Source organism: Siniperca chuatsi, linkage group LG14, assembly GCF_020085105.1.
Source record: "Siniperca chuatsi isolate FFG_IHB_CAS linkage group LG14, ASM2008510v1, whole genome shotgun sequence".
Lineage (NCBI taxonomy): Eukaryota > Metazoa > Chordata > Actinopteri > Centrarchiformes > Sinipercidae > Siniperca > Siniperca chuatsi.
Genome location: NC_058055.1, coordinates 28,239,399 through 28,308,946, shown reverse-complemented (window position 1 = coordinate 28,308,946; position 69,548 = coordinate 28,239,399). Strand labels below are relative to the sequence as shown.

Genomic DNA, 69,548 nt, shown 5'->3' with positions numbered 1-69,548 from the left:
CCACGTTCTCAGAAAGGGGGAACGAGAGTCTTCAGGCTTCTCTGCACGGGGGTCGTTCAGAGACCTTCGTTCTTTTATCCTTTTACGCTGCATCAGTACAATTACGCTTTATTCCTCTGCGTAACGAATCCGAATCAGCCGCTTAGCTTAGCTGATGCTCAGGTCCGCAGGACACGTCGAGATTTGGGAGGTTTGCCTGTTGCTAATCTGCTACCTACAGTTACCCATAACACCCGTCTCTAAGTCCGCACGGACATTAAATTCCAGCCTTATGCCCGACAACACAACCGGTGTGTCCTCGCTTTCCCAAACTTTTTTCACGATCTCGCGATGATGCTGATGATGAATCCTCTGTAAACCAATTTGAGTGGGAGGACTGGGTTCATAGTGCGAGCTGTCAGTCATAGGATGAACCCCCCACCTAACAGGCCACGCCCTCTGAGGGGGGGGAGGAGTGTCCTTCCGCCCGACGGCTGCAGCACAGCCCAACACGGACTCTGACGGAGCGGTTAATAAGCTGAGTTGGTTAAATATCCAACCAACCAATGAGCTGGTGAGCAGATGAGAATAAAAATATCCAGGGATCCAAAACAGAAACTTTCCATGACAATAAACCCACTCCGAGAGCAGAAAACCAGGCTGAAGAGAACCAGACTGATCCGTCTCAGCCTTCAGGATCTTCGTGTCATGTGATTCTTCTGTCCACCCAATGTGGTTGCAGGAAGAGGCGGGACTTACTGTGGTGCTGGCAGATGATTGGAACAGAAATAAGGTGCGACTGTCTTGCTGTTCCTCCAGGTTTTTGGAGCTGCTGGTGGTCGGCCTGCACCCACAGTGACAGGGTCATGACTCGGGGTGAGGAGGGGGGGGCGAGGTGGGTTTTAGTGTCCGGGGTGCTGGTGGGAGGTGAAGGAGGGGGGAGGAGAGAGAGACAGAGGGCTGGACTGAGGACTGACGCCTCCCGCAGGCGGAGAATCTGCCGCCGACTGAGAGACACTGAGGATGGAGGAGCAAAAAACGAGCTTTATTCATGATTTTTCATTTAGAATTTGATACAAATATGGCCGACGTGTTCAAGGTGATCCTCACCTGACCGTGTAGCTGCTGCGGTGGGCGGGGTCTGTTACCCCGGCAACGAAAAGCTTCTTTGGGGGTCCGTCAGACTCCACCCCTCCTGAGAGACAAAGAGGTTCACAAATGTGTGTAAAAAGTAAATACAAAAAAAAAAAAAAATGTTTTTTGTATTTTCAAAATACTTTGGATATCAGATAACGGCTGTGTTTTGGAAGGAGGTGGGAAAGGAAGTGATTACTCTTAACAAACCAACGAGCCAATCATCAACAGGGAGCCATGTTTCACATTTCAACAGGCCTTAGCGGTCGCAGAGAGTCTGAGGTGACTGTCAGCGATGCTGATTAAAGTTTGATGATCACATGTTGCCGGCTTCCTCGTCACGTGAGACCAGTCTTCTTTTAAAAATGTCTCCACAGTTAAACGTTTATGAAAACATCAGTTCTCCGTGGTGGAAAACTTTGCCTCAATGTGGACGAAACAGAAAGAAAAAGATATGTTTTCAAAGTTATCTGCTTCAAACGGTTATAATCTTATAAATTTAGTAAATTTTACTGCCCACAGCTGTTTGGTGCTGGTTCAGAGGAGCCAGATATTCCCGTCTGGAGTTAGAGAAGAGCGAATATTGGACAATAACGCACCTCCAAATGAATGATAATGTTGCAACTGTTTGCTAACAAGTTTGCCATTTCAAACATAAAAGGTGATGTCAGTGTTGTGTTTAAAGCTTGTTTCTGCTGCACCCAAGTGGCCAAAAATAGGTTATTGCAAGTTTAAATTTGGACATGATCGGAGGCCAAACACATTAATTACCTTTCCTCTTGAGTGGAGTTAATGCAGGCCATCTCACAGTGGCGCTGACTGCTGGTCTGTCGGGCGATGAACAGATACGTCAGTAGACCGATACAGACAGAAGCTTCCACTAAACACAATAAAACCATTAAAAAGGTTTGTTTTTGTACCTGAACCTCCTGGTGGGACTCGGGGAGGAGTTGGGCGTGACGCCGCTGTCCTGTGACTGGAACCACTGAAGAAGAAAAGGTGAAAAACACAAAAACCAGTCAGTCTGAACCCTCTAAACTGGATTCACTTCAAACCGTCTGATCTGGACTCACTCTAAACCCGCTGATCGGAATTTAGTTTGAACAGTTTGATCTGGATTCTACTACGGCGCGATTCTTTTAGGACTACTTTTGCGTTCCCTCGCGATACTTTTCTTCTTCTGTTCCTTCTGAGCCGAATCTCTACTTCCGCCGAGCTGCTCCAGCGCGACGCCTCAGTCTGGACCAGCTCACTGAACTTTACTGTGACCTGGACCTGAAGTCTGCTGATGTAGTGCTGCTGCTCAACGGGCCTGCACGCTTGTGGAATCAGAGGAAGCAAACTTAAAGGAATTCTTAGGTCGAGAAGTTTCTGCAGAAGAAAGCAGGACGCTGATCTGCAGGACGCTGTCGGCTTCATCGTGAACACTTCCTGTCCTCCGGACTGTGCTGGACCCAGAGGGGTTCACTGAGGAAGAGGAGGCGTCTCCAGAGGAGGAGGTACAGATGTGCAGCTGAATCTACCTCAAAGCTACAGTGCTGTATCTGTATGAGTCAACAAACAAGAAGGCGACTGAAATGCTGCAGACAGGGTCTGTGGTTCTGGTTCTGGCACAGACAGGGACTGTGGTTCTGTCCCAGACAGGGTCTGTGGTTCTGGCACAGACAGGTACAGCAGTGAACCGCCTGCAGAGACACATCAGGGCCCTCTGTCCTCTGCTCAAAGCAAATCAAAGGAGGCTTCAGTGCTGGAACAGGTTTTGGTAGAGGTGAGGAGCAATAACTGATGTTCCTTATACAAACAGAGGCCTGATCATGTTCTGCCGGGTGACGTCATATAAAGGTGAGGAGTCCATTAACAAAGCTGAAAGCAGCGACCTGAGACTCTCCACACGGCCTTCCACTACAGACAGACGTTCGGCTCAGGAGGAGCAGAAGAAGAAAAGTACCGCGAGGGAACAAAAAGTCGTCCTCGGTAGTTCTCGCCGTGACCTTTAGGGGGCTCCGTAGGATTCAGTCGAACTGTATAATATGGATTTAGTCTGACGAATCTGATCTAGAGCAGTCTGAACCGTCTGATCTGGATTCAGTCTAAAAAGTCTGATCTGAATTCACTCCAAACCCTCTGATCTGGATTCACTCCAAACCCTCTGATCTGGATTCAGTCCAAACCCTCTGATCTGGATTCAGTCTGAACCATCTGATCTGGATTCAGTCTAAAAAGTCTAATCTGAATTCACTCCAAACCCTCTGATCTGGATTCAGTCTGAACAGTCTGATCTGGATTCAGTCTGAACAGTCTGATCTGGATTCAGTCTGAACAGTCTGATCTGGATTCAGTCTGAACAGTCTGATCTGGATTCAGTCTGAACAGTCTGATCTGGATTCAGTCTGAACCATCTGATCTGGAGTCAGTCTGAACAGTCTGATCTGGATTCAGTCTGAACAGTCTGATCTGGATTCAGTCCAAACCCTAGAAATGAACTTGGAGAGTAAAACGTTCTAACTGACAGGAACCACGACCAAAAACCCATCAGAATAAGATCCAGGTAGTAACGAGGCCGGTGTGGCGATGCTCACCACTGATGCGTGGTCGTGCCACTGACTGACTGGAGGAACTGGGATCAGACTGGAAGCACTGGGAGGGAGAGGGAGAGAGACGGTTTATTACACTTTAAACTTCAGGGCTGAGCTGAAGTGTTTGTTGTGTATGTGCTGCACCTTAGTCTGTGCAGACTCCCTCTGAGCGTCATCTCCATATTCTCCTCCTGTATCGAACACACAAACAGCCGTTATTAACCTCCACGTGGACCCGAGGTTCACATCTCCGCTGACCTTTGACCCCATCTACCGTCTGTCTTAAAGACACGGAGTCCCTGTCAGGTTTCATGGACAAACTTTTAAGACCTAATTTTCTATTTCTATGAAAAAGACTGAGAGCTTGTCTGCTTGACTTTTAACTTCTCAAAAGAAAAACACAAATTAGCCACGATACTTTAAAGACTTCTAACCCTGAACTTAAGACATTAAGTGCCTCATTACTTGATTATTTATTGTTCAGCCTAAATATCTTACGTTTTAATTTAAACTCTTATCGTCTCGTTTTATATCATTATTAAGTGTTTAAGTCTTTGACTTTAAAAAACATATTTTCACCTCAATTCAAGAGACGTGTCAGTAAAATTCAGTTTATCTGATCTGGATTCAGTTTTACGAGTCTGATCTGGATTCAGTTTTACAAGTCTGATCTGGATTCAGTCTAAACTCTCTGATCTGAATTCACTCCAAACCCTCTGATCTGGATTCAGTCTGATCTGGATTCACTCCACGCCCTCTGATCTGGATTCAGTTTTACGAGTCTGATCTGGATTCAGTCTAAACTCTCTGATCTGATTTCACTCCAAACCCTCTGATCTGGATTCAGTCTGATCTGGATTCAGTCTGAACAGCCTGATCTATATTCAAATAAATAATCTGATCTGGATTCAGTCTAAACCCTCTGATCTGGATTCAGTTTGAACGGCCTGATCTATATTCAAATAAATAATCTGATCTGGATTCAGTCTACACCCTCTGATCTGGATTCAGTTTTACGAGTCTGATCTGGATTCAGTCTGAACGGCCTGATCTATATTCAAATAAATAATCTGATCTGGACTCAGTTTTACGAGTCTGATCTGGATTCAGTCTAAACCCTCTGATCTGGATTCAGTTTTACGAGTCTGATCTGGGTTTTTATCCTTTTCTCTACACTTCCTGGTTCGTTTCCTGCCGGTGTCGATGATGTGAAAACGCCACAAAGACGTTCTCGTGAGCGAAGAGAGACGGACGGAGGAGAGAAGTGTGTTGCGGAGGAGGAGGAAGACGTCTGAACCCGGTCTTGTCCTCACCTGCCTCTTGTGGTCGAGTCTGTCTCCGGTCAGAGAGAAAGGAGAGAGGGGGACGAGCTGAAGGGGGACAAGAAAAACAAACGGTGGATGAAAGTCAGCGGGGCGGGGGCTGATGGGAACCAGACAGTAAAATGCCGTCATTGCTCCACACCGACCTGCGAAGGGCAGCTGGGGTTGATGGACACACTGCTGCGTCTGTATCGAGCCGAGGACACGGGACTGAAGACCGTCATCCCGTCGCTTAGAGACAGACATCAACAACATACTTATAGAAATACAGTAAGAGTACATTTAGTCAGGGACAACAACACGTGTCAACAGTCTGTATCTACGACGGTTCACACAATTCACAGCGTCACTTCCAAACTCACATATGACTCTATGAAAGTTTAATAATGGACAGTTTTTTTTGTAGGAAACGACGCAGTCGGATAAGAGCCAGAACGGTTTGTAGACAGAATATCTGACACCAAACAAAAACACACAATCACGAGCTTAATGAGCAATAAAACGTCATACAGTCGACTGCTGGAACCCAAACTCACCGCTGTGGTGTCAGATATCTGTCTTCAACTCTTACCTTACTGTGTCACTTTGTCTACAGACACTCAGTTTCCAGTTTATTAGGTACACCTTTCTTAAGCTAATGCAGAATCAGAAATACTTTATTGATCCCCGAGGGGAAACTCTTTCGTCACAGCAGCTCACTGTCACGTCAGCGCACACAGGAACAGAAGCACTGAGCAAATCAAATATAATACACTATAATACAGGTCAGATAAATTAAGTACAAAGTGGATATAAGTATAAAAGCTAAAATAAGTGTAAGTACAAAGTGGATTTAGAGGTTGATAAGTATGTATGGTATGATAATACAATGTAATAATATAAGTAATAAGTAATAGTGCAATAATGAGTACTGTCAAGTTAAGTGCGGCTTATTAAGGTGATTATGAGACGGAGGATATTGCACAGCAGTAATAGAAGTATGAATAAATATCAATAAACGGGGAATTTTAAACTGAAAACAGAGAATATTGCACAATATTTCAAGTATATTTAGTCCCTAACTGATATAAACTAAATATTATAAACACAACTCAGTATAATTCAACATAGTTTGAACAAAACCTGAACATTATAACCTTCATGAAGGGAGGATTTGTTACAGGGCTGACTTGGTTTAAGGTTGGTGGACGTAATAAACGCTGTTTCACAAACAGCATTTAATCTTGTAGCTGGATGAGACAGAGCTACTTTTAACTACTTTAATAACTGTTGAGTAGTTTAATCTATAACAAACCATCAGATTTTATAAACTAATATGTTCTGTACGTAAAATCTGAATCAGTAATAAGTAACTATAGTTGTTAATGTAGTGGAGTCAAAGGGATATTTGCCTCTGAAATGTAAAAAAAATGTAAATACTAAAGTACCGCAAACTTTTTCTTAACCATATGGATTTACTTTGAGTAACTGTACTGTTTTACACTCCACCACTCAGCCTTTCTCCTCATGTATATTTGACTCGTACTGCAATGTTTTCATGTACATTCAACATTACAATTATTAATTAATACACATACAATTTCAATGAAATTGTGAACTCTAAGTAAGTTTAGATTTTATTTTAGCAAGTGCTGCTTGGTGTATTAAAAGTATGCCGAATTAAAGAGTGGCTCCTATGCACTGAGACAATATCTTAGATCATATTTAATGAGATGTGTATGGCTCCCTATAAACAAGGCAAATAAAAATTGAATGTTTTTTTTAAAGGAAATCGGCGTTGCACATTTGGTTGTAATACCACTGACCTGACACTGGTGATCATGGGGGCGCTGTTCGACCTGCGGAGCGCCCCGCCTCCTGCCCCGCCAGCTGCGCCTGCGCACTGGTCCACTTCCATCCGTTCCATACTTTGGTCCGCAGGCCCGGCGGTGGCAGCGCCAACTGCCGGCCTCCGACCTTTCGACGGCGGCGTCGGGCTCTACTCAAGCCCGGTGGAAGCCCGACCCGCAGGCCTCACGAGCAGCAAACCCAGAGCCGCCAAGTCAGCGGGCTGAACACAGACGCTGTCTTCTCTCTACCGCATTTCCCTCAGAAAAACACCGTATCCGAGTATGACTGCGGGCCAGACCGTCATTTATAACCCGCAGCTGCGCTTCACTTGCTGCTGTCTCCAACGCAAATTTAATGGCTGCGTAAAAGCGAGATAAAATACGAACCCCGCGCAAAAACACTCGAGACAAAGTTTTGTAAGGGCATATAGTTAAAACTCACCCGGCTGTCCCGGCTCTACCGGGAAACTTTTAATTCGAGTCCGCACAGCTGACGTGACTTTTAGGATTAGCTGTTGAGCTAACTTAACAGTAAAACCTCCAGTCAAGAGATCAGAAAACCGCTAAGCAGCTGTCCGAAACACACAAACCCGGGCCGGTCGCACAGTCCCCGGGGAGAGTCGGTCACACAGCCCCCGAAAAAACACCGAGCAGACCTCCGGAAGAGTCAAAGAACCAGTGAAAATTAACAGTTTGAAAGATTTTTTACAACATAGTCCTTGACCAAATAGAGGTAGTTCACCAACTGTGAAAACAGCGCCGCTGTCCGGCCGCGCGGGGAAGTGCAGGCCGGAGGCCGGCGCAGCACGAGCAGCTTCTGTTTCAATAAAGTTTTAATTTCTGAAGGGACTTCTTGTTTTGGTTAGAGCCAGTATAAAACTCTGTCTTTTATTTCTTTTAACTATTAGTAATTTGTTATAATTATCCAATTTGATCTTTTTTTTTTTGATTCTGGACTTTGTTAATCTTTTAAAAATGTTGTAAACCTTGTTTTTAAACTTTGTTTTACTGTGAAACGCTGCTTTTGAAAAAGACAGTTAAATAGTTTTTTTTAATATAATTGTTATTTAATATTTAAATGAGTCAAATAATTAGAAAATATTTGTTTTGTATTATCTGAGTAGTAAAAGTGATTTCTGTTGAATGGATATGAAGCCGTCGGCATATTTAGTAAAAATAAAATGATTGCGTGCAAGTTAATAAAAGTCTTTTATTAGAGTATAAATAGATATAATGATCCGCTGGGTGGAAACTGGGGCTGCAGCCGATAATTAGCCTGCATCCATCGTTGATGAATCGATTGATTATCTTTTCAATTAATAACAGAATCTATAAAATGTCCGAGCAACAGTCCAAAAGGAGAGTCAGCGATATAAAACTCACGCTGACGCAGTGAATATTTACAGCGAACCAGTTATCGAAACTGTTGCAGATCAATTTTCAGTCGATCGACTAATCAACCAATCGACTAACTGAATGACTTGAACGGCGTCTGAAAAATAAACGTCATCAAAATGACGAGTCGCGAAGCCACGCGACGCTACAGGAACTCCAGTCACAGCAGCAGGGCCGTTAGCGTCTGCCGCTCTCCCAGAATCCCCAAAACCTCCATCTGCTTCCAGTCGTCATCTCCAAAAAATGGTGAAAGGGGACACCGGGAGGCTCGGCCTGTAACCCCTTCACCGCCTCCCCGCAAGCCAGAGGGCAGACCGGAGCCCAGAACCAGAACCAGACACGCACGCTCAGATAGGAGCGTTAAAACCAGACTTTATTTCCAGGTGCTGGTTTTCCCCCCTTTAAACCCGTGAGACCAGTTTGAGCTGGAAGCTTTAAAGACCGCAGGCTCTTGTGCTTCACTTTATACTTTTCTTTTTACTGCACGTAGTTAAGATTTTACCACAAAATATGACATAAAACCACCCAAAAGTATTTGAAACTGTTCAAAGTAGCCACAACATTTAAACGCTGCTCACACATCCATGCTTCAGTAATAATAACCCAATAATATATAATAATATAGCACACGCTGCATTATTTTTACTTGTAACGGAGTATTTTCAGTGTGTTATTGCGACTTTTACTGCAGTAAAGGATCTGAACACGTCTTCTACACCGTCACAATGCAGCTGTAGTGTAGAAATGTACAGAACTTTGCTTTGTAGTGGTTTTTAAATCCTGTTGTTATGAAAATGACAGCTGACTTTGCACTTCTTGCAGCCATGTTGGAGATAACTGCGAAACATCTGGATTCGGCGTGTCTGTAGATCCATAACTACATTTTAAATCTCCTGCCAGTTAATACCACCGTCACGCTGCAGCTATCGATCCCGACAGAATCCATTTTGATCCAAATCAAGATGGAGGCCGAACATTTCTTTGACGCAGGCGTCGAATAAATAAATAACTAACTAACTAACTTTCCAACGCGTCTGACTTTAAGTTGACCGCAAACTGTCACATTTGGGATGAAATGTACAGAAAGTTAAAGTTTGAGCGTTAAAGGTCACTGTTGTCATGACAACTGAGCAAAACTCCCATCTGCTGATGAAGACCGTGAGGTGCGGTCGAAAGCCCTGGGGGGGAAAAAAACAATACATTTAGTTAAGATTGTTTTTAGGTGTGAATATGAACTGATTAATCTGACTGCAGTATTTGTAAAATCAGAGTCCGGACCTCCGAATCTGAGTTCTTAACGGTTTATTTTGTGGCGGGAAAGACGACATCTTGTCACTAACGGCAGCCGTGTTTACTGAGCTCTGATACAACTAGTGTCGCTAACAAACTACTTTAGTACATTACATTACCGCCATCATTAAACTTAATAATGGCAGAAGTAGCCTGCTAATATGAATAACCTCCGGCCGGAGTCTCGGCGCTGCTGTGACCGTCGCCAAGAGGTTAAAGTGGGCCGAGCGGAAGGAGGAGGAGGAGGAAGGAGGGAGGAAGGAGGGAGGAAGGAAAGGGAAGGTCCTGCCTTCCTTCAGACGGAGTTAAACCAGTTTTAGGCCACAACTTTTCTTTAATGTTGCCGTAATAACTCCGTAGTTTCAGGCCACACAGCGAAGCCAGCGGGCTGCCGGGACCCGCGGGGTGACGGACGGCGACATGTCGGAGGGATCCGGGGCCGCCTGGATGTGACTGGTAGGCGGGTAAAACCCTCCGAGGTCTCCCCGCTGCGGGTAAACAACCGCGGGCAGAGCAGGCGGACTGCTGCGGGGACACTTCGGCTCCACGGACCGGAGACTCTTTTAAACAAGTTAGCTGTACAGCCCGTTACCGAGCAGAGGGACATCTGAGAACCAGGGGATATTATTGCATTAGCGATTAATTGATTATCATTGTTGACACCGATTAGATTTCTGTTGATCTACTCATCCATTCGCCTGATTGACAAATTGTTTGCCAATTTTAAGAGTTTAAATTATACCACAACCTAAAACACACGACTTTATTGTCCTTAACTTCTTCTTTAATAACAGCAGACCTGGCTGAGTTAACAGGTTGATGTGTGCAGGGTTACTGCTGGGTTATAATGTCATTAAAAAAAAAAGTATATATTTAAAGTTTATTCAAAGTGTTGCGTAACAGCTGGCATCTGTGTGCACGAAAATAAAGTGAAACCAGTAAAAGCAGCGCCTCTAAACACTGCAGCGCGCCTTGGAAACTGGGTTTTACATTATTAAAAGTCAGTAAGTTGCACTGATGTGTTCAGACCTTCACTGGAGTGTTTCTGAGTTAAACGCCTCAGCGCTTCTTCCCTCTGAGCCAATTCACCTTCCACCTTTTCTATCAGTTCTGACCGACACGTCGCACATATTCACACACAAAATGACAAGTTACTGTTTGATAACAAACGTGTCGCTCGTGTGTCCTGTAACGGGGGTCACGCCGGAGGTTAAAATCCGTATCGGAGTCTAATTCTCTTTTCTGTGTTTTCGTTATTTCGGCCTGGACGGACGTTTCCTGATCTTGTTGTTTGTCTGCAGAGAGGAGGATGGAGGGAGAGAAAGAGATGGCAGAGGAGGAGAAGGAGGAGGAGGAGGAGGAGGAGGAGAAAGAGCTTCATCATCACATCGCAGCGGCGCCCTCTGTGGACTACCCGGACCTTCCCATCATGCATTGGGAGGACTTGAGCCAGCGGATAGCTGAGTTGGAGAAACAGGAGCAGGAGAGGAGGGAAAGGTCGAAGGTCAGCCACGACGAGTGTTGGTATTTCTGTTATCCTGATAGTGGTAACATTTCTCCAAAGAAAAACTACATTTCCCAGAAGGCTTGGCGTCCTCCGTCCCTGAAGACTGAAGCCGACTTTCTGTCAGAAACGTGTCAGACCTCAGGCGCCCACTTATTCCCGCCCGAGTTGTGAATATTTTCCTTTATTGATGACACAATAATACAGGGAGTATTCGAGAAAAAATAAACTAAACTAATCACTGAACACAAGCAGAAACGAAACTGTACAGCGTAAAGTTTACGTAACGGGAAACAGCTGGCAGGTCACAGCGAGGCTGGGGCTTTGTGTCGTGGCGTGGCCGACATTAGCCGAGCACGACTGCTCGTTTTATTAACACTGCAAAGACAGCAGTGGTGTTACTTTCCGGCTCGAGATATTGCCGCAGGGCTGCGTAGAACTCGGTCTCGCGTCGCTAGCCGATACCAACCGACTCTCTCGAAGCGACGCACGAGCGGAGCGAATCGGGCAGCCGGCGCCGGTCGAGCCCTGACAGGCGCCGCGCGTTCGACTTCATGGAAGTCGTGAGGTCGGATTTTTGAAGCAGGAAGTCGAGCTCGGCATTAAAGTAGTTTAAGTCGTGAGGCAAAAAAAGGTCGAAGTCGAACTGAAATTAAAATGAATTTCTGCTAAGAAATCGGTTTTTGTTCTGTGTGATTATTTGGTCAGAACTGGAAACAACGGCGGTTTTCTTCAGTGTGCGTGAGGTTTTGGTTCTGACTGAATTCGATTGGTTTGACTGGACGTAAAGTTCCCGCTCCTGCCGAGTCAGAACAAAAGACGAACAGCTGTTAGAAAACATCTGCTCCTTTGATAAAAACTCGAAGCCTGTGGACATAAAACCTGCAGCAGAGAAGTCGACTACGACTGAAAGCTGATTTTACAATCTGCAGCTTTAATTCATTTACATGTGGATCGATTTTGGCTAAATTCATGACGTGTTTTCTTTTAGAAGTGCAACAACAAAGCGTTTTGAATTTGCTAACCTCTGATTGGCTTATTCTCCTTAGCAGCAGCAGCAGCCGAGGCTCCTGGGTAGTGTAGTATTTAAATCCTTCCACCAAACTGACAGAAAAAAAACAGATTTGTCAGAAACAAAGTTGAAATAATTCAAAACAAACCCTACACGATGGTTTCCTTTATCCAGGAGACTTTCTGTGCTCAGTAACATCGAGGAGATTTGTAGTTTAAAACAGCTATAATGGATATTTTTATACTAACGGTGTAATGACGGCGTGTCGTGTCTCTGCAGCTGAACCTGCAGCTCGCTGTTCGTCTGCCGCTGCTCCGGTTCGCTCTCAGCGCTCAGAGCGTCGCTGCCGGAGAAGAAGAAGCTGTAAAAAGCCGCTGAACGCTTCCTGCTGACCAGCAAACAGCAGACTCTGACACGCCTCCTGACGGAGCGTCACGTGACTCTGACACGCCTCCTGACGGAGCGTCACGACTCTGACACGCCCCGAGCGGAGCTCTGACACGCCTCCTGAGCGCCACGTGAGCGCCTCCTGACAGCGTCACGTGACTCTGACACGCCTCCTGAGGAAGCGTCATGTGACTCTGACACGCCTCCTGACGGAGCGTCACGTGACTCTGACACGCCTCCTGACGGAGCGTCACGTGACTCTGACACGCCTCCGTGACTCGGACAGCGCCACGATGAAGCTCACGTGACTCTGACACGCCTCCTGAGGAAGTGTCATGTGACTCTGACACGCCTCCTGACGGAGCGTCACGTGACTCTGTAGCTGCTGGAGGCGGGAACAAGCAGCTGTTTGATCACGAGTCCAACACGTCGACTTAAACGTGACGACACGTCAGCGTTGTTCACTACTTGTTTCAGATGAAAATAATCAGTTCTTGCAGGTTTAAAGAAAAAAATCAGAACTGTATCACCTCAGTTTGATGCAGCGGCATTATGGGAAACGTAGGAGCTTGACCCGCATCTCTCTGACTCGTCTGTCCCAGCGTTATGGAAGTCAGAGCAGTGCAGGGCTCGCCGTTTGCCCCCCTTGTTCTGACTTCTGCCTCCGTCTGATTACATTCCTGAAGGGACGAGAACGCGTTTGTAAGGAGCTAAACTGAGGAGCGCGAGGGCGTTCGGCCAGCCTGACGTCACAGAGACACTCTGCAGATCCTGGCTGCATGTTTGCACATTCTCGGGTGGCATAATGATAACTTAGCAACACCAGTTTCCTCTTTGCTTCGGCGATTTATTCAGACGCGTTGCTGCTCGGGCTTGTGACGAATCCGGCTGCTGTCAAAGTGCTTTTTCTTGCACAACTCGATTGTTTTCTTTCCTGCGAACGACCGCACGGCTATATTTACAGAAAACGCTGAATTTGCTCGTTAGAGGCCGATCACACTTTGCAGTTTTGCAGAATCTTTTTCAGAAGTTTGCAGAACCAAAACAAAACTAATTGAAGTGATAATTTGTGGTCAGACGATCTGCCTGGGATCACATAGTGATAACTGTGTCCTGCTGTCTTCCTGCAGAGGGGGACGGGGGTGAGGATGCAGGAGAGTCAGGGGGGAGTGTGGAGAGACGTCTGGGAGGAAGAGGAGGAAGACTTCAGGAGGTGTCGAGTCTCTGTCGTCACGTCGCGGTAACGCAGAGCCGCACACCAAAGTTTGATTTCATTTGTGTCTGTTGATTCTGCTCTGTCGTCTTTTCGCAGCTTAGAGACGCCAGAAGTCAAATGTTGGCTAACGTTGATGGTTTCGGTATTAACTGAAACGTCCGGGATCATTTACATCTCGTAGTTTTTACAGACAGCAAACTTCAGCGGCTCGAGGAGATGACGAGGGAGCGAGACGCGACCTTGTCCTGATTACTGGACGAGGTTTTCACCTGAAGCTTTACTGTTTTCTGCTTTGTCGTTTTTTTTACTGTAAAACACTTTATACCTGTGTTTAGAAAGGTGCTATATAAATAAAAGTGTATTATCATCATGATGATAATTAGATTCACCTGAGAAAAGCAGCGAATCCTTGAAATCTGGAACCCTCGAGTGTCAGTTATCAAAGCGGCTGCTCTGCTGAAGTGAAATCACCGTCAGTACGTTCTGAAACTAATAAAATGTCAGACGCTTTATTGAGAGTAAACAGCGTCACGTAAACAGTTTGAGCACTGGCTGAACACTGACGCCCTCTCTCCTCCTGCTGGGGCTTCACAGATTTCACAACCACAGAAACCTGCAGCTGTGCTTCATCAACAACAGCGACAGCGAAGACGAGGAGGAAGGAACCAACAGAAAGGTCACCTTCTGTCTGTTAATACAAATATACGCTGGTGCCTGCTGACTTTCAGTAACCACAACACTGCTTTAATATAAACGTGTTTTTTTTCACTGAACAAAAGCCAAATGTTAAGGTTTTATTTTGCCAAATCAGAAACGTCCTCAGATACTATTGAATATGCAGTAACTTGTAAATATATCATTTATTGATGACCTTTGGGAAAGTGACGCAGATGTTTGTTCTTATTTTCAGTTTGTCGTCATTTCAAACATTTCCATTTTAATTCACCTTCATCCAGCTTTCGTGACTTAAAAGACAACCAACAGAAACATGTTCTGTCCAGTGATCTGACCGCTGACCTTACATCTCCGTCAGGTTTCCATGGGAACGGGGGGCAACGGTTGCCATGCCGCTGGGCTGAAACAGGAAGTGGCCACCGCTCTGAGGACGCTGAGAGACAAACTGCTGGCTGAGCAGAAGGAGAAGGAGGTAAAAGGAAGGAAGGATTAAGTTTGCGAGAGCCGTAGGAGCAGAGACAGAAGGAAAGAAACGTTATCAACAAAGAAACAGCAAGCTGAGTGTGTGTGTGTGTGTGTGTGTGTGTGTGTGTGCGTGTGTGTTGCAGCATCTGGCAGGCAGCAGCGGTGTTGCCAAGCGGAAACATCTGGAGCTGTGGGAGCTGCAGGAGTGTTCGGTGCAGCAGCTCAGCAGCTTGAGAGCATCACTTCAACAGGACGTGCACGGTACACACACACACACACACACACACACACTAAACACACACACACACACTAAACACACTAAACACACACTCTGCAGCCATGAAACGGGGCGCTGAGAAGCTTGTGTCTTGCACCAGCATCGAAATGTCCAGAGAAACTCGTCAGACGTCCTGCAGCATGAATCATTTCCTCGACACAGGAGCACCGGACTCTCCTGGATGTTTGAACCAGATCTGGTTCGGTAGACGGCTCCAAATACTACGATACCCACGAGCCTCAGCTGCCAGTCAGACTGGGCTTCATCAAAGGACCAAAACACGTAGTCACCGTTACCAAATTCATGTTTAACGTTGAGCACAGCCGACCAGAAATGTCAAACTGCACATCGCGGTCCTGGATCGCCCTCTGTTAGAAGATACACGAAGGAGACGGCCATTTCATTCAGGAGTATTTCTGTAAGGCAAGTTTATTTGTAAAGCACCTTCCAACGACAAGGCAGTTCCTGGTGCTTTACGTGAGGCTTAAAAGGCATCAAGGCATTAAAGAAACACGAGACAATAGAAAGAGACATTTAAATAGGATTTGAGAGTAAAATGAAATGGAAGATAAAAACACGCTAAAATAGATCAAACTGGAGAATAAAAAAGACAGTCACATATCTGGTGTCCGCGAACCACGTCGTCTCCGGGTCGAGGGCCTTTGTTGCTTCTCCCTCCCCCTTGTTTAGGTTTAATATGCCCCGAAAATAATAACTTTATTCATCTTCTAGCCACTCTAATGGGAGAGACCTCTCTTGGTCAAAGTACATCCTGTTATTTTATTCCTTTGCACCTGTTTGCACACGTTGTTTTTTCCACCGTAAAATCGGTCTGAAGACCAGAGATCCATAAATATCAAAATGGCCTCTCTCTCTCTCTCTCTCTGTCTCTCTCAGTGCCGCACACAGTGCTGGATATAAATGCTCTGGTAAACAGACCGTCAGTCAACGTGCATTCAGTGCAAACAAACGTGTCAAAACATGGCCGCGACATATCCTGACGCTTTGACGCGCTTCAGCTCGAGATGACTCTTGCGTAGAAAACAACGGGTGTTTTGACGCGCTTCGTGTGCGTTGTTTGTTATCTTTTAACGAGCTCGTTGTTGGATGGATTGATTCTGCCTGAACGTCTGACAGGTTAGCACGCCTCTGGAGCTCTGCTCACTATCAACGTATTTGTTCCCTAACTTAAGAAAGTTGATAAAATGCTTTTACTCGTAGTCCTAAAAGTAGGCGGCACATTTAACTCCTTCTACGTCACAACTTAATATGTTCCAGACACTCGTGTTTTTTGCTAAAACATGACTTAATATAAAATGTCGGTGAGTCCCGAGGCGGTTAGCAAAGATAGATAAACAAAGATAAACAGGCAGCGACACATCGTTTACTCTTTGACTCTGTCTTGTTGCTTTTCTTCCAGCACTGAGCTCCGAGCTGGTGACCCACCTGTTGGTACGAGACCAGCTGAGGACGAAGCAGGACGCCATGCTGCTGGACGTCCAGGACCTGACCTAACACCAGGACCACAGACTGGACGGTCCACACAAACAAACAAGTTTCCCCCACACCAATGTAAACATTTGGCCACTCCAGGACCAGGTCGGGCTGCTCGTCCATGTCAGCCCAGGAGACATTTACTTCAACAAAACGTTAGCTGACCTGCTAATTTATTGAAACTGACAAATCCCTAGCATTCAAGGCAACAAAGAGGGAGACACGACTGGACGGTCAGGTTAAAGTGAAATTTAATCACCGCATGGCATCGCTCCGACTACCAGATTGACGGCAAATGACAAAACTTGAAACTAACAGCAGTTAATGTCGTAGACAGGATGAGACTGCAACACACGTCCAAAGGAAAGTTCATATACGAGTTGGTACGTGACAGCAGGTTGATATGAATCGACGAGAAGTCTATTTCGAACAGACAGAAAGTCACTGTTTCAAATAAACAAAGGAGCAAAGACTTCCGTTGGATTGTTGGGAAGCCAAATCCGTACGTCAACGTCTCCAGTCTTCTGGCTGGCGAGGGCAGTGTTGAACCAGCCGGGTCTACGAGGCCTGTAAAACATCAACAAGAAAGACAGACGCAACACGCCGCTTGGATTTTGTCAGAATTTCTTCTAAACTGCACTCAGCCATTTAATTCACTTAGTGCTTTGGTCTACCTGTTGAGCTACTCAGGATCTGTGTTGTCAAGTTTGGGGTCCAGTTTGAGTTGTATTGTACCTGGAAATGAAGGCAGAGGCTCAGAACGGAAGGAGAAGAAGTGGTCGTGATTTGATGGAGGACGGTCAGGAGGGAAGCCTTCTTCCTCAGAAATGAATCCGTCCTCTCTGGTGCCACCAGGGTGGTGACACCAGTATACATAAGAAATTTACATACACTAAAAACGATGGGTTAGATTGGGCGGCCAGTTCTTACAGTCACTTTTCATGCATGGATTATTAGCAGGTGTGTGAATGACGGGGACAAAATGTGGTGTTGAATCAGTCAGTTTACTTCACAGAAGCCTCTTTCAGACATGCAGCTTTTTTGATATCAGATTGTTGTTCGATCTGCCCAAGATGCGTGACGGTCAAGGTCAAAAATTAGCAGCACTGGTTCAGCATGACTTGGAGTCAGCATCTTCAAGCCTGAGGTCAATGTTCTCTGCCGGAAAATGGTGGTTTGCTCCCTCCAGTTCAAGTATCTCGGGGTCTGAGGGTAAAATGGAGCGACATGCGGATCGGTGCGGCGTCAGCAGTAACGAAGACGTTGTACTCGACCGTTGTGGTCCAGAGGGAGCCGAGCCAAAAGGCGAAGCTTTCGATTTACCCGTCGATCTACGTTCCAACCCTCGCCTGTGGTTGTGAGCTTTGGGTAAAGAAGGAGATCGCGGATACAAGCGGCCAAAATGAGTTTCCTCTGTCGGGTGTCTGGGCTCCGCCTCAGAGAGAAGGCGAGGAGCATCTGATCGGGATCCTCCTGGACGCCTTCCTTTGGAGGTTTTCCGGGCACGTCCAAGTGCTAGGAAACCCCGGGGTGGACCCAGGACACGCAGGAGAGATTATGTATGTCATCTGGCTTGGGATCCTCCAGGAGGAGCTGGAAAACGTTGCTGGGACTGCCGCCGCCGCCGCAATCCGACCCCGGATAACAGGCCGAAAATGGATGGATGGTTCCAAAATGCTAACTGAACCAGAATGTGCACAATCAGCATCTTGAAGACGTGTTGGGCCGACGTAATGTATTAAACACACAAAAAAAACAAAAAAAAAAAACAATCACAGAACAACAATCGAGTTTTAAACGGCAGCGGCGTGTGAAGGGTAAATCTTAACGCCCCTGAAAACCGAGAACCTATTTTCCCAATCAGCTTTTTACTGAAAACAATGTGATCGTGCAGGAACACGCTATTTCCTGCCAAAGTTAAAGCAGTTTTGGTTATTTCACACGAGAGAGTTCTGCCAGCGTTGTTTTGTCCGTGTGGGCGGTTTGAAAAAGGCGATGTCACGTTAGTCAAGACTTTCGGCAACAGATCAGAATCTGCTGGCTGCGCCCGCACAGTCCCGAAGAAGCACATCAGATCAGTTTTTTCCAAACTTCAACTGTTGTAAATATTTAATGTGACAGAAGAAGAACTGAGTTTTCAAGCCGGGTTTTCATGGCAATCAGAAAACCTGATGCTGTCTGGCGTTGGTGAGACGATGGTCGTGAAATACCCGGACACGTTATCTGTCTCAGTCTCCAGTTCCTAAGAATCCTTTATCGCTTCCACACAAACAGGCTTTTAGATGCACCGAAGAAACAAACGCCTTCGATCACGTACAAAAAAAAGAAAACTTGAGGAATGCAGGAACAATGTGGTGAAAGCCTTTACGAGCTACACGGCTCGTCCACGAGACGGATTTAGAAAACAATGCTGGCAGGTCTTCATGAGCGCCTTACGTTTGCTCTTTTGCGTCCAAAACGATCTAGTTTTAACTCCTGCTCTGAACTTTAAGTGGCGGAGCATTTTTTGTCTTTGCTGATAGAAATACGAGCGGGATGTTTCAGCAGCAGGTTCACTCGTGGAAGTCGAACCGGCCGAGCACTTTGATCGCCACAGCACTTTCAGATTTAACCGCAACTGAATGAAACGTTTTTTTAGGCTCCAATTTTATACAGAGCTCATATTCAGAAATCCTCCAGATGTAACTTGTTTTTCTTTAAGCCTGATCACGAAATAGAAAAGTCCACATCGTGTGAACTTAATTTCCTACAAACTCAATTTCCTTTTGTGACAAAAGTGAGACAAAAGAAGGATTTGGCTTCTTCTGGACCGCGAATGTAAATCCACACATTTAGATGCGAATGAGGGATTCTAACTTATCTTATTTAAGTTTTATTGTGTTTCTTACTTTTGCTGTTATTATAACGAGGGAACATTACACTCATACAGCATGTGTAGCAAGACGAGCTTAACTTAACTGATACATTGATGTTTTGGTTGTTATATTTTGTTATTTTGCTTAAAAAAAACAAAAGAGGAATTTCACCAAAATGTGTAGCAAAAAAAGATATACACACACATTAATTTTGAATTTTGATATCTTGGTATCATTACTGAGCAAAAGTACATTTCTCAGACAGTCAGACAGAAAAACAAGGCTCGTCCATTTGTTTTAGAAGTTTAAAAGCAATTACGGTCAGCGAGTTGTATTTTTAAAATCATTTTACAATTTATAATATTAGATTACTTTGTAATATTACCTAAATGCATGTTGTTTTACTTTTGGTGGCATCCCTCTTTAACTGATGCTGAACACTTCAGGTACAGTCAGTGATTACATTATTGTTTACTGGTAAGAAATTAAAAGGGAATAAAGCACTCAGTATAGCCAAGTATATGTGATGACGCGCAGGAAATATTGCCGCCTTGTTCTGATTTTTCCACTTTTAACTCGATGTTTCTGCCGCCACCCAAACATCACGCTGTTTTTCTAACTTCCTGAACTTTTTTTAAGGATGTGACGTTTTTCCTTTGACTTCGGTTTATACACTAGCCAAGGATACTTACACGATTTAAAATGTGGCCTTTTTAAAACCACTATAGTGATGTCCTGTAGTGCCTTACGAAGAAATGATATTTTGATATTTCCACATTCTCTCTCATGGATCTGTGATGAGGAACTGAATGGAAGGCAATGTACTGTAAAGGAAATGTGTCTTTATTACTTTTTTATTCACATACATATATATATTTAAAGTCACACTGAAATGGCGTTTTAAGAGTGTCAAAGTAACAAAGCGGGATGTAACACAGTGAGGGAGAATTGTAATGTTTTTAATGATTTGTGCTTATTTTGGTCCTGAAAACTATCTGACGGAGTGAACACATTGTTTTTAATTTCTTTGTGACTTTAAGGGTATTTAGAGATGTATTTTAAAATGTAAATACAATAATTTACAAATGCATTTGAAAATGTAAACATTAATTCTGAAATATATTTTGACGGTCTGTGGTATTTTGGCGTCCTCTTTATTGCTACAGTGTTTTGCGTTTTCAGTATAATCAGAAAAATGCTCAACAAATGAAGCTCTACAGTTTGTTTCCCTTCAGTACTAACACCACTGAAAATACTCCACTGCAAGTAAAAGTCCTGCATTCAAAACCTTAATAAGTAAAAGTATGAAGTATTATCAGCTGAATGCACTTAAAGTGTGACAGTAAAGTCGTTACTAAATGACTTCGGTTCAGTTCATGTGCGGGGAGTCAGCAGGAAGTCAGCCGACTAGTCGATTATAATCAGCCAATTGTATCGTAGAAAAGGTTTCAGTCGTAGTCGTCTGGACGCTGTTTTCAGAATCAAGACGTTTCGGCTCCCATCCGGAAGTCATTCTCAATTGTGAAAATGGTCTGAGGACTCAGAAATTTAAGCTACTCTGTGTTGCTTTCTGAGTTCCCAGACCATTTTCACAACTGAGAATAACTTCCGGATGGGAGCCGAAACGTCTTGATTCTGAAAACAGTGTCCAGACGACGACGACTGAAACCTTTTCTACGATAGATCACTCCTGGACGAATGAGGGACGACACCGTCTTAGGCAATTGTAGGTCATTTCTTAATACATCCATGACGTCAGCTAGCGTACGTTTACCATAAATTAAGCTACTTTGCAGAGTATTCAGGTGATATTGAGAATACACGTTGATGCAAAGACTATTTACTACGGCGGCCGACAAGAGCAGACACACTGCAAATTAAAAAAACATAAATTTCACAACACATGCGTTGCATTTAGAAAACGGAAGTGTTTCCAGAGCACGGCTTGGACTCGCTCGTTGTCGTTAGCGACTCGTGAAGTTATCGAAGTCGGCCCTTGTATCATCCTTGGTCCTTGGTTCGTTACAGGCTGCAGTCCGTCTGTCGCCACTGATGAACCTGGTTATTATCTCTGATTAAACTGCAGTTTTCCAACATTTCTTTTCAAACTCCTTCACGTTTACCTTCATTTTCGGTTTCGAAAATGTTTTACAAGCTTTTTCTTTGAAGCTGCTGCTCCCGCGAGCTGCAGATCGGACTGCGCAAAGCGGAGAAACGGTTCAAACGGAATAACGGAAACAACGAACGGATGAACTTTTTAGCGTCCTCTGGAAACACTCGAGTTGTCGTTTTGGATTTGCAGCGTGTTTTCTAAATGCTGCGCGTGTTGTCAAATTGATGAAGATGTTTTTTCTATTCGCATGTGTTGTTTTAAGATGGCGGCCACCGTAACGTTCTGGTTAGAGAAGTGATGAAGCACGACAGAGTGCGCCGACATTGTAAAAATCATGAAAATGTATTTCCAAAATTATGAATTTGTGTGAATGGGTTTTACAATCTGTAGGACATACGACGGCCTCTGTCCTTGACCTCGGTTCAGATAAGGAAAAACAACACACAGCAAACATTTCATGGGCAAAAATAAAGAGGAAGAAACCTCAGGAAGAGCTGCAGAGAACTTTTAATGTCTGTATTACGCAAAAGCCACCGTTAAGAGTTTATAAAAACTTGGTTGTTCTAAAACAAAGCTTTGGTGAGCGCTGAGCTAACGCTAAAGCTAGCTTCTTGGGGTTGGTGACTCTACATGAAGTGTGTTAGCTACCATTAGTCCTGTCAGCTACTTCCTTTCATGAGAAAAACACTAGAAACGTGTAAAGATTTGTTGTAAAAATGTGCAGCTAACATGTTAGCTAACGTAGCTAACGGAAGTCTGGTTCCCTCAACATTCGAGATGCAGGCGTCGATTCGGACGCCTGGAAAAGTTCGGTCAGTTCTGTGTTGTAGCGGTCACACGGAGGACGTCTTTTCTTCTTCTGCGGCAGGTATTTATTCACACCTCTGCTACCTGCGCGCTGCTTGACCGCCAATTGTGTGGCCGTGTTTGATTGCGCCCTCGCACGTTCAAACACACAAGCAGAGCTTTGTGGTGCAGCTCTTTGACTGCGTTCACTGACAAACTCAGTATTTACCAAATGAATCAGAGCTGATGATGATGATGATGATGATGATGCTGGAGGAGGAGGAGGGGCGTGTTATCCACTCTGCTTTCTAATTAAAGCCTCGGACGAGGAGAGGCGGAGTGAGGAGGAGAAAGCAGAAGCTTCTGCAGCCTCTGGAAGAACAGGTGAGCGATTTATTACCTTTACAGAAGCAGCTTTATTTAGCCAGACGTGTATCATACAGCAGTTATTGATTAAAGGTCCGTACATGTCAGAATATTGATGATTCAAAAAAGTAAATGATATGGTTCACTACATATCTACTTCTGATATTTGGTCATTCTTGCTCAGCTGATGTATTTATTTCAGTGAGTTTCGTTTTCCATGTTTTCGTGGTTTAGTTTGTTTTTATATAGCAGGGACTGTTACAGCAGAGTTAGCATCAAGCTAATGTGCCATCGATCAGGGCACAAATACAGCAATACAGAAGTAAATCAATTACAATTAATTAAAAGCTTCATTCACCAAATATTTAGCAGCAATTAAATTTAAATATTAAAGATGTCAAGCCTTCGACTCTTTGTGTATTTTTTAAGTTTTTAACCCTCGGTTGCTAAAAAGCCAGCGCGTCCTGTGAAAAACAGCTCGGAGCTGCACTGTGACGCCTCCTCCTCCTCTGCAGTCCCCGTGTTGGGTTTCATTCCTGCAGTTCTGACTGAATGAATGCTGATCAATTATTTACAGAGAAGCTGAAGGTCAGGGGAGAAACCCCGAGAGACCCTTCGGCCCCGAAACAGACACTTCTGAGTCACAACTCCACCGAAGAAACCCGACAAGACGAGGGCCGAGAGGACAGCCGGGACGAGGAGGACAGCCGCAGGTAGGGCCCAACTCCCTCTGATCCGGATCGCACTTGTTTGACTGAAACCGGGTTTTAAGTCAGATGCTTCAAACTGGTCTAACTGGACGAAAGGCACAAGTCCAGCTGTGACGCGTTCATGTCTTATTCGATGTGCGAAAGCAGAAGTGCTGAAACAGCTGAATAATAATCGAGTAATCATTTAAGTCATTTTGTTTTTTAAGCAGAACCAATGATTCGCTGATTTGCAACCTCTCCAGTTTTCTCCATTTTCTATGACAGGAAACTGAATCTCTTTGGGTTTTGGACTGCTGGTTGGACAGAACAAGGAAACTATGGGAAATAGTTATGGACATTTTTCACTTTTTTCTGGTGTTTTATGAGTAATCAAGAACTACAGAGCGAAATCCCAAATGAGGATATATTTTTTTAAATCTTCAGGTTGAGCTGGAGTGCAGGCAAACTTCAGATTACTATTGTGCGCTTATGTGGATAACAGAAAGTAGATTTAGTGAGCACAGAATACATTTTTGTTTGCTTGCTCTGAAATTGTTCTTTGCACAATAATAAATTATCTACTAACAGAATTTCTGTGTGCGAAAAATCTTCTTCTGTTCTCAGAATGAAATGCCTTATATAGTTAATTTTCTTTGATCTCTTTCATCTTTTATTTCACTTTAATGGAAAACAATCTGTGCAGATTGGTGAACGGGCACTTCTGCTGTAAATGGAAATCTCAGTCTGACAGAGGCTCATAATTAAACAAGAGCTAGAGCTAAATGCTAATGTTAGCATGCTAGCAAGGCATGCTGATGTTGACCAGGTATAATGTTTAACATATTAGTTTAGCGTGTTAGCATGCTAACATTAGCTAGTTAGCAGTAAACGCAGAGTGCAGCTGAGGCTGATGGGAACGCCATCAGCTCTGCAGGTGTTTGGTCAGAAACCAAAGTGTCGGACGCGTTAACGTGTCGACCTGATGGTGGCGCTAGATGGAAAGTCAGAGGATCAGCAGAGTTATTACAGTTCATCCTGAGGGGAGCATGAACGATGAAGCACGTCTCATCACAGTCCAGCAGCTGCTGATGTTTCAGTCTGGACAAAGTGGAGGACGGACTGACGTTAACAGCCACAGAGCCACACCAGTTGTGGTCAATTAAAAGAAAATCAATTTTACTGGGTGAGACCATTAATGGGTTAAATCATAAAACTGTTAACTAAATATAAATGTATAATGTCCACAGGCTTCCCCCTAAATCAAATCATGTATTCTTGATGTCTATTACCGCAGCTCTTTCTCCTCACTGCTTATACATAACGTCTTTATATGTGTCCACAATTTACTAAATCCAGTACGATTTTGTTGGAGGGCGTAAATATGAAGTAAAGCTGATTCTGAACAGCCTGGAACAGTTTGGCGACATTAATAAGTCAATCTTTTACACTTGGTAAGAGCCACAGTTTTGTTGAAGCCGTGAATACGTCTGAACACAAACTGCACCAGTTGTGACATTATTTGACGCTGTTGTTCCAAAACACGAATTTAAACCCTGAACCAAACGCTTCAACAGCTGGAACAAACCACCTACCTGCCGCACAGAAAGGCTACATGAATGGAGAGAGGTTTCCGGAAAGCTTCGTTAATGATTGAGGGGCTAATTGAGCGAAACATAGTCTTCATCAGCAAATCGCCGGCGGTACATTCTGTATTTAACAAGCTTTTCCAAACTAATGACAGTGTGTTTTCTTTCCCCCCTTTGTCACAGAAACTCCTTCTTCTTACCAGAGACATGGTTTCAGTCCGACCGAGATTAGATTAGATAGATCGATCGATCAGAGGAAGGACAAATGAAGGAAACCTCAGAGAGTGAGAAGACTTGAGTCCGGTGAAGGAGCTGAGATGATGCCAGAGGAACCTGAACCGATCCAGCTCAGCCAGAAATAGCCTTCATCATGGGATTGAGCCAAGCCTCCAACATCACTCCAATCATCGGTTTGGCGGCGGCGGCAGTGGTGAGCAACCATCCCAACACCTCTGGCACCTCGCCCACCTCGTCCCTCCCTCCGTCGTCCTGCAGCATCGACGAATCCTACAAGTACGTCTTCCTGCCCGTCTGCTACTCGCTGACCTTCCTCTTCAGCCTCACCCTCAACTCGGTGGTGCTGCTGCGCTCCTGCCGCCACCACGGCGGTGGCGGCTGCTGCGGTGGGGGCGGCTGTGGTGGCGGGCGACGCTGGAACACCTCTCTGATCTACATGGTGAACCTGGCCACCACCGACCTGATGTATGGCCTGTCGCTGCCCTTCCTGGTGGCGAGCTACGTGATGAGGGACCACTGGGTGTTCGGGGACTTCATGTGCCGCCTCGTCCGCTTCCTCTTCTACTTCAACCTCTACTGCTCCATCTTCTTCCTCACCTGCATCTCCGTGCACAGGTAGGACGCCCCGGAAACACGGCAGCCCAATGGGGAATAAAGTTACGACAGGTGCTCTTAGCTGATTCCTCTGATGTAATCATTGCTTTCACGTTTCAGACTTCTGCATTGGCGGTTAAATTTCAGTCGCAAAAATAAGATGCTGCTTTGTTTCGTCTTTATTTATCCATTTTGGGAGGTTCACTTTGTTGGGTAAATTGACCCTTTGCTAAGCTCCGCCCCCCCCTTACTGACTCTTGCTACATCTGTGAAGGTCTTCATTGTAGCACTTATGCAGTTTACAACAGTCAGGTTTCCATCCAAATGTAGTGCAAATTTTAATCTCCAGAAACTATCTGCAAAATAAATGCAAATCCATCCACTACTGTTATGTGAATATTAAGAGTTGAGCGCATAAAGATTAACGATTATCGGTTTTGCTGAAATCCCAACTGTTGCAGCCGTCAGCCGCAGATTATATCAGAACTTCTGGGGTCACCTCAGTGTCTCTCTACTCTGAGACAATTGCTGCCCATGTATTTTCCTGGCAATGTTAATTTTTGACGGCTCCTTACGTGTGCTATTTGAACTTTGACTTGCTTACAGTAAAGTAGTACTACAACACATGCTACTGAGGCTAATGTAGCATGCTAGCTGATTCTCCTGACCTTTGAGCCAACCAGAAGCTGGTGAAATGTCTGGAAAAGGGCCAAGTTAGCTGATGGGTTTGACTTCAGAGACTTCTCCGACCTGTTTACAGGACTGTTTCCTCACTCGATCATACAAACCTACTATGGGTATGGAAGCTCATTATTGACAAAACAGTAATCAATCTGAAAGTCAAGATTCGGGCTGGTAAGTGAAGAACAGGTTTATACAGCAAACAAATGAGTAACGCTAGGCTGCTTCTGAGTTTGCTCCATCAGCTTTTCCATCCGTCAAAAAAAACAACTTCAACTTAAAAAGATGCGAAGAGGTGGCACAGTTGCATAACAAGCCCATGGAAAGACACGAGTAGGTGTGAACAGACGCAAATTCACTCGCAAGTTGAAAATGTTGATCAAAAAATATAGAGGCAAGAGGAAACGGTGGGACACCTGAAGAAGATAACCGTTTTAAACTCTTTTAAACACTGAAGATACTGTATCTCAGTCTGATTAGGACATTCAGTTTGTTGCTCACAGATAAAAATACCTCTTTTTGTAGTTTGGACATGCATCCATGTGTGTGACTATGCTGAGCTAGAAATAAAAAACCCTCAACTGAGCACCTGAGAGTCTGTTTATGTCCTCAAGTGTTCAGACTTTTTAAAACTAAAACAAGAACGAGATTAAAGCGATGGACTCAAACTCACCCCTGGTTGTCCGTCCACAGGTACCTGGGGATCTGCCATCCGATAAGGACCATCACTCTGGAGAGCAAGCGGGTGGTGAAGGGGACCTGCGCGTTGGTGTGGGTAGTGGTCTTCATCCTCACCTGCCCCATCTTCAGGTTCGCCCAGACAGGATACGTCCAGCGAGGAGGCGGTGGGGTTGTCAAGCCTGGAGGGGCGAGGGAAGGCGGGAACAGTACTGGATCTCAGTTGGAGGGCAAGGAGGGATACATGAACTGCTGGGACGACGCCATCGATAAGGAGTTTGCCGACTACGTCCCATATGGCATCGTCCTCCACCTGCTGGGCTTCTTTGTGCCCTTCGTCATCATCGCTTGGTGCTACTCTCAAGTGGTCAGGACGATATTTCAGACCCTGCGCTCCCCTCCCAGTTCGATAGAGGGCGGGGAGGATGGTCCGGTGGGAGACGGGGTGACAGAAGGAGTTAGAGACAAGGAGAGAACCTCTGTCTCCTTCTCCGGATCGCAGTATTCGCACTACATCCGGAGGCGACGGAAATCCATTAAAACCATCGTAACCATCACACTGCTGTTTGCGCTCTGCTTCCTGCCTTTCCACGTGACCCGGACGCTGTTCCTGCTCCTGCGGTGGGGGCGGCTCGGTGGCTGCAACCTCATGAAGACCGTCTCCATCTGCTACAAGGTCACCCGGCCGCTGGCCTCCTGCAACGCCTGGCTCAACGCCCTCCTCTACTTCCTGACGGGGGATAAGGGTGCCCCCTGCTGCTGGCCGGCAGAACCCACCATCCGCCGAGACCGCCGGAGCGGCTCCCTCTGGTGGCCGCTGAAAATCCTGAAAAAAGAGGGAGTGGCAGAAGAAGACCAGGAGGCGGCCGAGAAGGTTGAAAGGGAGGTGCACATGGAAAATGAGTCCAAGTCTTCAAGGGTCATCTTCTAGAAGGTTTTAGTGCTGGTTTTCTTTAAAGACTTCAAGTCCAGCAGTGAAACACAGAGCTGCTCAGTAGTGCTGGGTATTGTTTGAAATTGAAAATCGATATTAGTCATTAAAAGAGCTCCAGTCAAAGCTCAAACGATGGAAAACCATGTCAAAAACATGATGGAAATATGACATTTCATGTATTAATGCGAGGAAGATTACAGCCTCCTCATCGCTCCACGCAGATCTGATGACTTAAAACGTCCACTGAAGAGACAAAAACAATTGCGGCAGACAGATCTGATACTTGATAAATGTTTAAACACAAGCAGATGCACAAGATATTTAAGTAAAATAATTTTAAATTTGGCAGAATTGTGATGCACATCAGGAAGTGTCTGATCAAAGAACATTTTGAATCTGACCAGACATTTGATGCCAGATTTCGACTCTTAGTTCTACGAGCACATTTCTGTATTTAATACCCATCACTACTGTCTGACTGTCTCATATCAACTATGGGCAAGTCAAATCAGTGAGAAACACACAACTCTTCTCTAACACGAACTAGTCGTGCTGTTTAGCTCATAGCTCCTGCAGTGAATATAAAACAGAAAGAGCAACATGTCCTGAATCAGAACTGTGTGGAGCCTGATAGAGACGATGTTTTATTTAAATCAACTGCCCTCAAATTACTTGTTCACTAAATAACTCAAATGACGTTTTTTTGTTATCTTAATTTAGTAATTTGTGCCTTGAATTGCTCACTTCATGTCCTCAGAATTCCCATTTGTGCCCTTGAATGAATGAATTTTCTTAAATTAATAGAATTATCACCTTCATTTGTCCCCCGACACTCTCAGCGTGGACCGCTTGGATTCAACCCGGCTTTATTTTGATTTTGGATTGAGATACGTGGATATACTTGTGGTTTTGGCTGTTACACACATACTACACTCGTTCTAAGCGGGTTTGGAGTATGTAGTGTGTTTACATTGGACATGTGGCTAAATGAAGTGTACTTAAATCAGTGTGCAGATTCAATATGTTCGATTTTTGAGTGTCCCGTCGATGTGCACTACGCAGTGCAGTGGTGGTGAAGCAGCTCCACAAAGATCTTGGAAAACAATTACAAGTATTAAATCTTAAGAAAGACGTTTTTCTGTCTCTTTGTGACGTTTAATTGGCAGTGACATTTCAAAGTAATTTCCTGTTCGTATAAAATGGTAAAGTATGTTGAGTTTTTTGTGTACTAACTGTTAAAAAAAGTAAACTATGAAGATTAGTATGTAGTATGAATTTGGGACACGCTGAACATTGGTTGTGCTTCATTTTAGGGCAGAAATTATTTTTTTTATTATATTCTTAATCTTTTAAATAAAATTAAATAAAGAAACTTGTGTAAAATGCTCTAAGAGTCCAAGGGGGACGTCTTCAGATGTCTTGATTTGTCCGACCAACGGTCCAAAACCCAAAGAGATTCAGTTTACTGATATAAAACAGAGAAAAGCAGTAAATCATCACATTTTAGACGCCAGAACCAGCGATCAACCCATTAACTTATCAATTAATAGACTAATCTTTTCAGCACTACTTTACTGCTACCCTCCAGAAGACAGGAGGCGGCAAATTATGTATTTTTGAGGGCACAAATTATTGTTTTGAGAGAATCATTTGTTAAATTTCCGCCTGATAAACTCAAACGAATGAAATAAAGGCTCACTTCTGTCCACGTGAAATCATTGTCACCCGAGAGGCTTAAAGGGGAATGACACCTATTTTAAAGACCGATTTCACTCCTCCTCCTGCCGTTAGCCAGAAGCTAGAGCTGACCTTTGACCCCTGAGACACCAACTCTGTCGAGCATTAACGTGTTGCTGACAAACCTTAGCTGAATCAGTCCTGGAACATGTAATTAATAAGTAAATTAAAAAAATATATAAATGTGGCACTCCCCTTTAAATGTCTTGTAAAACAGTGAATGGCGGCCATGTTACTGACCTGCGCTGGTGTCCGAACGTGTTTCCTGCTTCATGTGTTGTTGTTGTTTTTGAGCTCAGGTCAGTCTGTGATGTCAGACCTCGTTTTTTCGACTCATGTATTTTGACGTTTTGTGGCACAATATCTGGATTAAAGTCTGCTGTTGACATCAGCTCTCTGTGTCCTCGGCCTCGTTCATGGTTAACGCGCGGATCCGTTCGGCCTGAGAAATGATTAATCAGCTGAACGATCATATCAGCGCCGGGCCTCGGACACCGCTGATCAGACCGTTGAACCAAAACACTAAAAGAAACCACCCATTTTATCTCACACTGATCTAATTCATTCTTAAGTTTATTTTATTTGACACGGACACAGCAATAGCACAGCACTGTATTTAATGTTTGTAGCGAAACGCTAATTTACAACAGGAGGCTTTTTTTTTTAAAAAGTTAAAATAGAAAAAAGACAAAGAAGGAAAACACAATACAGGTACAAATCCAGGTGTGTCTGTGCAGGGGTATTAGGTGTGAGAACAAAGTTGTTTCACCTCCATTGAAAACATTAAAACAGTTGAGGCCCGCGTGCCGACGCTGCTGCTGCCTTGCAACAAATTCGTGAAGCAGGGAAGGCGCATCACCATTTAGCCATCTAAAAATACGCTTTAGCTTTTCGGAATAACTTAGGAAGCTTTCGAAGCGGTTTGTCCCAGACGTGACGGTGATGCCACCTCGTTGGTTTTTTGGTCCATGATTTTTGTTGTCTGGTTATATAGTGATGTGGTTTAATAGCTGATTGTGACCAGGAAGCGATGCAGTATGACAGGTGTGAGAATATCATGCGTGCAGAGGTGGGCTGTGCTGAACGGCAGATACCTTCTGATGAGTCTGAAACACCTGAGATTTGATTGAACTTTTTTTTTTTTTGTGCAAATATTATTCACTTGTTTATCAAATCTTTTAAGACGATTTCAAGTACTTCACGTTGCCAACCTCACCGATTACCTCGGTCTTTATTTTTTACCATGAATGTTTAATTTTTCGTGACGTTTGCGTATAGAAAAACAGCTTGAAACAGTTTTTATTACATTCCGCATTAAGTGAGAGGACTCAAGCCACTGCGATACAGCACGCAACGAGTCAGGAAGCTGGTCAGCGGCTTCGCTAGTTGTTCTGGCAGACGTATAAATGACCGTATCGTCGGCATACATTTGGCAGCCAACCCCAGGACATCTCTCAGGTAGGTTGTTGATCTACATGGGTATCCCCATGCTATCGGCACAGAGGGTGAACACATTGTACTCTTCCCCTGAATCACTGTGAGGAATGAAGTTTGGATATCAGCACAATGTGGTTAACGGTATCGAATACCAAGTGACATTTGTGTCATCAGCCTTAGTTGAGCTAAATGCTATCATGTTTAGCATGTTCACCATCTTAGTTTAGTGTGTTAGCATGCTAACATTACCTGACTAGCAGCAAACGCAAAGTGCAGCTGAGGCTGATGGGAACGTCATCAGCTCTGCAGGTATTTGGTCATGAACCAAATTAAAATGTCGACCTGATGGTGGCGCTAGATTCAAAGTCAGAGGATCGCCAAAATTATTATCTTGATTCGATTATGTCCACCCGCTGACAGACCCCACAACGGCCCCGCCAAGGACCCTGAAGTGACTGCTGATTGGCTCTGGATGGTAGTAAGTACACAGTGCCGCACAACTGGTCAGAAAATCATTTTCATTGAAATGAATGAGGTAGTTTGAATGTACAACGTTAATTTGAGGCTGCTGTGTTCATTACAGCCACGATAGTAAAGTGTTGGATCCACGACAGTCACACCACAAATTGCAGAACAGGTTTCAGCCCCTCAGCGATCATTACGTTCTTTAACAAACGCAGCCAACTTCTTAGCAACAGTTCGGGAGAAAAAAGTCACGGTGGGTTTAAAGGTGTTACAGCACTCCGGCCATAGATATCTACAGCGTAGTTCTCGATGTTTAGTTCAGCGTATCATATTTGTGTTTTCATTCTTTCATTCGCTTTGTGATACAGAGCGACGGTGGGAAGGTTCTCATTACTAACAGACCACCACCGTGCAATCGAGAGCAGAAGTGATCACGTTAACGTTACGTGGTCGCGGAGAGCAGAAGGTTAGCGGTGGAGATGTCTTTGTTAGTTTTTAGTGAAAAGCAGCAGATAACAGGATAACTTTCTTCAACTTGCTTCATGTCGTCTTCGCGCCCAACAAACTCCCCAAACCATCAGAAACTTGTAAAAGAAAACACAAGCAGCCCAGGCTGACCAATCACAGTTCTTGCGGTCCCCAGAATGGCAGCTACGTGCAGGAAATCCCTCTCAAGAGTCTACAGCCACGCTAGCGTCTGTGTTAAAGCTGTATTTAGGCACAGAGGTGCTTTGAGCTAAATGCTAACGTCGGCATGCTAGCAAAAATGAAAAATAATGAAAATGCTAACATGCTGATGTTTAAGGCTTACCATGTTCACCATCTCAATTTAGCGTGTTAATTAGCAGTGAACACAGAGCGCAGCTGAGGCTGATGGGAGCGTCAGCAGCTCTGCAGGTGTTTGGTCACAAACCAAAGTGTCGGACACGTTAACATGTCGACCTGATGGTGGCGCTAGATGGAAAGTCAGAGGATCAGCAGAGTTATTACAGTTCATCCTGAGGGGAGCATGAACGATGAAGCACGTCTCATCACAGTCCAGCAGCTGCTGATGTTTCAGACTGGACCGAAGTGGAGGAGCGACCGAGCGACGACCGTCATCCCTCGAGTGCAGGTGATTGTATCTGGAGTGCAGCTACATCCATCAACACTGAATAGAAGTTTAGTTTAGCAGCTCAGAGGTGAATCAACACCTCTGACAGTCATGATGCGCTTCAGAAAACTTCTGTTTTCTGGACTCTAATATCTCTAATTAAGTAGTTTTGTCTTTTTAATGTTAAGCATGTTCAGCTGTTCTTCTTGTATGAAGTTGCTGTTTCTAAAGTTTATAACGCTGTATTGTATCATATGATGTTTCTGTGATTTTGTACACCTGCTGTTTAACCTTTCATCTCCGTTTCTCCATCAATCAATCGATCAGCTCCCACTGGGTGTCGCTGATCAGCCGGTAGTTGAGCCTCCGGTAGTCTTCGGGGTGAACTCGTCGCTGTCGCCACACCTCCTCGTACAGGCTGCGCACAACTGGCGACAGCGGCGGGAAGCCGGCGGCGCGAGCCAGCGCCTGGCAGTACTCCCACTGATCCTGGTCCATTATCAGCAGGTGGCGCTGCTGGACTCCACGCGCCATCTTTTCCTGCAGCTCCCGCCGGACCTCATCCTCCATCTGGGCCTGAGACGGTAAAGTGACCGAGCCGTCCAACACGGCCAGAGCGAACTGGACCTGCGGGGAAAAGACTGGATTTAAGGAAAACCAAACCTGGTCCCTCTGTTAGACCAGTCTGTGATGTTCTGGTTTCATTTAGTCTCATTATGGACCCAAACTGTGAACGACCATATCCACCAGGCCACTTCTGTAAATGCCTCTTTAATCTTGCTTTTATTGACACTTACTGACTGTTACATTCTACGCGGCTTTATTTTATTTGAATCTTTTGTCTGCCACCTTTAAAATTGTTTGTTTAAACAGTTTTTTATATATACAGTTCGATGTACGGCACTTATGAAAGGTGCTATACAATTAGTTTATTAACATTATTATTATTATTATTATTATTATTATTATTATTATACACAGTCCGGCAGGTATTTCTGATCAATAAGAAGTCTTATCTTCATATATAATAATTTATCTGATTATATTTTTAATTCTTTAATCTGAAGTAACTAAAGTTATCAAATAAATGTAGCGGAGCTGAAGTAGCAGAAAATAAAGTACCTCAGAAGTGTACTTAAGTACTTGAGTAAATGTACTTTCCACCACTGGCAGGTGAGTCCGCCCACCTGGTGACGCCTCAGCTCACCTGGCAGTTGAAGTTGGGGAAGGGGCAGATGATCTTGCAGATGCCGATGAAGAAGAGCGAGGGGAAGGCTGGGGGCATCAGGAAGCGGTACAGTGGCGACACCACGTGGTCCTGGATCTCCAGACCCAGCTGAGCCGCATCCAGGAACGGATACCTGAAGTTGTACCCGGTGCAGAACATCAGGACGTCAGCCCCGCCCACAGAGCCGTCCTGGGACAGGCAGGTTTCACTTTAACATTTTATTTGTACATACAGGAGAAGTAATGAAGGACACCAGTTCAGAAAGCTCCAACAGCGACTGAACCTCAGTACGTTGCAGGTGATAAATGATTCAAATACGACAGTTCGAGAGTTCTGGACTCAAACTGGGTCTGAACATTTCCTGTCCAGACAGACATCCTGACGATCTCGTACAAACAGATTTGTTCTTGAGTGATTTAAGAGAACTTGTTGCATTCACCAATTTTCTAGTATTCAGGATTTTCTCTGAGGCACGAATGAAATTCACGAGGCCCAGACCTGTCGCACGAGTCACGTACAGATAGTCTGCCGATATAACTTAACTAGTAGAAAGCAAAAGGTTTTCCGAAGACTTAAAGTCCTGCGAGCAGCTCAGACTCAGAGAATGTAGTCTGCACACCTGAATTCGGTCTCTTGTTCAGTGCGAACACGCGACGCAAACCGAAGCGGGTCAGAACTGGTGCGGATTAGCGCTGCTAGACTTTAGTAACCTGGAAGCGAATGCTGCCGTCCTCCTGGACCGCCGCCACCGGACTGGACTGACGAATCCCGGAAGGGAGAGGAAAGGTGAAACGAGGACGGCCGTGACTCAGAGTCACCTGGGGAGAGAGAGAGAGAGAGCGGGAGAGAGACATTAGTAATGACTTTAACTGGTTTCCACATTCTTTCAGACGCGGTCTATTTGACATACATTGCCAACATTTTTAAATCCGTGCTCAACAAACTTAAACGCAGAGTGCTATGGCGGGTCACCTATAGGCGGCGCTACAGCAGCGATACATTTAAACGTTGCTACTAAGGCATGATATTGAGATTCTCTGTCCTCGTCCTTATTAACTCCAGTGTGCATCATAAAAGCCTGTCTGTCTGTAGGCATCTGTGATTCATTATTAGTACGCTAACAACCCAGAAAAGCCTCTTGAGGAGGAATATTAGGAGCGATGTGCAGGTTGGATTCCTTCCTGAATATGTATTTATATTAGAAGATCAGAGAAAGCAGGTGTGAGACGAGCTGTGTGGTGCTGGGTGTTTCCGCCAGACAGACTTTTCCCCCCAATAGTTTGTTTACATTTGACAGTTTTTAATGATGGTGAATTACTGCGTTTGTGTCAGGACGTCAAGTCGGGAGACGGGACTTCACTGCTGCATCTGTAACAGTAACCACCGCACCGGGATCCATATTTATTATTAGTAAACCTAAACGTGGCCGCTCTCCCGTTTGTGACAAAAACGGGGACGGGAAGCCACGAGGCTGATGGGTAACGCAGTCTAAGCCGAGATCAACGCCACCACTGTAGTGACAGAGCCAGCAACAGCACTCAGCTGTAAAGTAATGACACGTTATCAGGCAGAGCGGCGGCGTGTTGTTTGTTACCTGAGCACCGACTTTGGCCAGTTCAATGGAAATGTCCAATCCTGACGCTTTGGCTCCCAGAACCACCACTGACTGACCCGAGAACGGTTCTGCACACCTGTACGCGTGACTGTGGAGCACCTTTCCTACGAACAGAGAGAGCACTGACCTCAGTTTCATCCCGAGTACAGGTCGTGTTTAGCCTAGCTTAGCACAAAGACTGGAAGCAGGGGAAACTGCTAGCCTAGCTCCATCAAAAGAGGAAAAAAACTCCACCTGCCAACAACTCCAAAAGTCTGATTTACACGTCATATCTTGTTAATTAACGTGTAGGAAAGATGTATGCTAAGCTAGGCTAAACCTGATGACGGTCTTCTGGTTGATCAAACAAAGTGAATACAAGTGACTGACAGTTTGCTGGTTTCCCTGCATTTTCTCTGAAGTAACGTATTTCTATTTTAAAAGAGGATTTTCCATTTAAAATGATTTAAAGTGAAACTCTGACCTTACCTAACTTTAGTCAGCTACTTGTTATTAATTATACATTTTGCGTTTACAGTATGTACCATGCCAGTTTACAAAAACACACATTTTAATGTGGACTGTACCTTTAAAGTTCCCTATCCCCGGGATGTCCGGGACGTGAGGGTCGGAGTAGTGCCTTAAAGACAAAAACCAAACGTCAGAACATCCAAACGAACACGTTTAAAACTGGCAACGGGAGCTAACGACTCAAATTACACATTTCGTCACATCTCACCCCGAGCAGACGAAGACCGAGTCGAAGGTCTCCGTTTTCTGACGACCCGACAAATCAGATGATGTCACTTCCCACGCTGTCCTCGCCTCCTCGCCCTCCGTAGTCACGACGACGGGCTTCACGTTTTCCACCACTGTGTTGAACTGACACACACAGAGAGAAAGAGGGGCTCGAACTGAGCATCACTGATTCAACCAACCAACAGTCCGCAAACCCAAAAGAGATTCAGTTTATCAAAAGCAGGAAATGCTCAAAACGGAGGAGCTGGAACCAGACGATGTTTGGTATCTTTGCTTGACTTAAATGATTAATCGAGTCTCAAAGCAGTTGGCCATTTATTCGTTGTTCTTGTTAAATCACACGGCTCCATGCATAGTTTCACTTACACACCATGCAAGGTGGTCACGTGACCATCAGGAGCCATTTAGGGTTCAGCTTCTTGCCCACGAACAGGACAGTGATTGCAACCCTGCGATTAGCGGACGACCCGCTCCACCTCCTCACCTTAAAGCACCCCCACCTGCGCAGACTGCCACGTGACGCTGCCAGGAAGTTCTAAAGTTCACCCTCCGAACCATTGTGTGTGCGTGAAGAACAAAGAACGTGCAAAAGGACTTTTCACCCTTGATTTTGTTAATATTTCATGGATTCGTTTGAATGTTTAACAGATTGCCTTGTATGACATTAGGCCTGAAGATTACGGACCAGGTGGGGAGTGAGAATAATTACAACCTGATTTACTTTCCTTGGCTTACTGCTGCTGTTCTGGTTTGTAATATTTCCTTTTCGTGTGTAGAAGAACCGTCGCTCCTTGACTGCTGTTAGTAAATAGTTGGAACAGATTGTTTAAAAGACGTTCTGTGAGCCACCATCACTGTAGTTTTTTCAGCTTTAGTGAGAACGCACAGATCTTGATACCACCTTCAACTCTGCATCTTCAGTATTTATCTAGATATTTGGAATTTCATTCATTATATCATCAGTGATTAGTTAGAAATAATAACAGATTTCTTTCCTGCTAAACGTAAGTCAGTCAGGTGGCTCACCCTGATGTGAGGCCGGATGTCGTGGCTCTGGCAGTATCCCTCCAGGTACCTCTGGACCTCCTGATGGGGCAGGAAGCTGTTCAGCTGGGGGTCGAAGGGGAAATCGGGGAACATCATCACCTCCTTGGGCAGGTTGGTCCTGTCGGGAGGAGGTCAGGAAGTCAAACTCACTCAGATGAAGGCATTGTAACTCGGGGGTCAAACCGTGGAGAAAGGCGGCCCGTCTGTACGTGACTCTTCAGAACGGATCTGTTTGTACGAGTGCTTCTCATGTGAGGCCCAGTTCCTCACACTCATCGAGTGAAAGGTAGAAAATCTAACTGATTGGAATAAAACACGTAAAATCAGCAGAATTAACCTTTTTTCAGATACTTTAGAACTAAAGACGTTTACTAAGTGCAGCACTTAAAGGTCCAGTGTGGAGGATTTAGTGGCCTCTAGTGGTGGGACTGCAGTTTGCAGCCATGTGAATCCCGCTCGCCTCGCCCTCCCCTTCCAAGCGTGTAGGAGAAACTACGGCGGCCACGAAACTCGCGAATAACGCGAACTAGAGCCGGTGTTTGGTTTGTCCGTTCTGGGCTACTGTAGAAACATGGCGGTGCAACATGGCGGCCTCCGTGGAAGGGGACCCGCTCCCTCTGTAGATATAAACGTCTTATTCTAAGGTAACGAAAACACATCGCTTCTTATTTTCAGGTGATTAAACACTGACGAAAACACACTTATGAATATTATATTCCATTTCTACCGACAGCTCCTCCTAAATGTTGCACACTGGACCTTTAAAAGCAGTGCAGCGTCCCTGTGGCTGCTGTGCTGTTATATATTCTATCATCAGGTTATTATTCCTCGTGCATTAATGTAAAGCAGGATGTTGCTGCTGCAGCTGGTGGAGCCGGAGCTCATGTTGAACCGGTTTGTATCGGACTGCAGCTGATGATGCTTTTCATTCTGGATCCATCTGCCGATTCTTTTCTCCATCGATCGATCGATCGATCGGTTTGGAAAACTGGTGAAAACGGTGAGAAAGCGCCGTCCACGACGACCCAGAGCCCAAAGCGGCGCCTTCAGCGTGTCGTCGCGTCCGACCGACAGTCCAAAGCTCGACGTTATTAACAAACATCACAGTTATTACAGTCGTTCAGAGGAAAAGCAGCAGATCTGCACATCTGAGGAGCTGCAGCCAGGAAGGGATTTACAGGAGAAACGACTTCAAACATCAAAACAGTTGATCGACTAATTATTTCGATTTATAACCAAACATCAGATTTTATAAACTCTTTATATGTTTAAAGCCGTCAGATAAATGTGGTGGAGTAAAAAGTCCAGTATTTCCCTCTGAGACGGGGCGGAGTAGAAGCAGAAAGCGGCATGAAAAGACTTTAAAAAGGTCCAGTGTTTAGCGGGTCCCCTTCCACGGAGGCCGCCATGTTGCACCGCCATGTTTCTACAGTAGCCCAGAACGGACAAACCAAACACCGGCTCTAGAGAGGGCCGTTTTTCTTGAGTTTCGCGGCCACCGTAGTTTCTCCTACACGCTTGGAAGGGGAGGGCGAGGCGAGCGGTTGCAAACTGCACTTTCTCCGCTAGATGCCACTAAATCCTCCACGCCGGACCTTTAAGTGCTGCACTTGAGTAAAGGTACTCAGTTACATACCTGAGGTTATTGTACATGCTGCTGTGAATCGGCCGTCCGTTGTCGTACGCCCCGACGCGTTCATCATAACACCAGGTGCCGCCGATGTTGCCGGTGAGCTCGAACACCACCGGGGGGGCGAAGCTGTTCCGGCGGGACAGGATGTGTCTGGCTGCACAGAGTCCCGCCGCCCCGGCGCCGACGACCGCCACCCGCTGCAGCATCATCCGCACCCTGACACAGAGAGTGCGTTAACACGTGCACCAGTATCCTGGTTTTGATCTTATTCGGGATCTGGCGTTTACATGCCACAGTATCCTAGTTTCTATCAGGAAGGTAGAATATTCAGGTTTCTCAAAATCCCCGTTTCTGAAAACAGGATATGACGTTCACGTTAAATAGGCGGGGTTACGCCGTTTTGTTACGGTTTCCGGACGGTTTGAAACGGTCATCTATATAAACCCCGCCGTATTAAAAAGGCAGTGCGCATGCGTACACATCAGTGCGTTAAAGGCACCGCCACTTCCGTTTAAACAAACGTTTGGGCGGGGCGGAACGCGGCCCCAGGTGAACTGAACACCTGACAGTTTATAACTTTACCTGTTTCAGTCTCTGTGGACTTTGACCCACCAAGAGACTGAAGGCAACACCTGTTAAAACTTAGTGCGCATGTTTATGATTTAAATCATAGCTAAAAACTTTTCAGTGTTGTTTTAAAAGAGCACAATCGATCGATAAAAATCAACAACAAATAAAGCAAGCTAGCGGGTTTGCTCTGAAATTTAAATTTATTTAATTATTAATTCTGAAAAATAAAATAATTTATCTTGTTACTCGGCTAACAGGCTAACAACGGTTTGATTAAATCTTGCTAATCACTGAGGTGGACCGTTAAAATTCCTCACTGCGCATGTCCACAGAGAACGACTAACGACTACAAACTTTATTTAATCTAGCTAGCTGTTTAGCTAGCTATGTAGCTTTCTACTCTACTTCAATAAGATAAGAGTTACCGTAGTCGCCGTCCGCCTTTATCCGTGCCGGTGTCCCGACCGTTTGCTGCGGAAATCAAGGAAACATCGCTGAAATATTAAGTGAGTCGGTGGGCACCCATTCTGCGAAGGGGGGGACGACTCACGTTGCAACACCGCTACCGTTATAACACAACGACAGAGGTGTAGTGAGCAGAATAGTTCGAGGTTCCGGTAAATGCAACAAAATCAACTTCCGACCCGAATCCTTCAGGATAAAAGCGATATCACTTCAAAATGTCAATTATTAATAAAAATAAACTTGTAAGTCAAACACTGCTGTTGCTGTACTTCATTCTAACAGTAATATTTAATCTGTTGTGGCTGAAAAAATTACACTTGGTGTAGTTATTTCTACCAGAGCGGGGATTTCCTTATATTTTTTTCAAAATAAAATCTGTAGAGGACAAAAAAAATAAATGACTGATTCGTCAATAAACATAAATAAATAATTTAATGAATAAAATAATAAATACATAAGTAAAGGCTGAAATGATTACATACTAATAAAAGTAAATGTATATGTGTTAAGTGTAGAAATAAATGTCGGTAATTAATCAGCAAATACATTTCTCTATTTCTAGAAATCTACATTTATTTCTGTATTCGATAGAAATACAGACGAGTGTTTTCTCAACACACAGATTTTTGTCCCCTTGCATGTTGCGTAAAGAAAAATAGAAAATGTAATAGCCAACTGCTATGAAAAAGATGACTCTAAAGTGAATAATGACTGTTGAGTTTCTGTTTCACTTGCTGCAAATATTAAATTTGTCATCACATCCATGGAAATCAAAGGAAATATAAAAGCTTCAAACGTCAAATATTTTATTAAAAAATGTCCATACGCGTTAAGATGCAGAGTGTCTGTAACTTTTCTCAGTCTCTGCTTATTATTGACCAGTGAAGTTTCCCTGATCCGGGACTGGAACTCGCCGGATGGCCGGAAATCTTGTTAGCGCCTTACAGGCCGGGGAACCGAGAAACGTCTCTTCTGAAAGACGTTTGTTTGGCTTCAGGTGTTTCTGTTTCAGGTACAGAGCTGCAACCATTAGTCGATTAATCGTCAACTATTTTGATAATCGATTAATCATTTTGGGTCCAAATTCTCTGATTTCAGCTTCTCGAGTGTGAATATGTTCTGCTTTCTTTCCTCCTCTGTGACGGTAAACTGATCACCTTTGGGTCGTGGACTAAACGAGACGTTTGAGGACGTCGCCTCGGGCTTTGGGAAACACCGATCGACGTCCATCACCGTTTTCTGACATTTTAAAACGAACAACTAATCGATTCATCGAGAAAAGGATCGACAGATTAGTCGATAATGAAAGTAATCGTCAGTTGCAGCCCTGTTTCGCCTCACAAGTGAAGAATGGCAGCGTCACCGGAGAGGTCATAGGCAACCGTTGGCTTTTTTAACTTACAGGCATTTCACAATCAGCCGCCGCGCTGCCTGTTACCACGGCGACGTAAGGATCAGCGTCGCTTTGCTGTATGGTTTGTTTTTACACTATAAAAGGCTCCACTCAGTACTCACCCTGATCACAATTCTTTAATAACCACATTTAAGGGACCAAAACTGTTTGTGTAAAAAAATAAAAACAAAGAGTATTGGCCGACGTGTCATTATTACGTTCTTTTCAAACATCAAAACTCCCGTATCAGCGGAGCTGTAATCCACACTTTGACTCTCCCACACGTTCCTCTGTACAGTCCTCCCGCCTCCAGTGACACCGTCACTTGGCGGCGGCGTTGCCGTGCGGCGGCGGCTGCTGCTGCGGCTGCTGCTGCTCGGCCAGCGCCTGCTGCAGCCGGGTGCGTTTCCTGGAGTAGTGCTGCCAGTGCAGCAGCTGCTGCTCGTCGATGAACTTGGCGCACTGAGCGTTGACCAGCTCCTTCCTGAAGTGTTCGTACTGCAGCAGCTCCAGCATGTGCAGGCAGTGAGGATACCTGCAGAGGGAGGAGATTCAGATCTGTGAAGGAAAGCGACCACAGCAGCGACCAGCCCGAGACGCTGGATCTGGTTTTCTGTGTGAACGAGGGGCAAAGCAACGTGACTGCAGTCTGATGTTATTCTATACTTTTCTTATCGTCAACAAATCTCACGTTCAGACTCAAACCAGCAACACGTCGCTCCGTCTCTCAGCGCCGTCTCACTTCCTGTCTGCGGCTCTCAGCTGCGAGCCCATTGGCTCCTGCTGAAGACCTTTAAAAACACAGATCTGTAGTTTCCTGTTTAAAAAGGCTCAGTAGTTTCCTCAAACAGCTGCTCGCTGTAGTTTCTATCAGACCAACAGGAGGAAACAGAGCATCTGTTGGGGACTATTTCCAGCGGCGGATGAATCCACATGTGGTGCTGTAGTGAGTGTTTGGGGCAGCAGGACGGTGTGTGTGGGGCGGAGTCAGAATAAACTACAGTGTGTGTGTTCATGGTGATGAAGGAACATGTCACCCAGTGCAGCAGAGCGGCTCACTGATGAGTTTTAACAGTTTCTGGACGACGATGGAGGCTGTGATACGCACACACACCTGTTAGCAGAGACGTTCATGATGGTCTGGGATTTGTTGACGAGAAGATAAAAGCGCTGTATAAATGCAGCCATCAAGCCGGTTGTCTTACTTGAGGAACTTGGCGTACTCGGGCTCCTTCCAGTACAGCAGGTACTTCAGGTAGTTAATGAAGGGTCTCTCCCTCAGGACGCCTCTCTGAGCCAAAACTGGAGAAACAGGAAGTGAGGATGTTTGTGCGCGACACATTTTTCACTGTGGCACTATTGTCATGTCCTTTGTGGATTTTAATTTAACAAATAACTCAACGTCACCTCTCAAAGTGTGAGAAACAGGAGGCGTTAAACATAAATAACCTCGACGGCTTCTCGCCGTATTCCAGCTGTAAACGTGGATTACTACAGCAGACTAAAAGCAGCTATCTTTAACTCAGAGGGGACGACTGTCGATAGTCAAACCACACAAATATAAATATAATATAACGGTAGAAATATTCGAGCTGATGTCTGCTGTCACTCACAGTTCAGGTAGTTTGGGTTGGCCAGACACTGGACGAACTCCAGCTCCGACTGGAAACGGTTCCTGGCCTGCTCCTCTGGACCAGGAAACACAAACCGCAACAGTTTAACAGCAAAAATTATATTCAGCAACAACGTGACGATGCAATACAATAATTACTTCCAGTAAACCTGGTTCCGTTCCAGCTGTGAAATGTTTATTTACATTTTCATCTTCTTAAAAAAAAGATGTGAAGAAAATGTGGATGTGTCATATTAAACCACTTGTGTCTTCTTTATCATGTATTTATATAAACAACTGAAAGGTTCCATTTGAATGGACGCTGCAACGCTAGTTTTCTTTCACAGACCGCAGCCCTGAGAGAGTGCATTTTAAATAAGATATCGAACCAAACTGTATTCAGATATGTAGCCATTTTAACGCTGCATCGCTTATCAGCAGTATCACAGTATTCAATGAGTTAAACAATGAATTGAATTAACTGGTGAACTGAACTGTGTGCCGATTTGAAGAGTCAGTCTCAGCTATTCAGAAGATGTCTTAGCTCATGCTCAAACACATATTTTTGTCGATAAATAAGGATGTCCTTAACTGGAACAATTTCTAATGTAGTTCGTAACAGCATTGTCTGTACCACCTACATAACTAAACATCAGTGTAACAATGTCTTCATGTTAAATGTATGTAAATAAACAATTAGAATATGTAATGCGTGTAACTAATTAATCCCTGTAAACAAAAACACCGCGACACTGAAATCACCAGACTCTATTCAAATATCTGACAATTTAACGCTGCGTTTGTTTATCTCAATACTGGAAACACGTACTCGCCACTCAGCTGAAGAGCGTGATTCAGAAAGCTGCACTTTATTTCAATAAGATGCAAAAAGTTAAACGTTCACCTTCAGATGATGTAAGATGTTTGTAGCACACCAATAAATTGGATAATTTAAATGCTGTTGAAATGTCCTGTTTGCCGAATTCAAAAGTCAGTCTCATCTATACAGAAAATGTCTTCAGACATTTCCAAACGGGCATTTACTGGTCATATGTTAGCATGTAAAGCCGACTTAAATACACGGGTTTTATTGATGGAGTTTCGCCCTCTCCATACAGGGCTTATGCTAGCAAACTAATATTAGCGAACCAAGGAGCTACAAACCTGTTTCCATGACGCCGGCTACGGACAGAGACAGGAGCGGGCCTGAGAACAGCAGACAGCCGCTGTTTAGATGACTATGTTGACTGTTAAACTAAAATACGAACAAATAAACCTCCGAGCGTTGGTCTTTGTTGCTTTTTAATCACCGCCATCAAAAGGGCGAAGAGATCTTTGCCGGAAATCGGTGCTCTCTTTACGACAGTTTACGTTGGTTTCCGGCACCTGCGGTTCATATTCTGACCGCTAGAGGGAGACATTTAACAACAAGCTCCCGGCAGAGTGAGACACCTCAAACAGATGCGACCATACACTACACACTACATATATTATATATATATATATATATATATATATATATATATATATATATATATATAATTTGATAAATAAATAGATGCACTATCAATACTGATGAAGTGTTTAGCCGGGGGATTTGAATCCTCCATTTCCAAAATGTATTCACAGTGGTGAGTTATTCTGATCTGAATAGCACAGCAGTCTACGGGGCCCCCGAAGGGTCATGGTGGGAACCTTTTGGTTCCCTGTGATCCACAGGAACCGTTTGTGTGTTGGTTCCGGTCCAGGTTTGCTCTGCAGCCGCATCTCTGCCGCCACGGATACGGCCGCAGCATCCGCACTGGGACTCTTTGCTACTCCTTTTAACATTAGCCGAGAAAACGACGTTAAGCCGCGCAAGATTTGAACCCGCGGTGCTTCTGTCAGATATGACAAACGTTTTACCAAACCGGGAATAAAGTAAACACAACGCTCAGCCAGGTCGATTACTGCGAATAACTGCTGCACGTGGAAATAATCACTTAGACACAACTACTGTCTGAGCTGATGCATGTTGTGTTTATAGCTTGTTCTGCTGCCTCCCAGTGGCTGAAAATATCAATCACTGCAGCTTTAAACTTCATGCATAAATGTGATTAATATTATAGAAATGGAATTTGCATAAACGGAGTAACAACACTTTCAGTATTACGTTCAAGACCAGGACTGGGTTTGGACTTAAGTAAGACAGTACGCACAGGATATATAGTGATGTAAAAACCAGTATTAGTGCTTTAATTATACAAGCTGTCACACGTTTCTTTAAAGATCAAGTTTTATTAACAGCAAATAAAACCCGTTAGCAACAAGGTGGTACAAAACTCTGCAGGTTATGTCTGTACAGTTCACATTCTCTCACTCGCCCACACGTTAGTAAATAAAAACCAGATGTTTAAATAGAAAACAATACAAAACACACAGTATATTCTCTAACTACTTAAAATAATTCCAATTCACAGGGATAAGAGCGGTCGTATCGTCTTCGAAGTCTGTTCACTGATCCAGAGTCAGTTTCCCAAATAACATCTGTGCATAAAGTCGTACTGACTATCACTATTATTGACCTTCTCAAGGTTTTAACTAAATGTTTGGGGTTAAAGTTTGCAGTTTTAAGGAAGAGCTAACCCTAAATTCTCAGATATTAGACTTTATTTACCGCAACTGAAGAGAAACAAGTATTTATTTGAATTAGGCTTCTATTAGAGATTATTCCCGTTTTATAATTATATTAGTTTATGTTGACGCAAACTGACCTGGATTTCCTTCACGTTTAATTCAGCATAATGTCCATTTCCACGACTCTTTCTCTGTTTAACAACAACTCTGTTTTAATTCGCTTTTTATTTACAGTCGCCTCTACTTTGCTGTTTTTCCTGAAGATATTCTGTTTACAGTGATATAAAACAGAGCAAGCTAAAGCAGCTAATGCTCATATTTTGGAAGCTGAAACTAGAAAATGTTTGCCAGTTGATTCTAAAAAAAATCTGATCTTAGTTTTTCTTCACTTTACGACTGTTTTCATTCACTAACTAATAACCAATCACTTGTACTTTACTGGGGTTTTTTAATCGCTGTTAAACACTGTGGAGTAAAAGAAGAATTGGAAACAGCAGCAGCGGTGCTCAGATAATTATTATTGTAGAAAAGGAAAATGCAAAAGATTGTTTTATGTCATTGTAACAAATCTTTTGGGGTTTCAAATTAAAAGCCTTCCAGCGGATCGGCATAATCCCTCCCATTCTTGTTAGGCTTTTAATTTGAAACACTCGCAGGAAGTGTTGAGCTTCATTGACAGCGGGTTAACATTGATCAAAAATTCGGCTAAGTAGAAGTGATTGGAACTAATCAGTGAATGAAAATGAGAGATGTCAACAGAACATCTTTGGGTTGCGCATTGTATTCACAGACGTTTCAAATTAAAGGCCTTCCAGCAGCTCAAAGGACACGATCCCTCCCGTTTCTGGTTGGCTTTTAATTTGAAACGCCTGCAGGAAGTGTTGAGTTTCATTGACAGTAGCTTATCATTGATTGAAAAATAACCCCAGCAAAGTAGAAGTGACTGGAATTAATTAGCGGATAAAAACAGTATTGGTGTTAAAAAGAGAATATTAGCGATGTGGAAATGAACATTTACTTTTACTATTATTACCTTTACCTGGACTTTACCTACCTGGCCTATATTACAGACCTTTACTTGTTCATGGTGGCCATGGGTATTATTTGAGATTTGACCATTATTTGAATACCAACTTTTATTTAAGAGTTGACGGTATGCCTCTGACTGCAGCTCTGGAGATTTAAGCCGCCACTAATTAGCGGCGGGGCCAGTTTGACAACAAAACCTCCGGTTTGGCGTCCTGCGTCAGCAGCGAGAAGGTCCAAACATCAAGACGACGTCTCCGGTGGCTCAGGACCAGCAGTCACAAGCTGCAAGTGTGAATACAAAAAAACAAATTCCACCCAAAACAGAATAAAGATGAGGCAGCAGGTTGTCGTTCCTACACAGGTGCGGTGGCATTGGCCCACGGAGGGAAAGAGTCCAGGCCGAACATGACGCGACCCCAGCTGTTGATGGCCAGACTGATGCAGCCGAGCCCGATGATGTTCATCACCACGCCCGCTTTAGCCTGCAGGGGGCGCAAAGGAGGAGGGTTATATGAATTCACGGGGTAGGTCTGCGTAGTCTTTTTTCCCCCGCCCTCACAAAAGCAGGACTCACCATGTCGGACACTTTGAGTAAACCGTAGGAGAAGACGATGGCGTTGGGAGGCGTGGCCACCGGCAGCATGAAGGCGAAGGAGGCGCTGAGGGTGCAGGGGATCATCACGTACAGCGGGTTCAAGCTTATAGACTGGGACTGGGTCGGGACACACACAGAAAAACAGCTTTCCTTCAGTAAATGTCAATGTACGGACGCTGAGCGTCCCTGAGACAACGTGCAAAATCACAGAAGAAGAAATCAGCAGCGTTAACTTCCTTTTCTGTAAAAAATAATAATTCTGTTCTCATTCACTCATTAGTTCGAGTTTCCTCTGCTTTGCTGTTTCGTCTGTCGCCGTTAACGTAAACTTCCTGCTAAGATGTTTCACATTAAAAGCCTTCCAGTGGCTCAAAGGGTAAAATCCCTCCCGCTCTTGGTAGGCTTTTAATGTGAAACTTCTGCAGGAAGTGCAATAGCTGAATAGTGAAAGAAAACGGCGAAGTCTCAACCGACGGCGCCGTCCCGAGCTCCTGTACGAGCTCTGCTGACGATTGCAGCGTGAATATGCTGCGTGTATTACGAGTGTGTGTAAACTGTGTGTGTGTGTGTGTGTGTGTTTTGGTACCATGGAGGCCAGGATGGGCAGGAAGAGCGTTGCCGTGGCGACGTTGCTGGCACACTCTGTGAAGGTGGCGATGAGGAGGCAGAGGATGACGGCGATGGCCCAGGGAGGGATGGAGTGCAGCGGTGTCATCTGAGCACCGAGCCAGCGGGACAGACCGGACTCCTGACAACACACACACACACAGGTAACACACACACACACACAGGTAACACACACAGGTAACACACACACAGGTAACACACACACACACACACACACAGGTAACACACACACACACACGCACACGTCATGTCATGTTAGTATGAAAAGTTTAAATGTGTTAAAATATAACTTTCTAAAAAAAAGGAATTTCTTTCCAAAATCTAAAACTGTAATTGGTCGTTTTTAATCTTCACAAAGACACGAGTACAAGAAAACACACACACACACACACACACACACACACACACACCTCGCTGCCTTTGGCCAGAGCGAAGCCTCCTCCCAGCAGCAGGACGATGTTCCAGGGCATCTTCTTCTGAGTCACCTGCCAGGTGAGCAGAGGAGGGGCGGGGCCTTGTGACACCTGGGACGCTGATTGGATAAAAAATATTTTAAATCACACACACGTAAATCAACGCTGTCTGTCTGCTGTGTGTGTGTGTGTGTGTGTTACCTGTGTGTGTGTCACCTGTGTGTGTGTGTTACCTGTGTGTGTGTGTGTGTTACCTGTGTGTGTGTGTTACCTGTCTGTGTGTGTGTGTTACCTGTGTGTGTGTGTGTGTTACCTGTGTGTGTGTTACCTGCGTGTGTGTGTGTTACCTGCGTGTGTGTGTTACCTGTGTGTGTGTGTTACCTGTGTGTGTGTTACCTGCGTGTGTGTGTGTTACCTGTGTGTGTGTGTGTTTCCTGTGTGTGTGTGTGTGTTACCTGCGTGTGTGTGTTACCTGTGTGTGTGTGTGTTACCTGTGTGTGTGTGTTACCTGTGTGTGTGTTACCTGTGTGTTACCTGTGTGTGTGTTACCTGTGTGTTACCTGTGTGTTACCTGTGTGTGTGTTACCTGTGTGTTACCTGTGTGTGTGTTACCTGTGTCAGAGCTCCTCCAGGAGCACAGGAAGCGCGGCGGCTCGGAGGGAAGAACGAACAGCAGAACAGCAACAAACAGAGCGACGGTCGCATCGGTGACGAACCTGCAGACAAACCGGCAGAAATTCACCAGAATGAACAGAACGAAACAGCGAAAACAGGCAGAGCTTCAAAACAGCAGAAACTGACCATAATGTAATAATAATAATAATAATAATAATAATAATACGGCCCATTTCTTGACATTTTCGCTTGTCTCAAGATAAAGTTAAGCAGAGACATGTTCAGGTTGGAGTCATGTTTCTTTTCGGACTTCATTCGTCTGAAAGTTTTATTCCCAAAGTCCAGAATGAGCTTTGAAGTCCTCAGATCCTTCACCGAAGCCCCTCTCAGACCTGCTCCGCTTCATAAACACTCTGCTCCTGTTCACGTAAAAGTCTGCAGTCTTGTGATGCCGAGCTGCTAGCTTAACGTTAGCTTAGCGAGTCTTCAGCAGCAGTGGCAGAGGCAGTGCAGAGTGAACAGGAGAGATGAATGAGTGCCACAAACACTGTAAACTGTTAGCTTACAGTCGTAGTCGTCTGGACGCTGTTTTCAGAATCAAGACGTTTCGGCTCCCATCCGGAAGTCATTCTCAGTTGTGAAAATGGTCTGAGAACTCAGAAATTTAAGCTACTCTGTGTTACATAAGCCCCGCCCTCAGGAAGGAGTCTACCTGAGTATCTGTTGATTAGCTAGTTTCACCTGAAACTGACCTAATTGTTTACATGATGGCCCAGTAATCAGTAATCAGGCCTATTGTTTTCTGGCTGCACCTCCCTCATCACTGTTAAGTACCTGATTAGCATATGATTGGCTTGACCACGGTGTTAACACACTGTGGTAAACTTTGGGCAGATTGAATCGCAGACCACCATTTCTGTTCAAAGAGGGGTTTTCTTTTTTCACAAAAATGGCTTCTTTGACTCCTCTTTCAAACCAACTCTTCTCTCTGCTTAGACTCTTCACCTCGCTGTCTTCAAATGTGCGGTTTGTAGCTTTTAGATGCAAACGCACGGCGCTCTGCGATCCCGAGTTAGCGTGTCGTCTGTGCTGATAAAGTCTTTTGTGAAGCGGCTGTTTGGTCTCACCTGTGTACCGTTCTTTGCAGTTTTCCTCACTGCACTGACTACGACTGAAACCTTTTCTAGAATGCAACACTCCTGGACAAATGAGGGACTACCCCGTCCTATTAGCTTACAAGTAGTATTTCTGCTACTGCTGCTCTCAGTTCAATCGAGATTATTTACAGGTTTTTTAGGGGGAAAGGAAAATAACTTCTGCTGTAATAAACACTATAAAATGGGATCAATAGATAGTGAAATAAAGTGTAATTTACTAACAAAAAAAAAATTGATTTAGTGTCGTTGCTCTTTAAACTGTTGGCGGATCGAATCGTCAAACTTGACTTCCTGTGTTCTGTAGGTGTTCAGCCATTATTGATCTCCACCGTCCTCCGCGTGACGTCACGTGGTGCGACGCCGGCCGCTCCGTTCATGAATGGGGATTTCACCACAGAGTATTTGCATTTGCAGCCAGAGATATTTCCAAATCCTCCTGGTGCTTTTTGAGTAACCCTTTATTTGAAGAGGTGTGCGTGACGCCTGTCGCGAAGTGTCTTCATGAATGTTATAACTGCTGTCATTAAGTCATTCGTCACTTATTTTTAACGCGGAGACGCCTTCACCGCACTGATAACGAAACAGAGAACAAACAACGTTAGAGGCTCAGATTAGATTAGACTTCAACACACAACTTGTTTGCACGTCACAGAGAATATGATATCGTGTGACGGTTTCACTATTTCCTGACGTTTGGTTAACAATTTATTGATTAGTTGAATAATAATCAGTTGCAGCTCTAGTCGGAGTCTGAATGAAGCTTCTTCTTCTTTGTTTTTTTATTTTTTTATTTGAGTTTGATTTTGTCACATTCGTCTTATACTTCACACTTATTTTATCTTATACTTACACCTGGTACTTAATTTATTTTCTGACCTGTTTTATAGTGTATTATATCGTTTTCTAGCACTTCCTCCTGTGTGCGCTGACGTAAAGGCGAGCTGCTGTAACAAAGAGTTTCCCTTCGGGGATCAATAAAGTGTTTCTGATTCTGATTCTGAACCTGTGGAGCTCCGTGAGGCCGAGCTGCAGGTTCAGCAGCAGAGACACGACACGCCGTCACACTGTTAAGGGCACTTTTGTGACCGGTGTAATCAGGAAACATGTTGAAATCATCCGTTTGCACAAACTGCAGGTCCAAGGTGACCCCCCACCCCCTTCAAAACCAGGCCAGGAGAGCGCGCATCTGTGTCCTGCTGCCTTTAACCCCTTGTGTTGTAGGATTGTTTTTAAAGAGGAGGAAGAAGCATCACACTCAGCTGCAGCTCAGACCAACAGGAGGAGGTTTTTTCTACAGAAGGATCTGGGTTCTTTGTCAGGACCACGACCCCCGTCTCAGGTCCAAAAATGCTCACGACTGCTGAAAAGAGCGTTAATTTCTCTAATGAAAAATGACTTAATATATTCCACCTTTTTTCTATGACGAAGACGAAACATGAGACTAATTGAGACATAATGAAACAGTACGTTTACTCAGCGCTGTGTAAGTACCGTTTTTAGGTACTTGTAGCCTACTGTACTGAGGATTTCCATTGAATGCTACTCTTTCAGACACGGCAGCAGAAACAGCTGCTCGCTGCTGTTTGTCATGAACGCTCACCTCCTCTTCTCACAGTGAACGAATCGATTTTCATGATTAATTAGGCTCTGTGGCTGTTAACGTCTGTCCGTCCTCCGCTTTGTCCAGAGTGAAACACCAGCAGCTGCTGGACTGTGACGAGACGTGCTCCATCGTTCATGCTCCCCTCAGGATGAACTGTAATAACTCTGCTGATCCTCTGACTTTCCATCTAGCGCCACCATCAGGTCGACACGTTAACGTGTCCAAATACCTGCAGAGCTGATGGCGCTCCCATCAGTCTCAGCTGCGCTCTGCGCTTACTGCTAACTAGCTAATGTTAGCATGCTAACACAATAAACTAACTTGGTAAACATTGGTTAGCATCAGCATGTTAGCGTTGTCATTGTGAGCATGTTAGCATGCTAACACGACAACTAACTTGGGGAACATTGGTTAGCATCAGCATGTTAGCATGATTAGCACTGCTAAGCACAGTGTGGCTGTTAGTCCTGTTTGACCTCCTTTGCCCTGGAAGCAGCTACGGTGAAATGCTCAGACTTGGTCTTGACTAAAATTAGACTAAAAGTTCATGTCAACTAATTTATTTCTGACAAGACAAAACCAAGTTTTGTTGACTAAAAAATAAGAAGGATTCAGTTTAATATGACTAAAAAAACTCACGTGGACTTTTAATCTCAGGACTAAATCTAAGACAAACTGACAGAATTAACACTACAAATATATTTTTATGTGAATTAGAGCGCTGGCACATTTCCAGGAGCGCGGAGGAAGAGCCTCCTAAAGGTTTATAAACGTGATTCTGTTTCTTTGATTGAATTTTTAAAAATGAATATCAGTCAAAAACCCTTCAGGTTTGTTTGAACTGAAAACAGGAAATGCATGAGTGGAGTGAAGAAATGATTCAAATCAAAGAAATCATTTATTTATTTATTTTCTTCTCTTCCGAGAAACGGAGTCATGTTTTTTTATTTTCAGATTGCTGTTGAAGCGCCGGCCTGATGTGTTTTCCTCTCGTATTTAGTTCAAACGTGACAGTCAACAGGACAAGAACATCCGTCAGGACAAACAGATCAATGTCCTCCGCTGGTCATGTGACCCAGCTGGCAGTTTATGAATGAGTGTGTATGGATAAGAAAGCAGGTGATAGGTGAGGGGGCGGAGCCAGGTGAGACAAGGCCTGGAGGTCTGAGAGTTTGAACTTCCCTCACCTCAGACCAGCTTGTACAGGTAGTTTCTTAGAAGTCTGGTTCCAGGTCTCTGAATCGCTGGTGCTGAGCTCACTAACGGCTGTTTCTGCCAGCTGGTTTTGTGGTCAGGATTAAGAACGGGGGGCAATAGCAACAGAAAAATGTCTCCAAATGTGGATGACTTTATCGACCACATGCGGCCATTTCCTGTTTCGTCTTTTAACCTCTGGTTGCTCCGGCTGCTGCAGCAAATACCAGCACGAAGTCTCGGCCCCGATTGGTTCACACAGCCTGCTGAACATTTCTCGGAGTTGGGAGCTCACGTCCGCATTCACGAGGAGGTCATGTGACCTGACATCGCCGCAGATATCAGATTAAAGAGACGACCGTTGGAGCAAAGTTACGTTAGGAGTTAGCTAGCTTTCAGCTAGCGTTAGCTCGTATCTCTGATGTTTAACTTCAGTACAAAGACCAACGATCCCTGAACCGACTGAGTGGAATCTGACTCATTAATATGGATTAAAACATATTTTCACCCAACTATGTAATAAATACTGCATATTTTACTGATAGTATAATTTATAATAAATAATCCCATGTGATGAAACTGGACTGCGTGTAGCAGTGAAACCAACCAGCTGTGAAATGTCGCACTAACTCGTTCTGACATCACATCGTTAGAAACACGTAACAAACAACAACAAACGGGTTCAGTCGCCATGGCGATTATCACAGTAAGACGAGCAGCTGATCCCAGAGCTGCGCAGCAGAACTGAGCTGATGATCAGCTGTGTCCGTCCTTCAGTCAGATCATTAAACCGATCGGATCTTTGATCAAATGCAGGTAAAGGTGATCACAAGCAGCAGCTGTTCGGTCAAATGTCCGAGATAACTCGCGTAAAGACTCAGCTAATGTTTAAAGGGACGTACTCTGAACTCTCTTCACTTATTTCTTCATGTTGGGACCTAATAAGTGAAACATCTGAATAATGGCAGCCTCTGTGACCTGCAGCCTGATGAAGCAGTCAGTTCATGCAGTGACAGTGTGCAGTACCACAGGTCAGACCCTCAGCTGTTGACATGACACTGAAGTTTACAGTTTGTACTCAGGACACGTTTCCTTTGTTTGCTATTCACCTCTGATTCCTGTGTGTTCGGGGATTATCCCCCGAGGCAAGGTCTCAGTTAAACAACAGTTTTGTTGTTCCTCTGAACTCAGTCTTTTTTCCACTTTACATTAATGCAGGACCAGTGCTGAACACACACACACACACACACACAGAAATTACAAATTTATTCAAGGCAGGTTCTGTTAAAGAAGAACTCCAGACAGCCGTTTAAAGGATCATTCACTCCAACGACTGTAGTTCAGTCTCTGTGGCACCAGATTCAGTCCAGACTGTGCAGATATAAATACACAGAGGAAACGTTCACAGGACTCAGTGGAAATGTTAGAAAAGAGTTTTGAAATCAGAATGAAAAGTTTCGGCACTGATTACCATGGCCAGAGTCCTTGATGGTGTAATTCAATGATTAAGTATTCTCTATGTGCAATTTTATCTGGATAATTACTGACTTAGACCTAGCACCAATTGCTGCCTCTCATTTATTACATTTGAGTCACAGTGGTAAGCATCTGTTTAACAAATCTTCCTGCTGTTCTGAAAGTATTTCAAGAATCCTTACAGACAAACATGAAGGTAGCCTGAAAAAAGAAATGTATTAAAGATTAAAGAAAAGTCCAAAAACTGAAAACAGATTTGTGTTTCAGAACTTTGTTTTTTCTTCTTTCCTCTCCCAATAATCATCTCACGACCCCTCAGATTTATCTGGTGATCCTTTGAAGGGGTCCGACCCTGAGGTTGGGAACCACTGGACTAAACTAGCTGACTGTATATAAAGCAGTTAAAACTAGCTCCACCTCGAGCAGCTACGACAGTAAAATGCTGCTCTAACGTTGATGCATCAGTATTAATAATCTAATAATGTCAGATAGAATCAGAATCAGTCACAGGAGACATTTTACTGCAGAACCAGAACTTTTACTGCATAATACTTGTGTACTTTTACGGCTGATACTTTACACATGAAGCCGATAATACTTCTGTACTTCTACCTAAGTAGGATTTTGGATGCAGGAATTTTACTTGTAATTGAGTATTTTTACATTAATGTGTTGGTACTTTTACTTAAGTAAAGGATCTGAATACTTCTTCCACAAGTACCTGTGTGCAGCCACAGGTATTTTCTGACAAATGTATCACCACTGTATTTTTGGTGTCTTACAGGTCTGTGTAGGATGGGCACTTGCATGTGACACAATAAAATACAATACAACAACAACATTTACTCATATACTGTGTTTTTGGTACTCACTCAGCCTTGGCGTTGAAGATGAGGGTGGCCCAGCCAGCCATGAAGCGCGGGTCTCGTGTGAACCACAAAGCCACCATGAGGATGAAGAGCGCCAGGACGCTGACCTCTCCGTAACTCATCGGTCCCAGACGCCGATGCTCATCTCTGATCACTTCGTACGCTGCTCGCTCCTTCTCTGACTGGACTGCCCCACAACCCCACGTCCTCCGCAGGCTGCAGCGAATGAAAGTCAAAATGGAAGTACATTTAATGATCTGCAAATCAAAGTACAGGTGGACAGCTTACTTTCTTTAACATGTTTATGGGAAATGTGGTGTTAATGTGAAAACTACCAACAATAACAACCACTGCTGTGAGACAGAGGCATGTAAACATTTATATTTTGCAAAGTAATCAGTAACATCAGAATATGTAACTTTACCTTGACTCACTTACAGGAAGGTCAAAGTTGAAATTGAGTGTTTTGTTTGGGTGTTTTGGTGAAGCGACTCACTTGCATCCAATGTAGAGGAACTGCAGCCAGAACCAGGCCAGCGTCAGCATCAGCACCATGATGGGGAAGGCGAACGCAAACCAGGATGCAAAGTTGATCACATCACCGTTCTGAGGGAAGAGTCTGCGAGAAAGAGCCAGACAGGAAGAAGTTTAACTTCACAACGAGAAGTGAGATTTTGTGCATTGAAGGTTGCTGGTGTTGCTGCAAAAGGATTCAGATCTGTTTTCAGTAATTGTCAGAAAACATTTAAAGCAAATGTTCAACCCCTAAAACATTGATGTTTCTCTTAAATTTAGAAGTGTAAGATTACTATTTCAATACTATATCAGTGCCGATCCACTGCCAGAATTTGAGGACCGATACCAGTACCTTACTTTCTAAATGAGTGAAAACCTGTATTTTAAGGTCAGCAGTAGTGGAAGAAGTACCCTTGAACAATTATATAAATGAAAATATCTGAGCTGACACTTCCACAACATCTTCCAACGACCCAGCCAATCCAGTATGACCAAACGTCACCGCAAGCTGTGCCATCGCCCCGGGAAAAAGGGGAAGAGAGCTAAGCTAACCCAGCTTTGACCAAAGGATATACCACTATCCAGCCTACTTCTGGCTAATGTCCGGTCGCAGGAAAATATAATGGATGAAATAAGACTCAGCAACGGGAAATCAGACACTGTCGTGCCCACATCTTTACAGAGGCCTGGAACTACCACAACATCCCGGATAAAGTTTCAGTCGTAGTCATCTGGTCTGGACTGGTCCAGATGACTACGACTGAAACCTTTTCTACGATAGAACATTCCTGGACGAATGAGGGACTACACCGTCTTATCACGGATAAAGCTATTGCACTTGACGGGCGAACCATGTTCCCCCATGTTTCCCATTCAGATGATGTGTTTTGAGAAACTGGCTCTATAGCACATAAAGAACGACATCCCAGCCAGTCTGGACCCACACCAGTTTGCATTCAGAACCAACAGACAGACCACAGAGGACGTCATCTCCACTGCCCTCCACTCAGTCTACACACACCTGGAGAACAACAACACCTACATCAGGATGTTGTTTGTTGATTTCAGCTCAGCACTCAACACAATCTCCCCATGAAACTGACTGGAAAATGCACTCTGGACTTGAGTACCACACTGTGCAACTGGATATTGAACTTCCTTACAAACAGACCCCAGTAGATCCAAGATTGGATTGGTGGTCACACCTCCTCCACTCTAGTGCTCAGCACCGGAGCCCCCCAGGGCTCTGTGCTCAGCCCCCTCCTGTTCATGCAGTACACCCATGACTGCAGCACCTGACATCACCATCATCGACCGGATTACAAACAACAATGAGACTTCATATCGGGAGGAAATCAGCACTCTTGCAGGGTGGTGCAGAGTGTTCCCTCTGTAATGTAGTGGAGTAGAAATATAAAGTACCAGAAAATGTAAATACTCAAGTAAAGTACAAGTACCTGTACTTAAGTACAGTACTTGAGTAAATGTACTTTCCACCACTGAAGGTCAGTTCACCTATGAGGAAACCAGGGACTGAACAACGTACCAATGTAACTTCAGAGGCCATGGTGGAACAAAATGGTTGTGTGGTCATATTTTTCTCAAGTCAATGGTGACCAGTGGTTGAAAGTAACTAAGTATATTTACTCAAGTACTGCACTTTGTAATTCTGTGAACATGACTTGAATGTAAACTCGGCACAAGTGAAGTTGTTACTGGTTCATTGGTTTTATTTGTGGAGCAGTTCATGTGTTTGTATATTAGCTCTTACTGGCTCATCTGTCCGATCAGAACCAGGTTGGGTCCGGTTCCGGTCAGAGTAGCGATGCCTCCGATGCTGGCAGCGTAGCACACACACAGCAGGAGTCCTTTACTCATCCTCCGCCTCTCCTCCTCCACGTCACTCAGCTCCTCCAACTCCATCTGACAGCAGACGTTCTCCACAGACACAACCACTACCACAGACAGTTTGCAGAATCCTTTAAAGGACTGATTTACATGTTTTAAATTCTAATCATTTTCCAAACATGCATCAGTTTTTAGATCCTTCCAGGCAGCTGTTGATTTCCATTCATTTCTATGAAAAACAACTTGCAGAGACTTGAAACGTTGTCAATTTTTAAATAACACTATCGTAACGTGGTAATGCAGTTTTGACTGTGGAGAGTCATCCACAACTCCTCTTATTGATAAATCCAAGAATCCTCATTATCTGAAATTAGAGAGTCGGCTGCTGAAAAGCCCTTCATTCACAGGCTGTGCTGTAGCTGTGATATCATTACATCTAACCTTAAAACATTTCTATTTTCGTTCTTTCGACTTAGTTTTATTAGATAACAATGCTCTATGGTTTATAAACAGGAAGTTGAGCCTATATTTGTTTACATTTGGACAAATTGGCTCCGTTAAAAGTCTGCCGAATTAGCTGTTAGCAGCTCCCGTTCGCAGTGTACCAAATGGATGTACAGACTACTATCACTGGATTACTTTAATACTGAAGAAAACATGATTATTAGGCAAGTTCTGAAGTTATAAGGAGCATCCTGTGGTTGTGGAAAAAATGTGGTTATGGTTAATAAACTATAGTTACAGTATGGTTATAGTTAGGCAACTAAAACACTTGGTTATAGTTAGGGAAAGATTGTGGTTATGGTTAATAAAAAGGCAACAGTTAATTCTGTGTTGGGACATGAACTCTAGTCTCTTACACAAAAGGTGGACTTGCTACCCACCCATCCTCCAACCCAATTTGAATTTGAAAAAGAACTCCACCAATTTAGCACTGTACTTCTGTAACACTGCAATGTAGCAGAACCAGAGATATTGTCCTTTTTATTCCACACACTTTTCTTTCTTGTCAAAACCTGGCGCCTACATTATCCACAATGCAATTCAACTGCCGACGGTTGCATGGGAGATTGGAGTGTGTTATGCTAGTAGCAGCTAATGTAGCGTGGAGCCCCTAGACAAGTTGATCTTCATATTTGACTGAAATGAACAGAATGGCTGCATGGATGGAATAAAATCAATCTGACAACTGATCTTTCCATTTGTACACATTTTTTTAGTTCCCATAGTGAATCTCCTCTGTGGACTCACCAGGCCCACTGTTGGTGCAGTCTGATGGAGGTTTGTCCTGTGGTGTTGGTTTGACAATCAGTCTGTCCATCTGACCCTCTGACAACACTTTCTGCTCGGGGGATACGTTGTCTTGTAGGTTGCTGGTTTTCTCTGATTTGCCTTGTGCTAAGGTTGCCCCATTCACACCTGGGAGGAAACGTTCAGAAGTTCAGTGCCAGAAAAAACTTGGGTACTAATATTATACACAGTCCAAGCAAGGAAAATAACCACTTCAATTGGCTTAGTCAGTGACCACACATAGAACAGACTTGTTTGTTTTAATAATATGCTTATAAACGCTTGGGACTCAACTTGGGCTCATGGTTTGATGATTCAACTGCAATGCTGGAGTTAAGTTTTAAGGTTTCCAGCTGTGTTGTCTATTTTCAGTGATGCATTATGAAGGTTGGGTGCTGTCGGCCTCTGACCACTGAGCCTCCACCTGTCGCCTGCCATCAGGTCAGCCAATAAACCTGCATGTTTTTCTCAACCCTATCACCAGACAACAACATTGATATTGGGCAATTCTGTAAAACCCCAGATTATGTTCAATGACGATCTTTTTTTGCTGTCGATTGCCAAAGTTTTAAACATCCTTACTTTGCACAATATCTGTGCATGGGAACTTTGGTTTGTTAAGGCTAGTCAAACACGTCCTCATACCTAAAAGACAGAATAGGGAAATTGCCATTGACTCCCAAAACGACATACTGTATATGACCATTCCCCAAAACAACGATAGGTGTGACGTTAAACGTTGTTAAGTGGTCGCAGTTTGGTTTAGATTTAGGCAACAAAACTACTTGGTCAGGTTTAGGAAAAGATCATAGTTTGGGTTAAAATAAGTTATGTGACGTAAGTGATGAGACGTAAGTGATGAGACGTAAGTGACGAACTTTTGGTTTCACACGGGACACGAACCCCGGTCTCCTGGGTGAAAGTCCTGTGTTTGTTTGTTTGTTTGTAATTACTATGGCCACTAGAGGACGCCGCCTAACACTAAATGTAAATATGGGTTGTAATAAGCTGCGTGCACAGACGGCCGTTTTTCTGGTGAGGACGGGCTGCACAGTCTGACACAGTACATGCCCATCCACCACCCCAACCTCCACACCATTACTTTCCTCCTCTCTACATAAAGGACTCACTGCTTTCTGCATTGATACTGAATAAATCGTGCTCTACAGATTTGTCCAATGTGGATGTAATTCTTTGGGATACTGGTGGCTGGTTTTTCTAAAGCAGGATGTCTGACCTATGTGGGTCCAGCAGACAGCACAGTGTGTCAATTGTACCGTTCTCCAGGACGTTTGGAGCGGCAGTTTGCAGGATGCTGCTGGTTTTCTCCGGATGTTCCTGGTGTAGAATGACATTGCTTCTCTGGCTCTTGGAAGAGGGTTCAGGGTCTACGTTGCCGTTGAGCTGGTCCAGGACGGCCTGGACTATGGGGACCATCATGGCGGTGGTGGCCGTGTTACTGATCCACATGGACAGGAAGGCTGTCACTCCCATGAACCCCAGCATCAACCTGGGAGACAAAGGATGAGGAGATCATCAAAACTGCGATGATGTTACAACAATCCTCATCAACAAATGAGACCAGAGAACCAGAAACAGGATCCGAGGATTTTAAAACACTCAAGGTACAAACTCAACCAGTATGACCATGGAACTTTGACATCTGGGGAAACACTAAGGTAATTTAATACTGAGCAGACCAGCTTTGAAGCCTCATTTTAACTTCAGCTGAACTTTAGAAAGCAAAGACTGTTGATTTTGGATTTTGTCCTCCATCACTTACAGTATAATCATGTTGGATCACACAGCTAGTATGGACAGGAAGAAGGATTGCAGTGACCAACAATTCTCAGAACCTCTTTCAATGTACATATGGGCAGTGTTGTATTAAGATAGACTTGAATATATATTTAGATTTGGTTTGTACTGTATGTGTACATGCTTTAAGCTATGCTAGCAGTGTGGCTCAAGGGATAGCAGTCTCTCTGTCGGTCTGTCGGTTTAACACTTCGGTCTAAAGTGAAATATCTCAACAACTGTCGAATATATTGCCATGAAATTTGGTTCAGACGGTCAAAGTCTCCAGATGATGAACCCTAATGACTTTGGTGATCCCCTGACTTCACTGCCAGCGGGTACAAATTTCCACTTGTCCAAGACAGAATTCCCTTTAAGACTAATTCCTGTCAGCCTACTTTCAGATAAATCCTAATATAGCATTAATCAAATTAGCATGCTTTTGATACAAAGCTAATTTTATGACAGATGGAAAGTTGAGCCAAGTCTGAGTCTAACAAACTGAGTCTGAGAGTGCGAACAGGAAATAGACCCTTTTGATTTAGGTAACAACATGACCTTTTCTCTGGCCCCACTCAGGAAAAACGTAAAATTTTTAGAAGAACAGAAAGCTTCCGTTTGTCACCTACTCAGCAGTTTAGTTTCAGCTTCATGGTGAAACCTGTGTTTCAGCTTTGTTACATTTTGTCTTTTTCATGGGATTTTTCATCTGTTTTGAAAAGTGTTTTATAAATAATGCCACTGCACTCACTTGTGTGTTTTACTATATTCATTGTGTGGTTTCATTTAGAGTTTGTGTGAGTACTTGCATCATAACCGCTGTATGTAACTCAAACATTCATCGTGGTACGGTACAGTGCAGGAGATCAGGTGACTCACAGGGCGGGTCGGACGCCGACCAGCAGCAGCACTCTGAGCGCGATGCGTTTGTGGAGGTTCCAGTGCTCCACGGCCACCGCCACCATCAGCCCCCCCACGAACAGCATGTTGGTGTCCTTCAGGTACTGCATACACACCTGAACAACAGCAAGATAAACGATTTACAGGAGTCAGACCCAATAATGTCAACACTTTAGTGCTTTTTTTGACACAAGAACAATAGCATAGAACAGCAACATCACTGCCAGGCACCACGACATCCACATCACAAACATTATACAGTGTATTATGGACAGCATGTCTTTACGCAGCTCTACATAATCTGTAAATAATTATCGATGATTCGCAAAGTAAACAACAAAAGAAGGTAAATGAGATTTTAAACCACCAGCCGTGTTCCTAATTCCAACAGATATATAATCCATTTAGTCCGATACATAAATCATTTCTCAGTGTTAGTAGGAAGTCGGTCTTTCCACCTCATGAATCTCTTTGATCTTTTCAAGCCAGTTGTCTTCTGTATGGATCGGCCTGTAACCATTTACAAGTGATTGCTTTTTATGCTGCGCAGTAAATATTTTCAGGAAGTATCTGTCAATAGTAATTTCAAAGTTAAAACACTAAACCAAAACTGCAAACGCTGCTACAAAGGTGAGTCAACTTAAGTTTTCACGTTAATTAGAAACCTCATATGCTGTCTATGACTATGAATTCTGTTTTGGTTATTTTCAGCCTTTTACTGTGTTCTGTTGCTGCAGATTGTTGTAACAAGGCAGCGACGTGTCTCAAGATTGAGACACAAAGACACCTACGGACATTTAGCCAGGGTAGTCCAGGAACTGTCAGACCCTTCCCTTACTAAGATCTTTCAAAAATTAAGAAGAATCTAGTAACATCAACAATAAAAAAAGAGAGAAGCGACTCATGTATCCTGGAACAAAATCTGCCCGACAATTCAGCATCCGCTCCACATTCGGATATGTATCTACAAATCCTCATAACTGCAGACTTGTAGATTTATCCCACAGTTTTGCTATCTAACATTAAAAAACGACTTAATTTAATTTAATTAATAACACTTTTGGGAATTTTCTTTCGAGATCTTATGCGTCCTCACTGGAATAAAACAACAACGTGTGAATACATTTGAAATTAGCCTCTTTGATTTTGTTTCTGGGAAATCTGTTGCGTATACATGACCGTGCATCTTCAGCTAAAGCCATGCCGAGGGCTTTTTCCCAGAAATACAACAGCTAGACAGAATATAATTCTCTAATTTGATCTTTGATTGAGGTGGCAGTCATCACTTCTAATTCCAATAACCCCTGAAATGTACATTCAGTAATTTTGCTCTTTTTGTGACTAAAGGTCCTGTAGTTTGGTGTACGTATCAACAGACGTCTTATATCTGACATTTACTGGCATTCAGCCTTTGTTGTGTTTGTAATGTAATGTGACATCAGAGTTACAGGCCTTTTTTATATGAATTAGTCTACCTAATGTCATAAATACACAATATATCTCCAGTGTTAATAACACCAATGCTGTATCATACTGCAGTAGGTGTAGTAGCAGCTGTAGTACAGTGAGTGTGTGTGTGTGTGTGTGTGTGTCCGGTTTTTACGTCTTTGGACTCCATGATGCCGAGGACGGGGAACAGGATGGTCGGCAGCAGCGCCGTCACCGCCAGCGGCAACACCTCAGTGCACCAGTACACCGCCATCAGGGCTATGACATAAGCACAGGCCGCCTCCTACACACACACACACACACACACACACACACACACACACACACACACACACACACACACAGAAAGAGAAAAACATTTAACATTTCAGGGTGATACTAATTCTTAGACCCACAACAACTTACAACAGCCAAGTTTCCATCCAATGGAGGGAAAATCAGCAAAAGGAAACGTGACTCGCTGCTGCTGCGAGAACACGAGCTGATTGGCTGACGGAGGTGAACAGCTGGTGGAGCCGATCCTCCAGCCAGCTGCCGTTAAAGCATCACAGAAGAAGAGGACGCAGCGAGACGACGTCATTAAAAGAGTTCAGACGATGGGAAACGTGACGTTTCATGTGTTCGTGTGAGGAAGGCTCCAGCCTCCTCATCGCTCCACACACAGCCGATGCTCTCAGCTCTTCATGACGTCAGCAGCTATTCACTCCGTCTGCTTCTGGTTTCATCCACACACCAACAGGAACATCCCATAATATCCACACAGTCCTTTAAATCTCAGAATTTGGGCCCTCAAGTTTCCCTTAATGTGACAGGCTGCTGAAATAAACCTTCAATTATTAAACGCCTGAACCCCGAGCGTGAGAGCAGACTGAAGAACAGACGTGACATCTGAAAGTTGCTGATTTAACAATCCACTTTAATCTGAGTAAGAGAAGTTGAAGAGTATTTTAAAGTTTAAACGCAACAGGTTCCTCTCTGGTGTCCGTCAGTCCGAATGTCTCAGCTGTATTCAAACCTCAGCTTCGTGATGTGATGGAATAAAATGAAATGTTTTTGTAGAAAGTGGGAGAAGTGTTGGTCCGGACTCGTGCTGTGAACCCTGACTTTAAATCTCACTCTACATGCGGGCGGGTTTACACCCTGTCGGGTCACCTGAGATGTTCACTCACCTGCTGGACTCCAGAGTCCAGCTGTGAGGACGGGCAGTGAAAGCTCTCACAACCAACACGACTGACGGACAAAGCTACGAATGTAGGACAGTAAGAAAGACTCGAGTCGTGAACTGTTGCTGATGAAAGCGCTCACCCTATGTGTAGCTCCAGGAAACATTTCCTCACTTTGTTTCTCTAAAAAGACAGAATGTGCCTTTGCAGCTCTCTGTGATGAGACTCTTTTTAAAATACAGACTTCTATACATGAGATGCAATTCAAGGAGACAAACAAATCATTTCTTGTCCTATTTTCAAACTAACTCACGGGTTATGATATTATGATATATATTGATTCACACGATACCCAGCAGAATATAAAGTCTCATCTTAATCTATAATAATACATCATCATTTATGTGTTGATTATATTTTGTATTAATAATCTGAATCTGTGAAAGCGACTGAAGTTATGAAATAAAGTAGTGCAGTAAAAGGTACAGTATTTGCCTCTGTAATGTGGTGGAGTGGAAGTATAAAGCTGCAGAAAGTGGAAACACTCGAGTAGAGTAGAAGTGTACTGAAGTACAGTACGTGGGTAAATGTCCTTGGTTGCTTTCCAGCTCCGCTCGTCTCTTGATCTTTCCAAACTTCTCAGAGCAGATCACTCATGGAACTCTTTTTCTAATCTTGGCCCAACAAAGTGTGTTTAAAAAGTTTTATAATGTATCTTTAACAGTTTGAATTATTTACGTAATGACTAATTATTTAGAGTTTGTTTCCTCTCCCTGCACATTATCTTCTATCATTGTCTTCTGTTGTTATTTTAACGTCAACTTTTAAAAACTCCGTCTTGCTGTTGCAGCCAAACATGGCTTCAGACCAACATCGTGTCCATTTATTTTCTATGAAGGTCGGTCAGACAGCTGAGGTCTGTCCACCGGCTTCCTGTCTGTCAAAGGATTGATTTCAAACTGCTGCTGCTGGTCTATAAAGCCCTGAACGGTTTACAGCCGAAGTACATTTCTGATCTTCTGCTTCGTTATGAACCATCCAGACCTCTCAGGTGGTCTGGGATCAGGTCTGCTTTCTGCCCCCAGAGTCAGAACTAAACCTGGAGAGGCAGCGTTCAGGTTTTATGCTCCCAGAAAACTGCAGGTCTGCCTGTTATTAAATCCAATAATGATTCATTTCTGACACTAACTTTCACTCCTGTTTCATCTTGTTTTTATTTTCTATTTAACTCTTTTAAAGTGTTTCAAATGTCCTTTTATATTGGCCCGAGCTGCTGTTACGTTTTATGTAAAGCACTTTGAATTGTCTTGTTGTTGAACTGTGCCACACAAATAAACTTGCCTTGCCTGGCTGATCTGCAACGGACAGCAAACGTTATGCTGCCCAGATTCTGATTTATTTATTGCAAATTCAGCTACAAATCTGAGGTACTTGAATATTTCCATTTTATGCTACTTTACACTTCCACTCCGCCTCGTCTCAGAGGAAATATCTGACTTTTCACTGCGTTTGTCCGACGGCTTCAGTTACTTTGCAGATCACAGTTTTTACGCTTCCTGTCCAGTGGAAACCTCGTATCTCCAGGTGTTTGTGACGAGCTGAAGGATGAAGAGTTTCCTTCACGTGCTGAGGAAACTCTTCATCCTCCTGAAGCTGAATAAACTCTTTAACCCCCCCTCGGATCAGCTGGGAAACGCATCGTCACAGAGCTGAAAACAGGCTGTTTCTCTGATACGTGGTTCTCGCAGGACGGCAACGCTGCAGACACGTGATGACCTTATAGACCATGATGCATTGCTGCAGGTTAAACTACCCAGCAGTATATAAAGCAGTTAAAATGAGCTCAGCCTGAAACATCTGCAGCAGTAAAATGCAACACACACATGAATGCAGCAGGAATATGAATCCAGAAACATCAGATATAATAAAACACTGACAGGAAGCGTTTTACTGCACAGGGACGACTCTCACTGTCACACTTTAACTTTAGCTGATTCTACTTCATACTTTTACTTATTTTACTTTTACTGCAGTGAGGTTTTGAATGCAGGACTTTGACGTGCAGTGGAGTATTTCCACAGAGTGGAACTGATACTTTTACTTAAGTAAAGCGTCTGAGTACTTCCTCCGCCTCTGGGAAAAGATGGACATTATCCGGGAAGCGATTCCACGTTCTCCAACGCTATTTTGTTGTATATAAAGTGCGTTTTTAGGAGAACACGTGTGGAGCTGCATGTGCTGAATGTGAGAACGCGGGGAGGACTGCAGCTGAAATGACCCTGAAGCTCGCCTCGCAGAGCCCCAGGTGAGCGACTCTGTCCAAACACACCGTCTGTGTTTCTATTCATTTTCATTCACGTGAAGACAAAGAAACCTGTACAGAGTTACACACACACACACACACACACACACACACACCTGCTGTGATGATGAATCCATGGAGTGTGGATTTCTGGGAAAGGTTAGGAGCCTTTAAGGAACAGAACCTGAACAACGTTCCTGTGATCATTTACTCAAGTTCTGTACGTAAGTACAATCTTTACTTCAGTGTCTCCATTTTCTGCTACGTCATGCTTCTCCACCTTGGACAGTCCACCACCTCTCAGAGGGAGATGGACTTTTTACTTCAACGTTAGTTACTCTGCAGATTCAGATTATTAACACAAAATATAAATAAACTAATACACGGTGATGTATTATTACGGATTAAACTACCCAGCAGTATATAAAGTCATTAAAATGAGCTCCAAGTGACGAACACATTAATGCATCAATAATTCTAATCCAATAATGTAATATATATTATTCTGAAATGGGCCCTTCTGCATATTGAGTACTATATTTGAATGAAATACAGAAATACTAAAGACCGGAGTGCTTCTTCCGCCCTGCGGTGCTTTGAGAGGACACAAAGCAGCAGAGTCAGGAAGTGAAAAATGTCCCTGAAGGAGACGAAGGCTTCTCCGAACTCTGACGTGTCCCGTGTTTTTCTTCGTGTTCTGAAGCTTCGATCTTCTCGGTAACTTATGACAGTGACCTTTTAAACAGTCTGGACTCTGTTTATCAATCAGTGACAGAAAGCTGTGAACGTAACCTGCTGACTGTCCAAACAACTGCAGGGAAACCAGAAACAACCAGAAGCTCCAAACTAAAGTGTTTAACAAAGCAGCCGACCAGTTTAAACGGGGATTTCTCAGTAAACCGGTTCATTTAACTGGTCAGACAGTGTTCAGCTGGCAGTGGTGGACTGTAACTGAGTACTGTACGTAAGTACAGTTTGAGCTACTCGTACGTGTCTTTCCATTTTATGCTACTTTCTACTTCTTTAACATTAGTTACTAGGCAGATTCAGATCATTAATACAAAATATAAATCAACTAATAAATGATGATCTGTTATTATCGATGAACATGAAGTCATTAAAACGAGCTGCACCTTCAGCAGCTGCAACGTTAAAGCGATGAACACGTTAATGCATCAATAATATAATAAATATTATTCTGAGATGAGCCGTTCTGCGTGATGAGAACTTTGACTTTTGGTGCTTTAAGTTTATTTTGTACTTTAACTGAAGTGTTTGAACGCAGGACTTTTACTTGCAGCAGAGTTCTGCACTGTGGTTTTACTTCTTTTACTTCCTCCGCTGTCAGCTGGTTGGTGTTAGCTGTCAACTGATTAGTTATCAATAAACTGGTTTTGTTAACTGGAATATTTATTATGAACTGGTTCATTTAAGTGGTAGACTGGTTAGTTTAACTGGACAGGTTACAGGAAAATGGTTTGTGTAACTGTTTAATTTATGATATCAGTTATTTGTAATATTGGTCAGTGTTCAGTAAACCAGTTATTTAAACTGGTCAGCGCTCAGTAAGAGAGTAACTTAACTGGTTAGCACTCAGTGCACTGGTAACATGAACTTGTTAGTGCTCAATCTAGTTACTAACTAGAACTGGTCAGTGCTGGGTTAACGTTTAACTCAAACTGGTTATTGTTCAGCAAACTGGTTATTTAGACTGGTTAGTGCTCTGTAAACTGGTTATTTAGACTGGTTAGTGCTCTGTAAACTGGTTATTTAGACTGGTTAGTGCTCTGTAAACTGGTCTCACCGTGGTGCTGACGGCAAGCGGCAGCAGGATGAACGGGCTGCAGACGAGGACGATGACGCCCTTCAACCTCCAGACCTGCCGCAACATTTTCACCCGCAGAGGAAGAACCGACATAGATGATGATGATGATGATGATGATGATGAGGAAGATGCTGAGTACGTTTAAATGACTCGGTCTAAGGACAACTGTATCGATGAGACTCCTCTCTCTTTACTGCTCCCACTCTGCCTGCCGCCCTACTTCTCTCTCTCACACACGTTTGTGATGCATTTCACGGTCGACAAAATAAATATTAACTTTATGTGAGTTACTACACACACACACACACACACACACACACACACACACACACACACTCTCTGTCCCTGCAGACTTTATCTAAACGCTCAGCAGAGCAAACACAGGAGAGGAAATCAGATCTCCTGAACTCACCTTTTATCTTCCTGCACAAATTCAGCGAGTCAGTATCAGTGCCGAGACTTCAGCTCAGCTTGATCCAACAATCAGTGTTTCAGGACGTTTTAACAAGGCTGCAGCTGCTTTGGCAGAAAAAGCTTGAAGAACATGTTGCAGCTTAGAAACATGCAAAAAACTTGAATCACTTTAAAGACAGTTTCAACAGGCTCCATATTTATTCCAAACTAACACCTCAAAGGAATTATTTGTGCCAAAGATGCTGGTATGTAGTAAAATTAATACTTTATACAGAGTATAAATAAAATATGCATACATAATCAAACGAAATTGAATAAAATAGTAATAAAAGTATGAATGAATGAAAGTGCAGGGTGTTGGTTACAATGCTACAAATTACAAAAAGCAAAACTGTACAGAAAGATGCATCTGTGCCACGGCAAGCATAGAAACATAAAGTCTGACTTGAAAATGAAAACACTGCACAAACCGCATGAAGGAATGATCACACTACAAGCAGACAAAGGGATACAAGCAGCACGAACAGGAACGGTAACAGTGGATTGATTTTTGTGTATGATAATAGTCCTGTTTACTTTAGTGCGCAGCAATAAGAGCAGAGTTTTATATTCCGATTCTGAGTATTAAAGTGTCAGAAACAGCTTTATTGGCCAGGTGTGTGTGCTCTCTATATAAATACACAGGAATAGACATAAATCCAGCTAAAAACAAGGACAACGAGCTCAACAAGGTTAACAAACAA

At 43.9% G+C, this 69,548-nt stretch overlaps 6 protein-coding genes across 9 annotated transcripts in view; 2 read left to right on the top strand and 4 right to left on the bottom strand.

Annotated features, from left to right (window-relative positions):
• Positions 1 to 7,769, bottom strand: part of LOC122887764 (P2R1A-PPP2R2A-interacting phosphatase regulator 1) — a 17,111-nt gene extending 9,342 nt beyond the window's left edge. Inside the window, exons 1-9 of one of the 2 annotated variants that reach the window (XR_006380604.1) lie at positions 6,817 to 7,764; positions 5,158 to 5,242; positions 5,003 to 5,059; positions 3,834 to 3,880; positions 3,693 to 3,750; positions 2,034 to 2,098; positions 1,885 to 1,940; positions 1,090 to 1,174; positions 739 to 996 (exon numbers count right to left, since the gene is read on the bottom strand). Coding sequence is in view for 1 of the 2 variants with exons in the window: in XM_044221255.1 (XP_044077190.1) it covers positions 882 to 996; positions 1,090 to 1,174; positions 1,885 to 1,940; positions 2,034 to 2,098; positions 3,693 to 3,750; positions 3,834 to 3,880; positions 5,003 to 5,059; positions 5,158 to 5,242; positions 6,817 to 6,917 (669 nt within the window). In the remaining variant the exon portion in view is untranslated. Of the gene's footprint in view, positions 997 to 1,089; positions 1,175 to 1,884; positions 1,941 to 2,033; positions 2,099 to 3,692; positions 3,751 to 3,833; positions 3,881 to 5,002; positions 5,060 to 5,157; positions 5,243 to 6,816 lie in introns of both variants that reach the window. The other variant, XM_044221255.1, reaches the window with a different exon arrangement.
• Positions 7,770 to 9,771: 2,002 nt separating this feature from the next.
• On the top strand, positions 9,772 to 18,324 carry im:7136398 (schwannomin-interacting protein 1). The gene is made up of 7 exons (XM_044221253.1): positions 9,772 to 9,981; positions 10,827 to 11,029; positions 13,559 to 13,668; positions 14,239 to 14,320; positions 14,678 to 14,791; positions 14,928 to 15,045; positions 16,482 to 18,324. The coding sequence occupies exons 2-7, from the start codon at positions 10,835 to 10,837 to the stop codon at positions 16,574 to 16,576; spliced, it is 714 nt and encodes a 237-aa protein (XP_044077188.1). The 5' UTR covers positions 9,772 to 9,981; positions 10,827 to 10,834; the 3' UTR covers positions 16,577 to 18,324.
• Positions 18,325 to 21,069: 2,745 nt separating this feature from the next.
• Positions 21,070 to 30,202, top strand: LOC122887760 (P2Y purinoceptor 3). Of its 2 annotated transcripts, XM_044221248.1 has the most exons (4): positions 21,070 to 22,693; positions 23,253 to 23,388; positions 25,134 to 25,802; positions 27,156 to 30,202. In XM_044221248.1, exons 3-4 carry the CDS (start codon positions 25,321 to 25,323, stop codon positions 28,069 to 28,071), a joined length of 1,398 nt encoding a protein of 465 aa, XP_044077183.1. In that variant the 5' UTR covers positions 21,070 to 22,693; positions 23,253 to 23,388; positions 25,134 to 25,320; the 3' UTR covers positions 28,072 to 30,202. The 2 variants fall into 2 exon arrangements, with proteins under 2 accessions (XP_044077183.1, XP_044077184.1); XM_044221249.1 differs by lacking the exon at positions 21,070 to 22,693 and having other exon boundaries at positions 22,710 to 23,388.
• A 164-nt stretch (positions 30,203 to 30,366) lies between these two features.
• Positions 30,367 to 41,476, bottom strand: LOC122887761 (flavin-containing monooxygenase FMO GS-OX-like 4). Of its 2 annotated transcripts, XM_044221250.1 has the most exons (9): positions 40,063 to 41,476; positions 39,071 to 39,283; positions 37,414 to 37,552; positions 36,368 to 36,510; positions 36,216 to 36,268; positions 35,629 to 35,753; positions 34,745 to 34,852; positions 34,014 to 34,223; positions 30,367 to 33,433 (listed from the first exon to the last, which is right to left on the bottom strand). In XM_044221250.1, exons 2-9 carry the CDS (start codon positions 39,274 to 39,276, stop codon positions 33,122 to 33,124), a joined length of 1,296 nt encoding a protein of 431 aa, XP_044077185.1. In that variant the 5' UTR covers positions 39,277 to 39,283; positions 40,063 to 41,476; the 3' UTR covers positions 30,367 to 33,121. The 2 variants fall into 2 exon arrangements, with proteins under 2 accessions (XP_044077185.1, XP_044077186.1); XM_044221251.1 differs by lacking the exon at positions 39,071 to 39,283.
• A 137-nt stretch (positions 41,477 to 41,613) lies between these two features.
• Positions 41,614 to 44,462, bottom strand: med31 (mediator complex subunit 31). Its single transcript, XM_044221252.1, has 4 exons — positions 44,272 to 44,462; positions 43,109 to 43,183; positions 42,701 to 42,797; positions 41,614 to 42,030 (listed from the first exon to the last, which is right to left on the bottom strand). Exons 1-4 carry the CDS (start codon positions 44,279 to 44,281, stop codon positions 41,817 to 41,819), a joined length of 396 nt encoding a protein of 131 aa, XP_044077187.1. The 5' UTR covers positions 44,282 to 44,462; the 3' UTR covers positions 41,614 to 41,816.
• Positions 44,463 to 45,368: 906 nt separating this feature from the next.
• LOC122887759 (solute carrier family 13 member 5-like) lies at positions 45,369 to 68,633 on the bottom strand. The gene is made up of 13 exons (XM_044221247.1): positions 68,371 to 68,633; positions 63,256 to 63,384; positions 61,632 to 61,768; positions 60,233 to 60,465; positions 58,917 to 59,084; positions 57,589 to 57,772; positions 55,798 to 55,920; positions 55,305 to 55,517; positions 49,000 to 49,103; positions 48,385 to 48,506; positions 47,934 to 48,095; positions 47,327 to 47,464; positions 45,369 to 47,234 (listed from the first exon to the last, which is right to left on the bottom strand). The coding sequence occupies exons 1-13, from the start codon at positions 68,482 to 68,484 to the stop codon at positions 47,106 to 47,108; spliced, it is 1,956 nt and encodes a 651-aa protein (XP_044077182.1). The 5' UTR covers positions 68,485 to 68,633; the 3' UTR covers positions 45,369 to 47,105.
• Between the last annotated feature and the right edge of the window lie 915 nt (positions 68,634 to 69,548).

Excerpts from the sequence above, each read along its gene's own strand:
- im:7136398 (XM_044221253.1), top strand. The coding sequence starts at position 10,835 with ATGGAGGGAGAGAAAGAGATGGCAGAGGAGGAGAAGGAGGAGGAGGAG. Across the intron at positions 14,321-14,677 it reads AGGAAGGAACCAACAGAAAG|GTTTCCATGGGAACGGGGGG; the intron begins GTCACCTTCTGT and ends CATCTCCGTCAG. Across the intron at positions 15,046-16,481 it reads ACTTCAACAGGACGTGCACG|CACTGAGCTCCGAGCTGGTG; the intron begins GTACACACACAC and ends CTTTTCTTCCAG.
- LOC122887760 (XM_044221248.1), top strand. The coding sequence starts at position 25,321 with ATGGGATTGAGCCAAGCCTCCAACATCACTCCAATCATCGGTTTGGCG. Across the intron at positions 25,803-27,155 it reads ACCTGCATCTCCGTGCACAG|GTACCTGGGGATCTGCCATC; the intron begins GTAGGACGCCCC and ends GTCCGTCCACAG.
- LOC122887761 (XM_044221250.1), bottom strand. The coding sequence starts at position 39,276 with ATGATGCTGCAGCGGGTGGCGGTCGTCGGCGCCGGGGCGGCGGGACTC. Across the intron at positions 36,269-36,367 it reads TCGGTCTTCGTCTGCTCGGG|GCACTACTCCGACCCTCACG; the intron begins GTGAGATGTGAC and ends TTTGTCTTTAAG. Across the intron at positions 34,224-34,744 it reads ACGGCAGCATTCGCTTCCAG|GACGGCTCTGTGGGCGGGGC; the intron begins GTTACTAAAGTC and ends TGCCTGTCCCAG.
- med31 (XM_044221252.1), bottom strand. Across the intron at positions 42,798-43,108 it reads CAACCCAAACTACCTGAACT|TTTTGGCTCAGAGAGGCGTC; the intron begins GTGAGTGACAGC and ends CTGTTTCTCCAG. Across the intron at positions 42,031-42,700 it reads GAGTACGCCAAGTTCCTCAA|GTATCCTCACTGCCTGCACA; the intron begins GTAAGACAACCG and ends CTCCCTCTGCAG.
- LOC122887759 (XM_044221247.1), bottom strand. The coding sequence starts at position 68,484 with ATGTCGGTTCTTCCTCTGCGGGTGAAAATGTTGCGGCAGGTCTGGAGG. Across the intron at positions 61,769-63,255 it reads GCATCATGGAGTCCAAAGAC|GTGTGTATGCAGTACCTGAA; the intron begins GTAAAAACCGGA and ends GCTGTTGTTCAG. Across the intron at positions 49,104-55,304 it reads ATCTTCAACGCCAAGGCTGA|GTTCGTCACCGATGCGACCG; the intron begins GTGAGTACCAAA and ends GTTTGTCTGCAG.